We start from the raw sequence: 72,089 nt of genomic DNA, 5'->3' as shown, positions 1-72,089 counted from the left end.
AAGATGAAAGATTGTGATGAACCATTGCTTGAAGAAGGGCCAGAACCTGGTTCCCGTTGGGGCATGGTATTTGATGGAGGTGTTAATTCGTATGGTAATGGCATTGGGGCAGGGATTATTACTCCTCAAGGCACTCATTTTCCGTTTACAGCTAGATTAACCTTCAAATGTATAAACAATATGGCTGAGTATGAAGCTTGCATTATGGGGCTTGAAGAAGCCATTGATCTCATAATTAAATATTTTGACGTCTATGGAGATTCAACTTTGGTTGTGAATGAGATCAGAGGTGAATGGGAGATGAATCAACCCAGTTTAATACCATATAGAGATTATGCGAGGAGGATATCAACTTTCTTTAAAAAGGTTGAGTTCCACCATATTCCTCGAGATGAAAATTGGATGGCAGATGCTCTTGCAACATTGGCTTCCATGATCATGGTGAAATTTTGGAATGAAGTTCCCAATTTGACTGTGATGCGTCTTGATAGGCCAGCTCATATATTTCCTGTTGAAGAAATCAAGGATGATAAGCCATGGTATTATGATATCAAATGTTTCCTCCAAAGTTAGATTCACTCGTCTGGGGCATCTTTGAAAGATAAGAAGACTTTGAGAAGATTAGTTGGTAACTTTTACATGAATGGTGAAGTGCTTTACAATAGAAATTTCGATATGGTTTTACTCATAGACACAAAGAAATCCTATTGATGACTAAAGTCCATGAAGGTTCCTTTGGTACTCATTCCAATGGACATGCTATAGCAAAGAAGATGTTGAGACCAGGTTACTTTTGGATGATAATGGAATCTGATTGTTGCAAGTTTGTGAAGAAATGCCACAAGTGTCAAATATATGCAGATAAGATTCATGTTCCTCCGACACTGTTAAATGTCATTTCCTCTCCATGGCCTTTCTTCATGTGGGGAATTGATATGATTGGCGTGATTGAGCCCAAAGCTTCAAACGGACATCGTTTCATTTTGGTGGCCATTGATTACTTCACAAAGTGGTTTGAAGCGGCATCGTATGCAAATGTGACCAAGAAATTTATTGTAAGGTTTATCAAGAATCATATTATATATCGTTACGGTGTGCCAAGTAAGATCATTACTGATAATGGATCGAACTTGAACAATAATATGGTGGAATCCATTTGAAAAGACGTCAAGATTTCACATCATAATTCTTCTCCCTACAGACCCAAGATGAATGGGGTTGTTGAAGCTGCTAACAAGAACATTAAGAAGATTATTCATAAGATGGTTTTAACATACAAAGATTGGCATGAGATGCTCCCGTTTGCTTTGCATGGGTACCGTACAGCCGTCTGCACTTCAACAGGGGCAACCCCTTTCTCTCTTGTTTATGGCATGGAAGTTATGCTCCCCGTAGAGGTTGAGATCCCATCATTGTATGTTTTGATGGAAGCCAAGTTGAATGAAGATGAATGGTGTCAGACCAGATATGATTAGTTGAATTTAATTGAAGAGAAGAGATTGACAGCCATGTGTCATGGTCAGTTATATCAGTAGAGAATAAAGATAGCTTTTGATAAGAAGGTCAAGCCTCGTGTGTTCAGAGAAGGTGATCTCGTGCTCAAGAAGATTCTATCTTTCAAACCTAATGCTAGGGGAAAATGGACTCCTAATCATGAAGGCCCACATGTTGTTAAGAGAGCCTTTTCAGGCGGGGCTTTGATTCTTACAACTATGGATGGTGAAGAGTTCTTGTGTCCTGTGAATGCCGATGCAGTCAAGAAATACTTCTCCTAAAGAGAAAAGAACAGCTCGCTAAGTTGAAAACCCGAAAGGGTGGCTTAGGCAAAAATGAGCATCTCGGTGGACTGAAAACCGAAAAGGGCAATCCAGGAAAAAGTTAGAGACATAAAATAGAAAAAAATTATCCCGGTAGATTGAGTACCCCACCTTGGGGCAATCTAGGAAAAAATTAGGGATTATGGCAAGTAACTCCATCCGGATGGTCCTGATCTTTGAAGCAGTTTTGAGCAGTCATTTGGTTATGATTCATCATTCTCAACCGAAGACAAGCATAGTGGATTTTAAAGTTGGTATGGAGAGTAGTGGTCATTGTATTCAATGTAGCCATTTTCCATGTAAATTACCATTTTCAAACTTTGTAAAGATCCATGGAGTCCTGCCTTTTGCGGACTACCATTCTATTAAAAAAAGTTGAGCTTTTATCCAATTATTTCATATTCTCATTTGTTTCTGTTTTAAAATTGATATTATGATGATAATTTTGAAATAAATAAATCAATGAATAATCATTTTTCTTAAAATAATAAGGCATTTACTTTAAGAATAATCGATTACAAAGGAACGTCAACAACAATCTCAAGGATCGTAAGTATGGATGTGTGAAGCATTATGGTCTTCCCCGAGCATTTGTTTGGTGACTTTATACTCCCCAACAGTTCATCGTTCATCCCCAGCATGGTTGATGAGTTGCTCCCTAAGGAATTTATCATCCCTAGATCAGCTGATGACTTGTCCCCTTTACAATTCATCTTTCCCCAGCCGAGGCGTTCATGTTTTTGCAATCCCCAGTTGTGACTTGGTGAATGAACCCTGTATATTTTGGAACCTTTATTTGGTCTCCAGATCCCCCAACGCATTTATTTGTGTGTTGCATAGCCGTGACAGTTTCTCCCCTGCGCGAGTCTGCAGATCCGACTGATATTTTGGTGCTTTGGAATTGGTTTATTTCTCATCTCCAAGAAGAATCTGATGATTATTGAAAAAGTTTTTGTGGTCTTTGATTTGTCCTGGAAGATCATTGTATCCCTAGTGAAGCTCTGCAGATATGTATTTTTGATGGAATCCCCGGTAGAGCGTCTGGTTCTCCTCACTCAGAGTTTTATCTCTTGTTGTGACTTGAGACCCCAGCGGAATTCCATTTTCTAATAGAAGCTTTTTCCCCATCCCCATTAGTGCTTTGGTTCTTATAAATAATGATGGTGTCCCCTGCAAGGTTGTCTCCCATTTGATATGGTGTTGACTTAAAATTCCCCGCAACATTGACTTGTTGGGATCCTCAGCAGATCCCTTTTTATCCTCAGCATTTTGGGTTGGATGCATATTCTTCGTGCCCTTCCCTGGCTAGAGTTGAATTCATCTCACAATTAGGATTTTATATCCTTGATGATTTATTTTCATCCCTAGCAGGTTCTTCAGTTGGTGCATCCCTTCGTGTTAAGATTAGCCAAGCATATAGTTCTGATGATTCAAATCTTTGTTATTTGTATCCTTTGTACTCGTTTGTCAGCATAATCATATACATACTCATGCATATACATGCATAAAACCCATCATCAGATATTTCATTGTGCATTTTATCCATTGATCTTTTTTCTGATCTTCTGCTTTGGTGATATCATTTCCCCATGAAAATTTGGTGTGTCTGTCTTCCTTCAATTGTAGAGTGTCAGCCCCCTTAAGCAATTTTTTTTTATATTTTCTCCTTTCCCCACTGAGTTATTACGTCGTGGACGATTATTATTTTAGTTTCCTCTCTAGTTTATTATCTGGATGGAACCACTTCCCTTGAGTTATATCCTCATTGAGTTGAGTCTTGTTTGATTGTTACTTTCTAGTTCTTACCTAGATAAATATTTTGGTCCCCGGGAGTTTATTACCCAGTAACTGGTTGTATTCTTCTTGGTGTTAAGTACTTTACCTGTGTTAATTTACCCAGTAACCGGTAAAAGGTGATTTACTTCTTTGATTCTTTTTTCGATGGATTCGTTTTTTCATTTCCCCGACAGGTTTATCCTTGATATGTTCATCTTAACTGATGACAGATATTCTTCCTCTTTGGTATTCTACCCAGTAAAAAGGTAGTTGTAATTCCTACTCTCCCCAGAAGAGTTCGTCCTTGATATGTTCACTTTAATCAATGACGGATTGTCTCTTTCTTCGGTCTTCTACCCAGTAACCGGTAGTTGTAATTCCTATTTGTGGTCTTCTGCCCAGTAACTGGTAGATATAAATACTATTCTCCCCTCAGAGTTTATCCTCGATATGTTCACTTTAACTAGTGACATATTTTCTCTCTTTAGTCTTCTATCCCCCACGAATAGTTGTAAACCCTAGTTTTCTCTGCAATTTATCCTTGATATGTTCATCTTAACCGGTGAAGGATATTCTTCCCATTGAGTTTATCTTTGATATGTTCACTTTAACTAGTGACATATACTCTCTCTTTGGTCTTCTTTCCAGTAACAGATAGTTGTAAATACTATTTGATTTCTTTTCCCCAGTAGGTCATTCTTACCCAGTAACAGGTAACGAACATGCCTCACTTTTTCTCAGCGAGTCATTGTCGCATTACGCGAAAAACCGGCGGGAAAACGAAACAACAGAGCCGCCACCGTGCGTTATTTATCCCAAAGGAGGGAAAGGAAATGCTCGAAGTAAACCTGGAAAAGACATGGTCTCGCGACCAGAGAGAGATGGGATCGGGAGTCGGTTATGCGAAGGGAAGGTATTAGCACCCCTACGCATCCGTCGTACTCGACGGGATCCACGCTCAGAAAGAATAGAAGAAAGGTTGCTAAAAACTTCTCAAACACTGCACAAGGCTGGAAGGAAACACAGAAAGAACGGAAGAAGAGAACTCGGCAGGATATCGCATCCTGGGCCTACGTAGTCTGTCAGACACAGACATCAGAGTCGACGTAGTTCGGGGCAGAGGAAACGTGCTCGCTAGGATGTTGCATCCTATGCATACGTATCTTCTCTGACCGGAGAAGAATCAGAGCACTCGTAGCTCGGCTAACGCACGCCAAACAAGACCACACAGGAAACCGACTGCCAATCGCTGGACTTATGTCAGACTCCAAACCAACAAACACACACACAGGAAACCAACCGCCAATCGCTGGACTTATGTCAGACTCCAACAAGCAAACGAGACACAGGAAACCGACTGCCAATCGCTGGACTTACGTCAGACTCCAAACACACACAAAGGGGTTGCAAAAGAAAAAGGGCGCCCGGAGAGATCAGCTCATCTCCTGCCTACGTACCTCATCTGGTATGAGGATCAGGGCGACGTAATTCCCCTAAACAGGGAAAGAACTTCTAACCTAACCAGAGACAAGGGAGATAACAAGCTACTAGGGAGACTACGACTCGAGCCTAGAAGTTGTCATGCATACGATCCCTATGTTGAGGTCTCTATCCTAACTTGCACAGGAAGCAAGCTAACCTAAACAGCACAGTCAAACACATACAAGCACAATAAAGCAAGCACACACACTATATGCAAACAATTAGGCTCATACAAGGCTAGGCTGTAAAAACAAGCCAACTGGAATGGGGTGTTTTTAGCTCTTAACCCTAACATTGAGAGTTAGGGTGAAGCAGATGAACTGGGAAGTGAGGGCAAGACCTCACAGCTCTTATCCCTGGCCTGGGAGAGCTTGACTCAAATAGAAAGTGTGGGAGTTCAGAATGTAGGAACTCTTCTCCACATGACTGACACAACAAGATCTTGGGTTCTTATTCACAATGCATCAACACATGGTATGTGAGCAAAGTGAATGACACAACTGAATAGCAGGAGATGGATTACACATCTTTTTTATCTGCCAATTGCCTCTGAAGAGGTCTTTACCTGCTTGGCACAAAATTAAACAAACACAAGCATTGCCTCTTAAGGAGGGCTTCAGGCAGGTGCCTGCCCACATAACAGGACAGGTCTTCCAGACTACATGAAGATCAAGAGATTATACCTCAGTGGTATGCAAACCACAAGCTAGCAAAGCAAAGTTCAAATGAACTTAAAGCAACTTAAGTACCTGTGAAAACAACTAAACCAATCAGTTCAACTGTACAGACAAACAATCAATAGTTAATAGCACACAGACAAACAAATCCAATCAAGCAACAATGGTGCAAGGCATTAGGCAAGCACAAATGAATTGTCCTCAAAGCCTACAAAACACACAATGTTAGCAAATAACAACAAATGGCCTAGCTCAAATGAAGGAGCATCATCACTCATGGAGATGTATACTTGAACCTGAAATCACAACTCAAATGATAAGTCCAAACCACTAGGTCAAAGCCTAGGGTCAAAAGAGGATCAAAACAGAACCTCAAACTCAACACAAAGCATGTTCAAACACATATTAACATGTCTTAAAAAGTGCCACCTCAAAATCAATAAGCAAGTTCAAATGGTAGGCAAGAGAAGTTAATGACCAATTCAAGGCATCCAAATGATCAACATGAATGAAAATTCTCAATCAAAACAGAAATAGTTCAAATAATTCTGGAAAAATTCATGAGCAATCAAGACATCCACAACATCCATCACACAAAAAATCAGAAGCATTGGAGATCATTTGGCATGGCAATCACATTGTGCAAGTTAAACATCAAAAGGTGTGACACAAATTGTCACACCATATTAAAACAAGCATAAAACAGAATTGGAGCATGAGAAAAATGTCAAACCAAAACCAAAATGTCCATCAATGTGTCTAGAATTAGCATGCAAAATTTCAAGTTCATTGGATTATTTTTGAGCATTTTATGATGGAAAGAACAAGGCAATATCACACATGCATATGTATTCAATCATCCTAGAACAAAATATTTTTCCAACCAGGCACAACTTGCAAATTCATGCTCATAAAAAACTAGACATTCTAAGGAGCATTTTTCAATTTGTTGTGATTTTTCTAAGTTGATGAAAAATTTGAAATCAAAACATGAATAAGCATGGCAAAAGGAGGGAATATGTGAAAAAAAGATGAAGCATTGGAAAAGTTCACTCGGCCAGTATCGAACCTGGCACACATTTGAATTTGGCGCCCAACCAAAACGACAGCGTTTTGGCTTTAAACCCTAAGCCTGGAAAATCTCCAGAAATCGTAGCTAACTCATGAACATTTCGTAGCTAAACCGAAGCAAACTCGTGGCTAGTTCTGGAAAATGATGATCTTCATCTTCCTCATGAAGATGAAGATGAACTTCAAAGGCCAATTTCCAGAAAATCTAAAAAACGTCCAGAAATCAACAAAACTTATACCATTCGATTCCTTGTTCCATGTACATTCATGATCAAACCACAAATTATGCTAAAACATCAAAACAAGCTCGGATCAAAGAAAATAAGAAATGACATCCAAACTTCAAACACATGTATCTTCATGAATAATGCACCATTTCACTCAAATTTTATACCAGAATCATCACCAATCAAAGATCTACATGAATATCAGAATGAATTGGAAAATAAATGAGATCGAAAATCAACCTCTTGAAGAGCAGCAAGCTGGAATCGTGTGCTACAAGCTCAGCAATGCCTCAAATCTCTTCTACAATGCTTGTTGATGTGATTGATGATGAATTGGATGCTCCAGCATGCACGAATTTAGCTCAATTTGCAAACTCCATTGAACCTTCAAGCTTCGAGTATGGTCCAAACTGGCACGATTTCTTCCAATTCCACGTCCAATTTGCTTCAAGAACACTTCCTAATCATGAATCCATCAATAGAAATGGCTTTTGTGTGCAGAATTTGGAAAATATTTTGAGAGAAAAATTTGGTTGATTTTTGAATCTCGATCTGAAAACTGTGGTTAATGATGAAAGCAGTTGTGATTAACATTATATATCCCTTGCTAATGATGCTGAAATCATGTTTTAGCCAAATCCAAGTGAGATTAGCAAGTTATGAAGTGTATGCACCAATTGTGTTTTTCACCCCCATGCATGAGGTAGCCACGTGAACAGTGCTCAAATCTGATCCAAAACCACTTAAACAAGACCCATGCAAGTTTTGGAATTGATATTTTATGCATATGATCAACCAAATCGATTTTATGAAATTTCCTTCAAAAAACTTCATGAAGGAGCACATGATCATGCAAGTGAAATTCATGCCATGTAATGGATGTTTTGGAAACTACATGTTATGAGGAACAAAATGCAAAAAGAACCACCCAAATTGGAGCCTTGGTTCAAAAGTTATGCCCATTTGAATTTTTAAGCACCCTTTGCCATGATTGGATCATATCTCCTCAACCACACATCATAAATCCATGATCTTGGACTTTTTGGAAATGGGAGAGAAAGATCTTCAACTTTCATGTTGGACAAAATTTCATTTGAATCTTTATTGATGATGTAAAATTAAGTTGAAGTTGGTCCAAAACCTTTCCATTTTTGGAAATTTCAAATTATGGGTCACTTGCTATTTTGGGAAAGTCTTGACTTGACTTCAAATTCTTCAATGTGAGTGTTTGAAATGTCAAATGAGACTTGTTTGAACATGAATGAAGTATCTCTGATCACCTCTCACCTCCAAATCCACAGTTGACTTTGCAGTTGACTTTTATGGGCCTCAGATTACTTGCACATGCACTGATGAGTTCTGAGCCTTCAACACTTGGCCAAATTGCTTCAAAATGATCCTTGGGTAATGTAAGCTCATTGGAACCACCCTAGGGCTTTGATCTCATGGAACTTGCTCTTGTTGCCTTGCACAGTTGAATCTCCTGACCAGTCTTGACTGATGCAATGTAACATGCTATGCAATGCTAATGACCTAAAAGTGAAATGAATGTACAAATGGGACGTGCAAATTTAAGGTGCTACAGCTGCCCCTATTCAATCAATTGGGAACCCGAACGGATGAGAGCAACGGCTGTCAGACATTCAAGGTAAACAGGGATTGAATACCAAAGAACCGTAGAAATTTGCACTCTGCGGGAGATGATACAAAGAAAAGCGAGGCCATTTACCGATGGCGGCTGCGCCATAACTTCAGGAAAGCGAGGCCATTTACCGATGGCTAATTTACTGGAAACTTGATATTTACCGATATCAACGTCAGCGAGACCATTTACCGATGGCTGCTAGGAAACAACATCCGAAAGAAGCAGGACCATTTACCGATGGTGGCTTCAACTGGGAATTTGATATTTACCGATATCAACATCAGCAAGACCATGTACCGATGGCTGCTGGAACAGATGTCACAGAAAGCAAGGCCATTTACTGATGGCGGCTAAGCTGGGCATTCGATATTTACCGATATCGAAGCAAGACGAGGCCATTTACCGATGGCATCTCCAACTGGGGAGGAAAAAGATATTTGCAACTAGAACCAGACAAGACGTTTACCGACGACTCTACTGGGGATTTGATATATCAACGAAAAGATACAGGATCAGGCATTTACCGATGACTGGGATGAGACTCGACGTTTACCGACATCGAAAGATGATGCTTACCGACATCAACAAAACAAATGACATTTACCGATGACCGGGGTGAGACTCGACGTTTACCGACATCGAAAGATGATGTTTACCGGCATCAACAAGGGATGACCAGACATTTACCGATGACTGGGGTGAGACTCGATGTTTACCGACATCGAAAGATGATGTTTACTGGCATTAACAAAACAAATGACATTTACCGATGACCGGGGAAAGACTCGATGTTTACCGACACCGAAACAATGGTGTTTACCGACACCAAGAAAGAACCCACACGGGTGCTGACATGACTCTTACCGGTGTCACAAGGATGACATCTACATATGTCAAGGCAAGGCTAAACACTTGCTAGGGATCTCACTGGGGAGAATCAAGCTTTCCTTCCACGGGTGGGTGAGGAAATAAACCTCTCTGGGGAATTATCAATCCTGAATGCTGTCAGGAGCAACTGTAGCAAATGTGCCGTACAGATGTTGAACAATGATCCGCCTCTGCCAGGGATATGGTCTGATTAGGTTTAACACATGAATGCATATGTTTGAATTTTTCTATGGCGTAATGCTCCATATTGAATGGAAATGCTACGCGATTTGAGGATGCAATGATTACTACATGCAAGATGCAAAATGATGACAACTCCTGCTGGGGAGCAGACGGATTGCTCTGCTGAGCACACAAATCTGATTAGATTCTCCAACTCTGCAGGGAGAAGCACTGCCGGGGGCGCCTTGCTGATCTGATACTCTGGGGACGATAGAGAAACCAACTCAACTGGGGAGACTCTGTATGGGGAACCCACCAACCTCTCAACCGTGCTGGGGAATAACATCGCTGCTGGGGAAAAGATAAATCCCACCGGGGACAACTTTCACCGAATCCAATCCACTTGGGGACTCTGCTAGGGAAACCACCAATGCTCACCTCTGCTGAGGATAGCTGTCAATCCACAGGTAGGATAAACTCTACTAGGGATAATTCTCACCGAACCTGATCCACTTGGGGAACTCGCTGGGGAAAACCATCAACACAAACCTCTTCTGCGGAGATCTGCTAGGGGAAAACATTCACAACCATGATGGGGAAGGGCATTCACAACCCTGCTGAGGATTACAATACTTCATACCCGACTGCTGAGGAATAAACTACTCCTGACACCTCCGCTGGGGATACAACAACCTTCCGACTCGGTGGGGATTAATCTTCAGACTAGATGGGGATAGAATAGCCTTTGAGCTTGCTACCCAACTGCTGGGGAAGAATAGTTATAATAGCTTTCAGACTTGCTTGGGGAAACGACCACTTCCACGCCTACTGGGGAAACATCCTTAATCCTGCTGAGGAATCCCTGATCTTGACTATGCTGGGTAGACAAGTCCTGAACTTACTTCATCTGCTGGGGAAACATCCACTTCCACTCACACTACTGGACAGTACTGACAACATCCTGAACAAACCGTGGCTTATCCGCTTCAGCCAGGAACCAAAGATAACCTGCAACCAACAAGACGTACATGCCCCAGGGGATTGCATGGACAAGATACACTCAAGTGTACTCAACATTCAAAATGATTTTCAAATGTTTTATCTTTCTGCACGTTATTGTCTAGCCTTCATGTTTTTATATGCAATGTTTATCAAAAATTCGGACGTTTTTGCAAACAAAACAGTAAAAATAAAAACAAGAGAGCAATTTATCTGAATAACGACTTTTATTGATTGAAAATGGGCATGAAAAGGCGAATACATCAGGAAGCAATTCCTAGAAAGAGGTAATTGCGCACAAAAGGAAAAATCTATCCTAATGGCAATGTGAATACGGCATCCACTATTTCCCAATTCTGTTATGACTCACAGATCATCAATTTCTCCCCAAATTCCTTGCTTTTTGAGAAGAATGACTGGACCGATCACATCCTTCGAGATGGTAGACACTGAAGCGCGATGAAGTACAGATAACTCAGACTGTAATCTTCGCTTTAATCCCTCTTTTGGCTGGATCGCCCTTTCGGGTTTTCAATCCACCGGGATACCCATTTTTGCCTAAGCCGCCCTTGCGGGTTTTCGACTTACCGGGTGTACGATCTTTTCATTTTTTATCCCCAACTTTTGCCCGAACCTTCCCTTTTTTTTTTGGTTCGCCGGGATGCCCTTTTTTGCCTGGACTCTTTTATTCTTTTTGTCCAGCGGGTCAATTTATGCGAAGTATTTTTTGACTACATCTGAGTTAACAGGGGACGGAAAATCTTCACCATCCATAGTTGTAAGCATCAAGGCTCCACCAGAGAAAACCTTCTTAACAACATATGGACCTTCGTAATTAGGAGTCCATTTTCCCCTGTTATCTGTACCAGGAGGAAGGATCCTCTTCAAAACTAAATCACCAGTCTGATAGCTTCGAGGACGCACTTTCTGATCAAAGGCTCTCTTCATCCTTCTCTGATACAACTGCCCATGGCACACAGCCGCTAACCGCCTCTCTTCGATAAGGCTCAACTCATTAAACCTTGTTCGAATCCACTCAGCTTCGTCAAGCTTAACATCCAACAGGACTCTCAGAGAGGGAATCTCCACTTCAACAGGTAGGACTGCTTCCATACCATACACAAGGGAGTAAGGGGTTGCCCCGGTCGACGTACGCACTGAGGTACGATACCCATGCAAAGTGAAAGGCAGCATCTCATGCCAATCCTTGTACGTCACGACCATCTTCTGCACAATCTTCTTAACATTCTTGTTTGCCGCCTCTACAACACCATTCATCTTCGGTCTGTAAGGAGAAGAATTGTGATGTTCAATCTTGAAATCTCTGCAAAGCTCTTTCATCATCTTGTTATTGAGATTCGAACCATTATCAGTAATGATCCTCTCAGGAACCCCATAACGACAAATGATTTCCTTCTTGATGAACCGGGCAACCACTTGCTTGGTAACGTTAGCATAGGAAGCCGCTTCCACCCACTTGGTGAAGTAATCAATCGCAACCAGGATGAAGCGATGTCCATTAGAAGCAGTAGGCTCAATCTTCCCAATCATATCAATGCCCCACATCGCGAATGGCCAAGGCGAGTTCATGACATTCAGAGGGCTTGGTGGTACATGCACCTTATCAGCATAGATCTGACATTTATGGCACTTCCGAGCGTACTTGAAACAATCGGATTCCATAGTCATCCAATAATAACCGGCTCTCAACAATTTCTTGGACATTGCATGACCACCAGCATGGGTACCCAAAGATCCTTCATGCACTTCTTGCATCAACATGTCCGCTTCGTGTCTATCCACACATCTGAGCAGAACCATGTCAAAGTTCCTCTTGTACATCACATCATCCTGATTCAAATAAAAGCTTCCAGCTAGCCTTCCCAGGGTTTTCTTGTCATTCTTTGACGCTCCTTCAGGATACTCCTGACTCTTGAGGAAGTTCTTGATATCATAGTACCACGGCTTCTTATCAACAACAGACTCGGCTGCAAACACATACGCAGGCCTCTCGAGTCGATTCACCGCAACGTGTGGTACATGATTCCACCAATGAACTTTGATCATAGAAGACAAAGTAGCCAAGGCATCAGCCATCTGATTTTCATCTCGGGGTACATGATACAACTTCACCTTTTTGAAGAAAGTCAGGATCCTTCTGGTATAGTCTCGATAAGGAATCAAATGCGGCTGGTGAGTATTCAAATCTCCATTGACCTGGTTAATCACTAGAGCGGAATCTCCATAAATGTCCAGAGTTTTGATCCTTAGATCGATGGCTTCTTCTATCCCCATGATACAAGCCTCATACTCAGCTTCGTTGTTGGTTACATCAAAAGTCAGTCTGGCAGAAAAAGGTATATGTGCACCTTTAGGATTGATAAGCACTGCCCCAACACCGTTGCCATTCATATTCACAGCCCCATCAAACATCAGTGTCCACTTGTCATCAGGATCCGGTCCTTCCTCGACAAGAGGCTCTTCACAATCTTTCATCTTAAGATACATGATGTCTTCATCAGGGAATTCAAACATCATTGGCTGATAATCATCAATAGGTTACTCGGCAAGGTAGTCTGACAGAATACTACCTTTGATGGCCTTCTACGATGTGTACTGGATATCATACTCTGTCAAGATCATCTGCCAACGGGAAACACGTCCGGTGAGAGCCGGCTTCTCAAAGATGTACTTCACTAGATCCATCTTAGAAATCAATAAGGTAGTATGGTTCAACATATACTGTCTCAGTCGGCGAGCAGCCCAGGCCAAAGCACAACAAGTTTTCTCAAGCTGTGAATATTTGATTTCACAGTCGGTAAACTTTTTGCTAAGGTAGTATATGGCATGCTCTTTTCGACCAGACTCGTCATGCTGTCCCAATACACACCCCATCGAGTTCTCAGTCACTGACAGGTACATTATCAGAGGCCTCCCAGGAACTGGAGGGATAAGGATTGGAGGTTTCTGTAAATATTCTTTTATTTTATCAAAAGCTTTCTGACAGTCATCATTCCACCTGATTGCTTGATTCTTTCTTAGCAATTTGAATATCGGTTCACACGTGGCAGTTAGGTGAGATACAAACCGTGCAATGTAGTTCAATCTCCCTAAAAACCCACGAACCTGCTTCTCTGTTTTTGGTTCAGGCATCTCTCGTATAGCTTTGACTTTTGCTGGATCAACCTCAATCCCTTTCTCACTGACAATGAAACCCAACAGCTTCCCGGATCTCCCCCCAAACGTACACTTGTTTGGGTTCAGCCTCAGTTTGAATTTTCTCATCCTTTCAAACAACTGTTGCAGATTCACCAGGTGCTCCTCTTCTGTCTGCGACTTCGCAATCATGTCATCCACGTACACTTCAATCTCTTTGTGCATCATGTCATGAAAGAGAGTCGTCATAGCCCTCTGATAGGTAGCACCGGCATTCTTCAGCCCAAATGGCATCACTTTATAGCAGAACGTGCCCCACGGTATAATGAATGTCGTCTTTTCCATGTCCTCTGGCGCCATCTTGATCTGATTATAGCCAGAGAAACCATCCATGAAAGAGAAAACCGAGGATTGAGCAGTATTATCAACCAATACATCAATGTGAGGTAATGGGAAGTCATCTTTCGGACTTGCTCTGTTTAAATCCCGGTAATCGACACACATCCTGACTTTACCATCCTTCTTCGGCATGGGAACGATGTTGGCCACCCACGAGGGATAAGTAGTAACTGACAGAAAACCCGCATCCAACTGCTTCTGAACCTCTTCCTTGATCTTGACCGCCATATCAGGACTAGTTCTGCGAAGTTTCTGCTTGACTGAAGGACAATCTTCTCTGAGAGGTAGTCTATGTACCACAATATCCATATCCAGCCCAGGCATATCTTGATACGACCAGGCGAATATCTCCATATATTCTCTCAGCATTTCAATCAGCCTTCTCTTGACATCTTCCTTCAAAGCGGCCCCGATCCTGATCTCTCTTCTGGCGTCCTCAGTACCAAGATTAATAATCTCCAATTCCTCCTGATGAGGTTGGATGACCCTTTCCTCCTGCTTCAATAATCTGACCAGTTCTTTAGGGAGTTCACAATCTTCCTCACTCTCCTCTTCAGCTTGGTAGATGGGATTATCGAAATCATACTGAGCCATAACAGAACTGTTCATAGTGGGATCCGTAAGATCAATTCTGCATGTTTAATGCCTTATTTTAGAAAAAGAGTTCAAGAAAGTCACAAAAACAAAAAACATTGCCATTTTTATTGTTTTGAAAAGTGAAAAATAAAACAGAAAGACAGGGATCACAAAATTGTTTGCAAAACGTCCTTTATTAATGATATCATTGAAAAACATGATGAGGCCCTACAATGAACCACTACGCCTTGGGCAGGACGTAGGGTTTTGTGCAAAATGAAAAACAAAATAAAATTACTCTGTTTGAAGAGTAACTTGGACCACTTCTTCGGCTGTCCAATTGTTGATCGTCTCCCCTAGAGCGCACGGGCGAACCCAGTTGTCTAGATCACAATCACTGTTACAGTCTTCACTACCGGTTGCAAAGACGTCACCATGATTCATCAGCCCAGTGCTGGTGAAGGTACTCGGCCCTTTCTGCCCACCCTGCTCCGCCTGCAGAGGTAGATAACCAATACCGAATTTGTCTTCTTTGACGGGCAGGTCAACCGTCTTGCCCCGGCCTTCTGCATTGCCTGAGTTGACAACCTCCACAGCCTGCTTGTAGGATGAAATTGAGGCACCTGGCTTCTTATGCTCAGCAAAAGCCACTCTCTCAATAGCAACGGTCTCAAACGCCTGGCACAGAGTTTCATGGATCTCGCCATCCACCTCCACATACTTGAAAGAGGATAAATGACTCACCAGAATGTCCTCCTCGCCGCACACAGTGATAATCTGACCGTTCCAGACATACTTCAGCTTCTGATGGAGAGTTGACGAAACTGCCCCAGCCCCATGTATCCAGGGACGCCCCAATAAGCAACTATATGCTGGTTGGATATCCATCACATAGAAGACAATACCAAATACCTCCGGGCCAATCTTCATAGGCAACGTGACTTCACCAAAAACAGACCGTTTGGATCCGTCAAAAGCACGAACAATAAGATCACTCGGAGTGAGAACAACCCCTTCAACATCAATCTTACTCAAAGTCTTCTTGGGCAACACATTCAAAGACGAGCCAGTATCCACCAACACATGTGACAATACTGCGCCTTTGCACTCCATGGTGATATGCAGGGCTTTGTTATGGTTACGACCTTCCGGCGGCAGATCCAAATCTGTGAACCCCAAACCATGCCTCGTGCTCACATTGGCAATCACACCCTCCAACTGGTTGACAGAGATTTCCTGAGGCATGTAAGCCAGATTCAACATTTTCAGCAAGGCATTACAGTGTGCCTCAGAGCACAACAACAGGGACAGAATAGAGATTTTGGATGGAGTTTGATTCAGCTGATCTACAATCTTGTAGTCACTCTTCTTACTGATCTTCATAAACTCCTCCACCTCTTTCTCAAACGAACCCTCAGGCGCTTCCTTCTGAACAGGTTCTTCCTCAACCACAGCTTGTTTACCCTTTGCTTTGGCAAGAGCCTCAGCATTGTTGTCTCTCAACGGCTGCGGTGCGAACAGACGACCACTTCTGGTAAACCCTCCTGGTCCTCCTACATTGTCCACAACTGGACCAACAGTTGCAGGAGCTCTACTTGGTAAACCAATTGTCACGGGAGACTGATTCACTGGCCTGATCTGACTCTCTGCCCTCCTGTTGTTGCGGTAAGCATTATCATACTTCCACGACACGACCCTATTATTCTCAATGGGTCTTCTACCAGACACAACAACAGTAGTGGGAGCACTGACAGTTACCGGAGCAGAAATGGTAACAGGAGTACCAACATTCACTGGTGCATTGACAGTTCTCTGGCCACGTCCCTCTGACGGTTTGAAATAAATGGTAACAGTAGACACCATCCCACGTTCTTTCACGGCCCTAGCAAACTGTAACCAGCCCTCATCAATCAAACCCTGAATACCAGTCTTCAACTGCATACATCCATTCTCTGATTCTGCACAGTCTGAACAACCCTGATCACAGCCCGGGAATACTCCCCCATTCAGCAGACGCTCTTTCACAACCGGCAATGGTGTCTGAACCTCATTAACATCAACCACCAAGTCCACAGCTTCGTCACTTTCCATATTGTTCACCCTATGCGCACCATGCTGAGGCATAGGATTGTTCACAACATTAGGCACATGAGCAAAATTGATTGTCTTGGCGTCGATTAAGTCCTGGACCTTATGATAAAAAGCCCGACAATTCTCTATATGGTGCCCCGGTGCACCGGAGTGGAAGTCACAACGAACGTTGGCATCATACCCAGCAGGTATCTTCGTCAACGGAGCCATTGTACGCAGCTCAACAAACCCTAATCTGAGCAATTCAGGCAGCAACTCAGCATATGTCATAGGTAACGGGTCGAAACGGCGATCCGGCATCCTCTGTCTCGGCTGAAACGGACGTTGCTGTTGTTGTTGTTGTGGTGGTTGTTGAACTCTTTGTTGTTGCTGTTGTCGTGGCTGAGGTGCTGGGATGGTTACAGCAGCAACCTGACGATATTGCCCTCTGTTCACATTTCTTCTACTGTGCACGACATTAGTTTCACCCTCCCTCCTTCGGGGTGCCCCAGCAAATGGCTTCTTCGAAGATGAAGAACCGGCATCTTGAATCTTTCCCGCTTTAATGAGGCTTTCTGTCCTCTCCCCACAAATCACTACATCAGAGAAACTACCGAACGGGCAGCTTCCCATCCGGTCCATGAACACTCCTTGCAAAGTCCCAATAAACATATCAGTCAACTCCTTCTCCAGCATCGGAGGTTGCACCCTTGCAGCTAATTCACGCCATCTCTGGGCGTACTCTTTGAAACTCTCTCCAGATTTCTGACATAAGCTCTGTAACTGAGTCCGGCTTGGAGCCATGTCCATATTGTGCTTGTATTTCCTCAAGAAGGCTTCACCCAGATCTCTCCAACTTCGAATGGATTCTCTTTTCAACTCCATGTACCAATCCAAGGAAGCTCTAGACAAGCTATCCTGGAAGAAGTACATCCACATCTTCTCATCATCTGTGTAGGCAGAGATCTTTCTGAAATAGGCCTGCACATAGGTGCGAGGACAAGAAGTGCCATTATATTTATCAAAAGATGGCGCCTTGAACTTATAGGGAATCCTCAGTCCTTCCACCAAACCCATATTTGTAACATCAAACCCCAAAGAGTTCTGACACTCCATGGCTCTGATCTTCTCAGCTAGGGCATCAACCCTCCTATCCCTTTCGTCAGTTCTTCCCACAACTTCATCATCCTCACTGAGGAGGGTAAACATATCCTCCTGCCTATCAACCAACGGAGCAGGATTACGGACTGGAGCACGAGTCACTCTGGCATTAACTGTCTCTGGAGCAATAGGTTGACCGTTGATTCTGATTCCCCTCAATTCATCACCCACGGCATAGTTGTTGATGGGAACAGCAGAAGTAACGTTGTCATTGATTGGGCCTCCCTCTGGCAAAGCATGGTTGACCGGTGGAATTGCAGCTTCTTGTCTCTGGACTAGGGCTCGAAGTTCTTCTTGACCTTGCGCAACCCCTTGCATCATATGCATGAACTGGGCCATGTTAGCCCTCATCTCTGCTAACTCAGCTTGCAATTGATCCATATTCCTCTGTTGATTCAACCTCGTAGAGTAGCGGTGCGGACGTTGATCAGCAATCCTGCCTAAAACAGGAACCAGAGTGAGAAGTCTCGATCAAGAACACCTGTAATGCAAGAATGATATGTGTATGATGCTAATGATGCGTATGATGCACATGATATGTTCATTTCTCAGGCATTCAAGAGCCTAATTCATCTTTCAAGAAATGGCAACCTGCAACAATGAACAACACAGAAGCAGACTACACAGGATAATGAACAAAAGGTGAAACATCAACAATCTCATCTATAGATATGAGCAATAAAGGTCATACAACAATATTCAGACAAAAATCCAAATGATCAGAGTACAACAATGAATCCCATCCAACAAGCCTGGAGGTGATTCTCAACATAAACAACAGATACAAGCTAGGAAAGATGTCCTCCCGGAATGAGCGTCTTCAGATACTGGCACTGGTCTATCAACAGGTTGCATTCTGAACACTCAGGCAAAGGGGTGATCTTCTCCTTCAGTTGTCTTCTGAGCTCTACAACTTCTCCTCCAAGCTGGCTCTCTGATGCATGTCTCAAGTCTACCTCCTTCTTTAACTGGATGTCTTTGTCCCTAAGCTGCTTTTCCAGGTCTCTTATCTTCTTCTGATAATTGGCTTCCGCTCTTTGCAACCTTAGCCGCTCACGGTGTTCTCCATCCAACATTGCTTCTATCTCCTCATAAGACCTCTTCTTGCTTCTCAATCTGCTAGCATCTTCACCTTGCACTCCTTTGAGCTTGTGAGCCAAGTTTAACTTGTCAGCTTTGGCTTTGTAGAGCTCCATCTGGGTATCTTGTTCCTTCTCCTTCAACCGACGATTCTCCATCAAGGTTTGTTTGTAGTGCTCAGCAGGCACACTCTCAGCAAGGATCAAAGGCGGTTGCTCTTGCAATGACTCCATCCTATCATAGGGTAACAACAAAGTCTCAACTCTCTTCTTGACCCAATCAATGTAATCAGGCATAGCAATGGCAAACTTCTTCCCTAACACAGCTCCATCCTTGACACCAATAGTCTTCCAAGCTCTTCCTACTTGCTCCAATCTAGCCGGGTCACTCCGCTTCTCAAAATACACACTTTCAGCTATCTCAGCATCTAGTGGTCTTCCATTCATCACAAACCCCAACTGGCGAAGAGAAAGAATCGGGTTGTAATTGATGCAACCCTTAGTCCATACAAGTGGCACATTACGAAACTCTCCACAACTCATGATAACATTGCGCACATCCATCCGGTAAGATTGCCACCTGATGTCATAGGATGTAAGAGACATAATCCTCTGAGTCCACTTATGAGTGCTCTGAGTATCCACAAAAGGTCCACTGGTTGGCAGAAGAGACAAGAATCATCTGAGCAACAATGGGAGACAGCATCTGATAGCTCCACCCTTACCATGCCTGCTGTGAATAGCATAGTAAGTATCAGCTAACAAAGTAGGAACTGGGTTTCCTCCAAGGAAAATAGTGACGGCAGCAAGATCCACAAAATTAGGCATACTCGGGAACAACACCACTCCATAGATCATGACAGCCAACTGAGCATGAAAAGCTTCCCAATTTCCCTTCTTTACTTCTTCTTTAGCCATCCTCACTAAGAACTTCAAAGGCAAACCCACAACATCACCACTTGACTTCCAATTGTCACTCACTTCTTTGATACTCAAATAAAGAGCTCTGGCAACAACCCTGAAATCCACCTCCTTTGGAACATCCAAGAAAGGCACCTGGTATCTGATCGGGACATTCAACAGAATGGAATATTCCTCAAGAGTGGGCGCTAACTGATAATCCTGGAAAGTGAAACAACGGAGCTCGGGATCATAAAACTGTAGGAGAGTCTGCAACGGTACTGGATCAACCACCATCTTCAACAGTGTCAACAAATCCCCATACTGATCAACAAACACCTTCTGATTACCGCCGGTCACAAGATTGCTCAGCTCTATCAAAGATGTCAATGGCTCACGGTGAAAACTGTAGGTGCACGTCTTCCTCTTCAACTCTAGAACGGATGCCATCTCTCACAGTGAATAGACTCCCGAATGAACCTGAGAAATGATATGCATGAGGAGATTAGCTTTTTTTTCTTTTCTTTTCTTTTCTTTTTTCATTTCTTTTTTTTGAAAATAAATATGCTATGATGCAAATGATGCAAACACGACTGGTCGGCTGTGTGTTACGGAGCACAGGATCAAAGCTTCGGCTTGAATTCGGAACCACAAAGTCTGAGACCCAAAGTCATCTGAGACCCATATCTCTGAACCAAGTCACCAACAGGAGCCAAGAGTCACCAACAAGTCACCAACGGTACCTGTAATATGATCATTCCCTCCCCACTCACGGGTGTCATCTAGGCCAGGGTAAGGTTAAGAGAAACGCAGGATAAACAACCCTTTCATAGAATATCATCATGTACACACCCGATGTATGCACCGATAATACCCCATCAGGATCTGAACTGCTCGTGATACCATGTTCCGCTAAGTGGCGCAATACCACCCGCTTCCCAAGAATCACTTTATTCCTAGGTGTCCTAGAGTTCACTCATAGCCTGGGTATTGGGCCTTTTACCTCTTGTAACTCCCACCCCACAGAGAGACAAACACACAGCCAACACAGATGAAAATATGATGCGTGCAAACATAAATGCAAACATAAATGCAAACATAAACAAATAAATGCAATAAATGAAACAGTAAAAGCAACCAAACCCTACTCTACAGAGCGCTAGGAGTGACTCGCTTAGGGAAGATGGACCAGCAAGAGGTCAACTTCTTTTAGTCCCCAGCAGAGTCGCCAGCTGTCGCATTACGCGAAAAACCGGCGGGAAAACGAAACAACAGAGCCGCCACCGTGCGTTATTTATCCTAAAGGAGGGAAAGGAAATGCTCGAAGTAAACCTGGAAAAGACATGGTCTCGCGACCAGAGAGAGATGGGATCGGGAGTCGGTTATGCGAAGGGAAGGTATTAGCACCCCTACGCATCCGTCGTACTCGACGGGATCCACGCTCAGAAAGAATAGAAGAAAGGTTGCTAAAAACTTCTCAAACACTGCACAAGGCTGGAAGGAAACACAGAAAGAACAGAAGAAGAGAACTCGGCAGGATATCGCATCCTGGGCCTACGTAGTCTGTCAGACACAGACATCAGAGTCGACGTAGTTCGGGGCAGGGGAAACGTGCTCGCTAGGATGTTGCATCCTATGCATACGTATCTTCTCTGACCGGAGAAGAATCAGAGCACTCGTAGCTCGGCTAACGCACGCCAAACAAGACCACACAGGAAACCGACTGCCAATCGCTGGACTTATGTCAGACTCCAAACCAACAAACACACACACAGGAAACCAACCGCCAATCGCTGGACTTATGTCAGACTCCAACAAGCAAACGAGACACAGGAAACCGACTGCCAATCGCTGGACTTACGTCAGACTCCAAACACACACAAAGGGGTTGCAAAAGAAAAAGGGCGCCCGGAGAGATCAGCTCATCTCCTGCCTACGTACCTCATCTGGTATGAGGATCAGGGCGACGTAATTCCCCTAAACAGGGAAAGAACTTCTAACCTAACCAGAGACAAGGGAGATAACAAGCTACTAGGGAGACTACTACTCGAGCCTAGAAGTTGTCATGCATACGATCCCTATGTTGAGGTCTCTATCCTAACTTGCACAGGAAGCAAGCTAACCTAAACAGCACAGTCAAACACATACAAGCACAATAAAGCAAGCACACACACTATATGCAAACAATTAGGCTCATACAACGCTAGGCTGTAAAAACAAGCCAACTGGAATGAGGTGTTTTTAGCTCTTAACCCTAACATTGAGAGTTAGGGTGAAGCAGATGAACTGGGAAGTGAGGGCAAGACCTCACAGCTCTTATCCCTGGCCTGGGAGAGCTTGACTCAAATAGAAAGTGTGGGAGTTCAGAATGTAGGAACTCTTCTCCACATGACTGACACAACAAGATCTTGGGTTCTTATTCACAATGCATCAACACATGGTATGTGAGCAAAGTGAATGACACAACTGAATAGCAGGAGATGGATTACACATCTTTTTTATCTGCCAATTGCCTCTGAAGAGGTCTTTACCTGCTTGGCACAAAATTAAACAAACACAAGCATTGCCTCTTAAGGAGGGCTTCAGGCAGGTGCCTGCCCACATAACAGGACAGGTCTTCCAGACTACATGAAGATCAAGAGATTATACCTCAGTGGTATGCAAACCACAAGCTAGCAAAGCAAAGTTCAAATGAACTTAAAGCAACTTAAGTACCTGTGAAAACAACTAAACCAATCAGTTCAACTGTACAGACAAACAATCAATAGTTAATAGCACACAGACAGACAAATCCAATCAAGCAACAATGGTGCAAGGCATTAGGCAAGCACAAATGAATTGTCCTCAAAGCCTACAAAACACACAATGTTAGCAAATAACAACAAATGGCCTAGCTCAAATGAAGGAGCATCATCACTCATGGAGATGTATACTTGAACCTGAAATCACAACTCAAATGATAAGTCCAAACCACTAGGTCAAAGCCTAGGGTCAAAAGAGGATCAAAAAGTCAAAACAGAACCTCAAACTCAACACAAAGCATGTTCAAACACATATTAACATGTCTTAAAAAGTGCCACCTCAAAATCAATAAGCAAGTTCAAATGGTAGGCAAGAGAAGTTAATGACCAATTCAAGGCATCCAAATGATCAACATGAATGAAAATTCTCAATCAAAACAGAAATAGTTCAAATAATTCTGGAAAAATTCATGAGCAATCAAGACATCCACAACATCCATCACACAAAAAATCAGAAGCATTGGAGATCATTTGGCATGGCAATCACATTGTGCAAGTTAAACATCAAAAGGTGTGACACAAATTGTCACACCATATTAAAACAAGCATAAAACAGAATTGGAGCATGAGAAAAATGTCAAACCAAAACCAAAATGTCCATCAATGTGTCTAGAATTAGCATGAAAAATTTCAAGTTCATTGGATTATTTTTGAGCATTTTATGATGGAAAGAACAAGGCAATATCACACATGCATATGTATTCAATCATCCTAGAACAAAATAATTTTCCAGCCAGGCACAACTTACAAATTCATGCTCATAAAAAACTAGACATTCTAAGGAGCATTTTGCAAAAAATTGGGATCAAATTGATGCATTTTTCAATTTGTTGTGATTTTTCTAAGTTGATGAAAAATTTGAAATCAAAACATGAATAAGCATGGCAAAAGGAGGGAATATGTGAAAAAAAGATGAAGCATTGGAAAAGTTCACTCGGCCAGTATCGAACCTGGAACACATTTGAATTTGGTGCCCAACCAAAACGACAGCGTTTTGGCTTTAAACCCTAAGCCTGGAAAATCTCCAGAAATCGTAGCTAACTCATGAACATTTCGTAGCTTAACCGAAGCAAACTCGTGGCTAGTTCTGGAAAATGATGATCTTCATCTTCCTCATGAAGATGAAGATGAACTTCAAAGGCCAATTTCCAGAAAATCTAAAAAACGTCCAGAAATTAACAAAACTTATACCATTCGATTCCTTGTTCCATGTACATTCATGATCAAACCACAAATTATGCTAAAACATCAAAACAAGCTCGGATCAAAGAAAATAAGAAATGACATCCAAACTTCAAACACATGTATCTTCATGAATAATGCACCATTTCACTCAAATTTTATACCAGAATCATCACCAATCAAAGATCTACATGAATATCATAATGAATTGGAGAACAAATGAGATCGAAAATCAACCTCTTGAAGAGCAGCAAGCTGGAATCATGTCCTACAAGCTCAGCAATGCCTCAAATCTCTTCTACAATGCTTGTTTATGTGATTGATGATGAATTGGATGCTCCAGCATGCACGAATTTAGCTCAATTTGCAAACTCCATTGAACCTTCAAGCTTCGAGTATGGTCCAAACTGACACGATTTCTTCCAATTCCACGTCCAATTTGCTTCAAGAACACTTCCTAATCATGAATCCATCAATAGAAATGGCTTTTGTGTGAAGAATTTGGAAAATATTTTGAGAGAAAAATTTAGTTGATTTTTGAATCTAGATCTGAAAACTGTGGTTAATGATGAAAGCAGTTGTGATTAACATTATATATCCCTTGCTAATGATGCTGAAATCACGTTTTAGCCAAATCCAAGTGAGATTAGCAAGTTATGAAGTGTATGCACCAATTGTGTTTTTCACCCCCATGCATGAGGTAGCCACGTGAACAGTGCTCAAATCTGATCCAAAACCACTTAAACAAGGCCCATGCAAGTTTTGGAATTGATATTTTATGCATATGATCAACCAAATTGATTTTATGAAATTTCCTTCAAAAAACTTCATGAAGGAGCACATGATCATGCAAGTGAAATTCATGCCATGTAATGGATGTTTTGGAAACTACATGTTATGAGGAACAAAATGCAAAAAGAACCACCCAAATTGGAGCCTTGGTTCAAAAGTTATGGCCATTTGAATTTTTAAGCATCCTTTGCCATGATTGGATCATATCTCCTCAACCACACATTATAAATCCATGATCTTAGACGTTTTGGAAATGGGAGAGAAAGATCTTCAACTTTCATGTTGGATAAAATTTCATTTGAAGCTTTCTTGATGATGTAAAATTGAGTTGAAGTTGGTCCAAAACCTTTCCATTTTTGGAAATTTCAAATTATGGGTCACTTGCTATTTTGGGAAAGTCTTGACTTGACTTCAAATTCTTCAATGTGAGTGTTTGAAATGTCAAATGAGACTTGTTTGAACATGAATGAAGTATCTCTGATCACCTCCCACCTCCAAATCCACAGTTGACTTTGCAGTTGACTTTTATGGGCCTCAGATGACTTGCACATGCACTGATGAGTTCTGAGCCTTCAACACTTGGCCAAATTACTTCAAAATGATCCTTGGATAATGTAAGCTCATTGGAACCACCCTAGGGCTTTGATCTCATGGAACATGCTCTTGTTGCCTTGCACAATTGAGTCTCCTGACCAGTCTTGACTGATGCAATGTAACATGCTATGCAATGCTAATGACCTAAAAGTGAAATGAATGTACAAATGGGAGGTACAAATTTGAGGTGCTACAGTCATCCTTGATATGTTACCCTAACCGGTAACGGATGTCCCTCTGTCTGAGTGTATTATCTTCTTACCCAGTAATCTGTGGTAGATAATGTATCTCTTTTACTACTGAGTTAAAGTTTTTTCTTCCCCAGTTGAGTTTGGTTTCGTATTTCTTTGAGAAATCGAAACCCCTTTTGCGTTTGAGTATTTCATCTTTGTTCTGATTTTTGCATTTCCCCAGCGGGTGTTTCTTGCTATATTGGTATTATCCCGATACATGTAGATTTCCTTTTTCCCCAACCGAGTCTTTCCATTGATTTATTTTCATGGAAATCCCCTCATGTCTCTAGTAATGTTTAAGTCGTAGCCTGGCATGCGCATAGCTTTTATCCCTAGAGTCTCGGTATCCCTGGTGAGTTTTCCTTACGGAATGCATTAGGCTCCTTTGGACTTTCGGTCTCTCTTGGATTCTTTTCCTTTATGGCAACATATTCTCCACAAATATTATTTTCGCATACATATCATATGCATCATGAGGTCTCTTAGGGACCAAAATTTGTTTCTTGATGTTGTTATTTAAGTCCATTCTGCTGAGTTGATACGAAGATTTTAACCTTCACATCCTCATCTAGAATGTCCTTAAATAGGGGCAGCTGTAAGACCCCATTTTGACCCTAAGATCCCTCATGCTATCTCATCATTTGCATTGTCTTTCGGATCACACCTTGGTATCCTCCTTACCCCTCATTCATTGGGTTTTCATTGGGATAGATCACCAAGCACATTTGATTGTATCATACTTTATTTTCTTTTGTTTACTAACCAAAATACCAAAAATATGTCTATGTATGTCTTTGTTTCTTTTGTAGGTAGTGTGTGTTCCCACTTGTGCCTCACCAAGCTCATACCTAGGGGTTGAGACCCTAAATGCAAGAGATCTATCAAGGAAAGGTTCACAATGGTTCTAAGCAAAGTATATGGATCCCCATGCTCTTTAATTGTCATTTTGATCAAGAATTCACCAAGAGTTTGAAGCTTGTTTGCCTTGGAAGCCCTAATTCATCTAGGTATCTTGTGTGACTTCCTCAACAAGTTTCTTCATCATTTGGTCAAAGATATCAACGGATACTCAATTATACATCATCTTATGCATATATGATTCTCCATGATCCCCAAAGATCAAGAGAACTTCAAGTTTACAAGTTAGCTCAAAGAGGTTGACCAGAGAAAGTCAACTGGTCAAATCTAGGGTTCCCTAGACCCTATCTCCTACACTATTTATCATATGAAAATTATTCCAAGAGAAACCTTACTCTTTATGACATTCTAAACAACTTTCATGTTGGCATCAAGAGCTAATTTTTCTTGGAAAGTCATTTTTTATGGTGAAATATTATAGGTTATTTTGTTTATGCCCTAGTTAGGAGGTCAACTTCCAAAGACCATAGCTTGCTCAATTTTTATGATATGAAGGCCATAAAAGTTTCATGACCAATTTAAATATCTACTATCCAACCTTTATTCTTTGTTAAATGTCAAAATCTACTTGCAAGGGCATGTGCCAAGAGGAAACATTATAGGTCATTTTGGGCCATTACCATTGAACAAGCAATTTTCCTCAACTTCTAAAATCCATACCTCCCTCATTAAAAATCTAAATGATGTCAAATTTGTGACCAAATTGAAGAGGAATTAAATAGATATAACTTTGGTGAAGAAACCATTTTCATTTGAAGCTCATATAAAAAGTTATTCAAGGTGGAAGAAGTGGTTATTTGACTTTATACTTAGAAAAGTTTCAACCATGTTTGATTTCTCCAACTTCCACCTCAAAATTCACCATGATCCAAGTTCCAAATGAAAAAGTCTTCAACATCAAAGTTGTTCCCCTTGATGTCACCTTTCCAAAGCATCAAAGTTCACTTCATGGGTTCTTCTCATGGTTTGTTTTGGCAACATTTGAACTCAATTTCCATTTAGCTTTGCATGGCTCCATGTTATGACATAAGTAGAATTTATGCATGAATTGGAGTGGATTGCAATGATCATTTTGGGCCTAGCGCATGTCCATGCACCCATGCACTTGAATTTCTATTTTTGGCTTAAAATTAAAATGGTGTGAATATCACTTTCCATGGCCTATATAATGAACCCGTTGGCCTCAGATTGAAGGGGACACCTTGTCCAAGCCACCCAAGCAATCTCAGAACCTCATTCCATAGAATACCTTGAGGATTTCATTGAAATCGAGTTCTTAATTCAACTTCTATTTATGAACAAGAACTCCAAGGATTCATAGCCATTTTCATCTCAATCCACTACAAGCATGAGGAGGAAGAACCAAGTGGAATTGCATCAAGCTCAAGCCAAATCACTACAATCCAAAGGTGATTTTTCCAGATTCTCAAGTCTCTGATTCTCCCTCATTTCTCCATAATTATACTTGTTTATTAATTGTCTGAAGTCCTACCAATGTAGGCAACAAGACTGAGCTGCTTTGAGGTCAAATCGAAGCAACTCAGATCGTGTACCTCAAAATTCAATTCCTCGTATCTTTCAATATACTTGGAATTAGGAGAAATTGAGGCCAGATTTGAGCTTTTGATCTTTTTCTATTTAAATTAGTGTATGCATTTTTTATTTTGGTGAACTTTGGTGGTGGACCAGTCCGGTGAGGTCCATCGGAGCTAAGGCTCCGGTGATGTGTTGACATGCCTTCTGGCCATCTGATCATGTGGAATTGTTTTAATCTGAGCCTTTCCTTTTAATTACCAAGCATGTGACGCGTTGACTTAGGCTCACCATGAAACGCACACGCTTGGCCATTAGATTTGCCACCTCAATTAATGAGGAAGATCTGATGGCCCTTGTTTTTTCTATTTTCTTTTTAATTTATGATTTTACATTTAATCCTTTTATTTTGTTTAATTCATAGAAATTTCATGTTTTATCCAAAAATATGGGAATTTCACCAAAAATCTTTAAATATTTTCCTATTCCATATTTTGAATTAAAATCATTTTTTGGATTAATTTTGATATTTTTCATGAATTAAATGAATTTTACCTTGTTTTTAAATATTTTAAAATACTTCTGACTTTCCAAAAATCATGAAATTTTTTGTCTAAGGTCCTTTGACCTTGATTGACCTAGGATAAATCCCTTGGCCATTTATTTGGTGATTTGAAGAGATTTGAGGTTTTGTCCATTTTAAAATTATGTTGAGCCATTTATTTGATTCTTCATGGAATAATTGTTTGAAAATTATGTTGAGCCATTTATTTGGTCTTGTGATGTTTGAATTTCTAATTAGCCTTGATCATGGTTGATTTGACTTTAGTTTGACCAATACTATTGAATTTAGGGGATTGATGAAATGTACATTTCATCTCCCAAAATGAATGGATAGTATTGATCAGATGAAATTCCTCCTATGATCAATTTGGGTTTCTATTTCCCCTTACCTCTTTATCTTCATCCCTATTCTTCCCCAATCCATCATTGATCAATGAATTCTCTTCATGTCCAATGCTAGTTGATTCATCAATGACCTTGTGTCAGATGAATCAACATGAGCCTGACTGAGATAGGCCCCTCCCTTTTTTTAGTGTGTGGTATATTTTAGGAGTTTGGTTCTTTGTATCAAGTCTCTAACATGCATTAACACCTATATTTTTATTGCCCGACCTCAGATAGTTGTGACTTCTACATAAGTCCAATTATGATTGGTTAACATAGAGATAAACTTGATCAAAAAAGGCATAGCATTCTTGTAAGTGAGATTGTAAGTCTCCCATTCTTCATGGAATTATGTGAAAACTTGACCTTTTTTCCTTTCATGAGAGCTAGTGGCATACTTGTTGATTTATCCAAGTTTGATCCCTTCTCGTGGATGATGTCTTGGTCAAAGAATTCATACTTGTGAATGAATGGTTGAGTGTTCTCCAAAGAATGACTTAATTAATTAAAACTCTTCACTAACATTTGACCAATTCTTTATTAATGTTTCTTTACTTTCAAGTCATTTACTTAATGCACTTTAAATTTCAGTACCTTTATCATTCATCTTCCATTTATATTTCATGCAACTTGTTTATGTTTCAGTCTTTTTTCATTTTTGCTCACTTGAGCCATACCTTGTGATTATATATATTGTTTGCTTGTTTTGATTTTGTTTATGGTCTTAGGGCCTTAAAACACATAATAACAACAAAAACCTTAAAAAATATCTTGGTGGATTGTTGGACTTGATCTGAACTTTTGGACTTAGGATAAGCAACTTCCCTATGCTTTGAGGACATGGCCAATGCCACTATCTGAGACTGAGCTATATTTTAATGTGCCTTCCATCTTATGCAAGCCTTGAGTGACCCCGATTCATCAGTCACTTTAACTTTGTGCTTATTTGTTATACTATTATTATTATTGATTGTCTGATGATTGTTCTGAGTTGACCAAGCGATATTTTTCATGTGATACATTGGAAGACATTTAAGACTGCTAGCTATTGGATTGCTTGCTGGATATTCTAGCTACATTAATTTTATTCCTTGATCTTCACATGTTTTGCTTGGATATTGTTTATGTTTCATGCTTGCTAAAGTCCAAAGGAAAATGGGTTTCTATATGACATTCTTGTCTGTTGGATTGCATCCCATTGGTAAGATCTTCTCAACCCTTAACTTTTACTTTTTTCCTAGGATAGTCCCTTCATCATCCCACTTCTTAAATTTAGAAATCTCTCCCTCTTTTCAGAAACCTTCTTTGTTTGTGTTTTTCAACTTAGACATGTTTTAATGATTAGAAACTTTGGCCTTATGCCAATGAATTTTCAAACTTTTTCTTAATCAAACTTGTGAATGAATTTAACCATATTGACTTCAACTTCAAAAAGACAAAAATAACTAACAATATCATTCAAATATTTGTCCTTTTGTGCCTTTTCATGTTAAACTTTTGTTAAAATCAATTCACCAACTTCTTTGAAATTTTTACCATGAACTATGGGGTTTTGATCCCTCATTTTTATGTTGGTACGTAGGCATAAGATCGAAGGTCTTGTTAAAGACAAAAATATAATTAATGAATTCTTTTCTCATCTCCCCACTCTTTATTTTTATCAAACATCATTTTGACCAAATCACTTGCACACAAAAAAGGGCTCCCTAGGAGTACCTATGACACTGTGGGTGCTAACACCTTCTCTCTGTGTAACCAACCCCCTTACCTATAATCTTTGGCATTTTATTAGTTTTGATTTGAAAACTTCTTATTTTTGGGTTTTGTTCGTACTTTTTCCATTTTCCTTTGGAAACAATAAAAGCGCGGTAGCGAAGTTTTATTGACGTCAAGTTTGTCCATAGCTTGATGGTCATGAATTTACCGCTACACATATGTGAGAATCATTTAATTGTCTCCGGTGTACAAGTACTCTCTTTAGAAACACTTTCATTAAACCAAGTTATGAAAGTTTTTTTATGCTTTGTCAACAACCATTTTCATTCACTAGAGGGTGTTTTTCCTTTATAAGACTTTTGTGAGCGGTCAAGTAAGGTTGAACTTCAGCCAGGTTATTCAATATATACAAATATGCTTGAAGAACTACATCTCAGATAAAAGTTTTAACATTTAAACCTTGAGTACCTCTACCATCATATCTTCCCTCATGACGAGACTCATAAATTCCTAGAGTTAGCTTTTGACAAATACATTGTACAGAACTCAATAGCTTCTTTCTGATGTACCATTCAACGATAAAAGCTTCCGGACGATGATGATTCTTTGTATACCATTTTAAGATCTTCATGCAATTCTCTACGGGATGTGTCCACCATAAATAAACTGGACCACAAATTCTAATCTACCTTACTAGATGGACAACTAAGTGAACCATAATGTCAAAGAATGATGAAGGGAAAACATCTCTAATTGTCATAAGATAATTGCAGCCTCATGTTCCAACTCGTATGAATTTTTAGGATCAATGAATTTACTACATATAGCATTAAAGAATAAGCACAATCTGGTTATAGTTACCCTTACATTCCTTGTTAAAATGTCACGAATATCCACTGGTAGAAGTTGTTGCATCAAGACATGACAATCATAAGATTTTAAGCCAACTAATTTGTTATCATTATCTTACACAAGTTTCTTCATATTTGATGAGTACCCTTGGAGAACTTTGATATCCTGCAAACAATCATAAATACTTTATTTTCTTTTTTAGACAGAGTGTGACAAGCTGGGGGAAAATATGTTATATTTCCTATTTCTTTTGGGGTTAACTCTTGTCGTATACCCATCACCACCATATCTTCATGGGATTTCTTAGTATCTTTTGTCTCGTCTTTAATATTGAGAAGTGTTCCAATCAAACTATCACATACATTTTTCTCCACATGCATCGCATCAAGATAATGTCTTACATCAAGACTAGACGAATATGGAAGATCAAAGAACACCAACCTCTTTTTCTAACTATTTTTCTACATTGGCCCTTTTTGTTTACCTTTTAGTTTCTTTCTGAAGACAACCTTAATGTGTTATTGTCTTTTATAAAGGCCTTCCGTAATTTACGGTATGAATGATTAGGTCTTAAAAAATTTTGATGCCCAAGATAAACAATCTTTTTTCCATGTTGTAATTGATGGTGGCACATATAAAATTCACATATATAACACATTTTATGTCCTTTGACAATGTGCCCAGAAAAATTATAGTATGCAGGAAAGTCAATGACTATGCAAAACAACATGACACACAACTTAAAGTTATCACCTATATATGCATCATCAACATCAATGTCTTCCTCTCACAAAAGTCTTAAATATTCAATCAATGGAGTTAAATAAACATCTATGTCATTTCCTGATTGTTTTGGACCTGAAATCATCATTGATAACATCATATATTTGTGCTTCATACACAACCATGAAGATAGGTTATAAATTATGAGAAAAATAGGACATGATGTATGGTTAGTACTCAAATTACCAAAATGGTTCATTTCATCAGTGGGAAGTCCAAGCCTAAGGTTCCTCGGTTCTAGTGCAAAATCTAGAAACAAGGAATCAATTTTCATCCATTGCAATGAATCAACTGCATGACAAACTTTTGTATCACACACTCTTTCATCATCACGCCATCTAGTATTATTTACATCACTTACATTAGCAAAAAAATTCTTGAACCTTTGAATTACCAGTAGGTATCACATCGCCTTGGAAGGAACACCCTTTCTAATTACACTATCATCATCTTTAACACCATTGGCCTTCTTCTTGTAGCGTGACTTCCCATATCTCGGGAACTCCTTCAAGTTTTCATATTCTTTCCTATATAATATGCAATCATTATGATATGCATGCATTTTCACATAATCCAAACTCATTTGACACAATATCTTCTTGCCCTCATAACTACAATTCGACAACGTGATACCTTTTAGAAGCATTTCTTGCAATAATTCAAGCAACTCAATGAAACTTTTATCCGTCCACCCACCTCTTGCCTTAAGATTAAATAGTCTTAAAATAATTGACAATCTTGTAAAACTTTTGCATCCCTGATACAATAACTCTTCCATGTCTTTTTGAAAAGTATCTACCACATTATCATTCTTGAAAGCATATACCCCAATATCACGAATCATATCTTCTAGAGTATCATTCATAAATTCATCATCATCTTCAACTGTAGGTGACAAAGGTCTTCTTTTTGTCACTTCACCATGTCATACCCCTTTCGTGTAATTTTGAATAATTTATCACAATCTAAATGATTGAATATTTCATCCCTTGGATGTTTGTGCATATTTCAGCAAATTTTAGAAGGACAACAAAAAATCCCCTTCTCCTTAGGAAGGTTTTTCTCCGCAAAATCAAGAAATTGAATCACTTTGTTCTTATACTCTTTATTTAATCTATTGGCTTTCATCCAACTATAATCCATAATCACATACAGCTTTTGAAAATAAAATAAAATAGTACACAACCAATAATAACTACCGGAACAAAAAATAATACCATAACAACATTATAGTAAACAATATAAGTCTCAAAAACAATAATAACAACAACCACATATGACAACAACATCAACAACGGAACAACAACAACAACCACGACCTACGACTACAACATCAATGACAGAAACAAGAACAACAACAGTAATGGATAATTTATACATACCGGAAATGTGATGATAGACTCAACGGAGAAGAATTCGAGCTTACTTTCTCCTCGGAGAAGAAGGGTGGTGGTTCTGAGTATTGGGAAACTCCTTCATGAAGGAGAAGTGCGATCCAAAACTCAGCGGAAATTAAAATTTCTCCTTTAATGATCCTTACGAATGGGCATGATCAGTGATAGAGTCGTTACCTCTTGTGGCGATTGTAACCTTTGATGCAGATCTACGGAGCGATCACGAACGTTGAACGATGACAACGCCTCTACTCAGTCCACACAAACGGATTCCTTCAATCTCAGTGTTAGCTGCTATGAATGAAGGCTTTGAGTGAGTGAGAGAGAGAGAGATAAACGAAATTGCAACTGCACAATGCATCTACACATGGGTTTTATTTATAGAACCACTTGTGTGGGCTTCAAGCTAAAAAGCCCACTTAAGTGTATGTGGCCCATATCTTATAATATGTCAAATTCACTTAAGCGCGTGGTACCTTACCATATTCCGTATTCTACTTAAGTTCACCATACCTTACGATGTTCTACAATTCACTTAAGTGCACCGTACCTCACGGTGTTACTTAGTTACTCTATCTCTCATCAATTCGTCCTTTGTGTGTGACCCTGTAGGTTTTCGCGGCATTGGCAATTATATTGAATCACATATTTAACATAATAAACAGTGAGCGGTATCTGTAAGACCCCAATTTTGTCCCTAAGATCCCTCATGGCATCATATCATATCATATCATTGCCTCAAGGATCATTGTGCACCTTGCATCCTTCCCTGTGGGTGGGTCATCTTTTGAGAGTGGTTTTTGATCACCAAGCATGTTTGGCATTTGTATATCATTGCTTTTCATTTGTTTACTAATCAAAAGTACAAAAATATGTCATCTAACCTTGTTGCTTGCAGATGAAGCAACATTAGGTCAAACCAGTCAAAGGCATTCATTGAGTAATAGATGGTGGCCATTCTTGAGAATTTGGGCACCATGATCATTCACAAGAGCTCATATGAACCATGACATCATTTTGAATCAAGATCTCAAGGGGTAGAGGCTTGAATTTCATCTGAGCATAGCCAGGTCAACTGAAACCCTAAAAAAGGTCAACACAAGTCAACTGTGCATTCAATCATGGATTTGAAGGTGAGAGATGGTTAGAGAGGCCTCATTCATGTTCAAACAAGTCTCATTTAACATTTCAAACATCTACAATGAAGAATTTGAGGTCAGATGAAAAGTTTCCAAAAATAGAAAGTGACCTATAATTTGAACTTTCCAAAAATGGAAAGGTTTTCTCCTCAAGATTACATCATCAAGAAAGCTTCAAATGAAACTTTGTCCAACATGAAAGTTGTAGGTCTTGTTCTCCCCTTTCCAAAAAGTCCAAGAACATCAATTTCTCATTTGTGGTTGAAAAGATATGGATCAATCATGGCCAAGTGAATTTGAACTTCAAGCATGCATAACTTTTGAACCATAAGGCCAATTGAAGTGGTTCTTTTTGCAACATTCCTCTCTTGACATGAACTATCCAAAACATGCATCACATATCATGCATTTCCATCACAAAAATTTTGGCATTTTCATTTGAATTTTGGAGGGAAATTCCAAATTCAAAAATTAGGCATTGTTTTCATGTTCTAGCATTGGCCTTGGCTTCCTAACAACATTTGAAGTGGATTTAACTCAGATTCGAGCACTGTAGCATTGCATTACACATATAAGGGTGCTTTGGCCAATTTGCAAAAACACTTGAATTTCACTAATCCCTTGGCATTAGCTTAAACATGATTAACAAGCATCATTAGGAGAGCATATATAATCATAATCCTAACAGAATTCTGTAAGCACAATTCACAAATTCAGATCTACAAATTTTTCTCTCAAACTTCTCTCAAATTTTTCTCTCATTTTCTTCAAATCAAAGCACAAATTCTTGCTTAATTCTTCATCTAACATCATCACTGATCATCATTCAAGCAAGATCTACTTGAATTCGTGTCATTTCAAGCTGCTCCAAGCAAGGACATCAACAATGGTGGATTCTTCAAACTGTTGATTCGTGACCAATTGAGCATCAAGAACTCCTCCAATCCACTCCATAAGCTCGTAAGAGGAAGATCCAAGCACTACAAGGCCAGGAACACCTGGAATTGCAAACTGCTCTACAAGAGGTACATTAGTTGCTTAAGTTCACTTTGAACTTGCTTTTGCTTGGTTGCTTAACCACTTAGGTATAATTTCTCTTCTTCATGTAGTCTGGAAGACCTGGCCTGTTATGTGGCCAGGCACCTGTATGAAGTCCTCCTTAAGAGGCAATGCTTGTGATTGTTTACTCTTTGTGCCAAGCAGGAAAAGTCCTCTTATGAGGCAATTGGTAGATAAAAGAGATGTGTAGTCCATCTCCTACTATTCAGTGTGTCATCCCTTTGCTCACCTTACATGTTGATGCATTGTGGATACTAACCCAAGATCTATAGAGTCATTCACTTGTGGAGAGAGTTCCAACTTTTTGAACTCCCACATCTTCTATTATTCAATGCTCTCCCTGACCAGGGATAAGAGCTATGAGGCACACCCCTCGTCTCCATTTCATCTGCTTCACCTTAACTCTCAATGTTAAGGTTAAGAGCACAACATACCCCATTCCAGTTGACTTTAAAGTCTACCTTTGCTTGAGCCTAATTGCTTGTATATAGTGTGTGCTAACTGAATTGATTGTCTGCTTACTTGATTCATCTGTGCATATTTGCTTGAGTGTGCCTTAGTGCATTTATCATCATCATTTGTATGTCATTTCATAAGCTTTGCTTTATAGCATTTTCCATGGAGGAGGCAAGCATAAGTCCATTACTTGGCAGTTGTTCCAATGATATGGTGTGAGACTAGTGTAAGTCCATTGATTGGCATCTGGTATCATTTGTTTTGTTTTAGGAGATTGGTGTAAATCCATTGATTGGTATCCGGTATCCACCTTTGTTTGTGAGACTACTGTAAGTCCATTTATTGGCAAGTGTTTCCTATGACCATTGAGGAGTCAATTATAAGTCCAGTTATTGGCATTTGTTTCCTGTGATATGGTGGGAGATTGGTGTAAATCCATTGATTGGTATCCGGTATCCTTGTTTCTTTGCTTTGGAGATTGGAGTAAGTCCAGATAGATTGGCATCTGATATCCATGTTTTGTTTTGTTTTAGGAAATTGGTGTAAATCCATTGATTGGTATCCGGTATCCATGTCTGTTTGTGAGACTAGTGTAAGTCCATTGATTGGCATCTGGTATCATTGTTTTGTTTTTAGGAGATTGGTGTAAATCCATTGATTGGTATCCGGTATCCACCTTTGTTTGTGAGATTGGTATAAGTCCATTGATTGGCATCCGGTATCACCTTGCTTGTTCATTTGTTACTTGCATTTTTGCCTCATTCCAAAGGACACACTTGAATCATCTTCTATATGATTTCAAGAGGTGAACACCTAAGAAGTTTTACTTCCTCACCCTCCCACCTTTTGTTCCAAAACCCTTTTCACTTGTTGACTTTTAAAACTTTGAAATATTGTGCAAACATTGTCATCTCTTTTCAAATTAGAAACCTAGGCTTTAGGCCTTTGATTTTTCAAACTTCATTTCATAACACTTCTTTGAATTGAATTTTAATTATACTTTGACCATATTTTGTGAATACTCATAATCAATTAACATCACTCACTCAATTGTTTTGTGGCTTTGTCCATTCTCGATAAGTTTTCACACATTAGCCATAGGTTTGATTTATCCTAGTTGGTTGATGTTAATCTCTCCTTCTGTCCTTAGTGATTGAATTGTAAGACTTCCTTGGATAACGAAAGACCTTAGGGCTTTTGTTTAAAATAAACCCACTCATATTTTGGAAATCTTTTAGCCGAACTACGGCGTTTTGATCCTTACCTTCCATGGAAAGGTACGTAGGCAACGGGTTCATCCGTTCAAACACAAAAATAATAAAATTTGTATATTCTTTCTCTCATCCCTTCAATCCATGTTTGCACAATAAATATTTCATAAACAAATAACATTTCATACAACAAGTTGTGAAAAGGGCTCCCTAGGAGTACCTAGGACGTTTTGGGTGCCTAACACCTTCCCATTGCGTAATTAACCCCTTACCCAGATCTCTGATCTTTTCATTAGTTTTCTATGTGTAAAACTTCTTAGGCTTTTGTTCGCTTTTTAGCCATTCCTTTGGATAAATAAAAGTGCGGTGGCGACTCTATCTTTGTATGCTTTGCTTTTGATTTAATCAATAAATCACAAAGTGACGAATACACCGCTACAGAAAAGTGGCGACTCTGCTGGGGAACAAAAAATCCTTGGTGGTATTGCCTACTTTTCACCCTTGTTGTATGATATTTGTTTATCTGTTATATGACATATTTTTGTACAATTTGGGATAACTGTATTGATTGTAATGTTTGAATTGCTTGATATACAATTGCTGTTTGCTTGGTGATCTCTGTGAGATGAGTTCTGTACCCGAACTCGAGTGCACTCTAGGATAGGAGAATGGCATAGTCTTGTTGACTGGTGTGGAGTATTCCTTAGCCAGTTGACTTGCGAGCCCATTCACTTGGTGGAGGTCATGTTGGATTAATAATGTCACACAAGTTATTTGTGGTTAGGCATTATTCTTTCAATCATGTGCCTTAGAAGCCAAGGACCTTAGTTTACCAAGCCCATCTTGGCCTATTTTTAGGACGTAGTGCGGAGGTCGTTCAGATGTCAGATCTGATGCGATTGTTACGCGATACTACACTCATAAGAGTCTCTCTTGAGAATATTTTTGGAATACGAGTATTCGTTCCTCCAATAATATCCGAAAGATGGGACGATGACTATGGGAACCTCTGGTAGAACATGTTCGGCAGGTTTAAACCCTAGTACACTCCCTTTGGGTGGTTCTTAACCGAGACTCCATGCTCGTGACTCTCAACAAACCCGTGATTCATGGTTGAGTCTTTCAGACAACCTTAATATCAATGGAACTTGGGTGTTGATAAGGTGAAAATCTAAATCCACCAAAATGGATGATTGATATTAAGGATGATTGAGCTGGTTCATGTACCGTTAATATCAATGGAACTTGGGTGTTGATAAGGTAAAAACCATAATCCACCAAAATGGATGATTGATATTAGGGATACAATGAGCTTTCCCATGACCTTTGTTTGGTGTGCTTTGCTTGATCCTTGAGTGTGATTGTTGCATTCATGCATTCATGCATTCATCTGCATTCATGTCATCAGCAAAAAAGAAAAAAAATTCAAGGAACTTAAAGGGTTTATTTGCAAAATTTTTAGACATGGAAAGACCAAAAAGGCATACAAAGAAGTACAGCTTTAGACAGCCCGATGTGAAAGAGTTAAGGAATTTGACATCTTATGTATTAGATCCCTTGGGTTTCAAAGCTCGCTATGGGAAGCTTCTGCCTCTGTTGACTACTCAGGTTGATGAGGGTTTGATGAGTACTCTGGCTCAGTTTTATGATCCTCTGTATCATTGCTTCTCATTTCCGGACTTCCAGTTGTTGCCTACCTTGGAGGAGTATGCTTATCTTATTGGGATCCCGATTCTGGATCAAGTGTCGTTCAGTGGCTTAGAGAGTATTCCGACTTCTCGAGAGATTGCAAACTTGTTGCACATAGATGAATCTCTGATTAAAGCTAATATGACTGTCAAAGGTGGAATTCAGGGTCTTCCTTCCGAGTTCCTCATCGCTCAAGCTACCGTTTATGGGAAGGCCAGGAGTGAGGATGCCTTTGAGGCTTTATTTGTGCTGCTCATCTATGGTTTGGTATTGTTCCCCAACATCGACAAATTTGTGGATGTGAACGCTATTAGGATCTTCTCTGTTCTTAATCCCGTCCCGACTCTGTTGGGTGATGCCTATGTCTCTTTGCATCTGAGGAATGCGAAGGATGGAGGAGTTATTGTGTGCTGTTTGCCTCTGCTGTATAAGTGGTTTATTTCTCACTTGCCGCAGACGGTTGCCTTCAAGGAGAACAAGGGATGTCTACGGTGGTCTCAGAGACTTATGTCTCTCACTAATGATGATATCTCTTGGTATGATCGCGTGTATGATACGGTGCAGATTATTGATTATTGTGGTGAATTCCCTAATGTGCCTCTTCTTGGTACATGTGGTGGGATCAGCTACAGTCCTATTCTAGCACGTCGTCAGCTTGGGTTCCCCCTAAAGGATAAACCTCATAACATTCTGTTAGAAGGTGTGTTCTTTCAGGAGGGTAAAGATCCCCAAGGCCTGAAAGCCAGGTTTGTCCGCGCTTGGCGCAATATTCATAAGAAGGGTAGGAATGAGTTGGGTACGAAGAATTGCATTGCTTTGGAGCCATATACCTCTTGGGTCAGACAGAGAGCTGCTGTATACCTTATGCCTTATGATCATCCGAGACCTACACCTTTGGATGTGGCTGGGCTTTCAACCCTCCCTAACCAAGGCGTAGAGGAGTTGAGAGAAGAAGACCTTTCACGGGCTTGGATCCGTGAAAGAGAAGAGTTGCTTCAACAGCTGAAGGAGAAGGACGCTCTGATCGAGTTTCTCGAGCATCAGGTGATCGATGATCCGAATGATACTTGGACTTCTCTGCTTCCTCAGTCTTCCAAGTTTTGGAAGAGGAAGTATGATCGACTTGCAAAGGATAAAGCGGATATGGAAGCAGCCTATGAGAGAGAGATCAAGAAGCTTTGTGCATCTCGTCTTCCAGCATCCCGAGCATCTAGGGATCCATAGGATGTTTATTTTCCTTTTCCCTTGTAATAATCAAATGCTGTACTTCTTTGTTCAAAAATATATTTGATGAGATATTTTCCATATGCTATTAAATGCTTAAAAATTAAAATTTGCAAATAAATGCCCTAAAAGTTCCTTGAAATAAAACAAAGCATATGCACGAACATTGCATGCATCATTTTGCATAAGTAGGTGTCGTTCTTGGTCTTCTTGTCTGTGGTCTAACTCTATGCTCTTCATTTATTTTGAAGACAAGCTGACTCACTGGTACTATACCAGAGCCAATTCTGCAAGAGTAATGGATCAACTTGAACAAGAGAACAGAGAACTGAAAGAAGAGGTCGCCAGACTTGGCGCTTTGATGGAGCAACTCCTTGCTGCTCAGAACCAACCTTCTCAACCTCCTGCAACTCCTCCCCAGAGGACGGTTATATCTGAAGTCGTCGCTCCGACTGTGCCAGCTGCTAGTGCTCACTTTATGCCGAATGCCATGCCAGCCGGGTTTCCGTGGGGGATGCCTCCGGGTTTTATGCCAGATATTCCAGCACCAACTTTTACTTCCATGCCGGCATCTAGCCCGGTCCTTGCCGCTACTCCTCCTGTCGTGCATACCACTCCCAGGGTAGACGACACCATCTATCATTCTGAGCCGTCTGAGGGCCCAGATGTTAATGAGAAGATGGACGCGATGAATGATCAATTCCTTGAGCTGCGTAAGGAATTGAAGACCCTCCGAGGGAAAGATCTGTTTGGCAAGTCTGCTGCTGAACTCTGCCTTGTTCCCGGTGTTAAGATTCCAATCAAGTTCAAAGTGCCTGACTTTGAAAAATATAAAGGGAACACCTGCCCTCTCGCTCACTTGGTCATGTACGCCAGGAAAATGTCTACGCAAACTGATAATGATCAACTTCTGATTCATTACTTCCAGGATAGTTTGTCCGGTGCGGCTCTTCGCTGGTATATGAGCCTTGATAGTGCAAACATCCGATCCTTCAATGATCTTGGCGAAGCCTTCGTCAAGCAATATAAGTACAATGTCGATATGGCGCCTGACCGTGATCAACTCAGGGCCATGTCTCAGAAGGATAAGGAGACATTTAAGGAGTACGCCCAGAGGTGGCGAGAGCTGGCAGCTCAGATTACTCCTCCGCTGGAAGAGAAAGAAATGACTAAGATCTTTTTGAAGACTCTTAGCTCATTCTATTATGAGCGGATGGTTGCGAGTGCTCCCTCTGATTTCACCGAGATGGTGAACATGGGGATGCGTCTGGAGGAAGGAGTCCGTGAGGGACGTCTGTCGAAAGATGAGAGCTCTTCTAAACGGCATGGGGCATTTAAGAAGAAAAATGGGGAGGCACATGCTGTGCAGTCCCATGCTAAACCGAGAAGACCCTCTGTTCAGAGGAAGCCAGTACGTCGTACCAGCAATCAGCACCAGGTGGCTCATATAGCACCTGTTTTCAGAGATAATGCTCAGTATCAGCAGCCTAATCAGCATCAGCATCAGCAACAACCTCAGTATCAACAGCAACACCGTCCACAGCAACAGGCTTACCAGCCTCGTGGCAGTACTAGTAACCAAGCCAATCTGAACTATGATAGGAAGAAGATCATCTTTGATCCCATTCCTATGTCATACGCTGAATTGTATCCTTCCTTGTTGGAAAGGAAGCTGGTTACTCCCAGGGATCCTCCCGCTGTGCCTACGAACCCGCAATGGTGGTATAAGCCAGATCAACACTGTGTTTATCACTCCGGTGCTCCGGGTCATAATATTGAGAACTGCTTTCCATTGAAGACTAAGGTTCAAGACCTTATGCGGTGTGGTATTCTGAGCTTCGAGGACTCAGGCCCCAATGTTACAAAGAACCCATTGCCCGAGCATGGGAAATCAGTGAACATGGTCCAGGGGTGTCCTGGGAAATATAAAGTCAAATATGTGAGCCATATTCGACAGTCATTGGTCGAGTTGCATCGTTTGCTGTGTCAGTACAGCCATATGGAGCATGACCATGACAGATGCCGCATTTGTTCTGTTAACAGATTGGGTTGTCGCCAAGTGCAAAGAGAGCTTCAAGAGCTGTTAGATGAAGGTACTATAGAGATTCTTCAGAACCGTAATGTTGATGAAGATGAACCAGAAGTGAATGTTATTTCTCCTGTGTTCAAGCTCCCTGAGCCTGTTGTCATCCGTTATGATGGCAGCAAGCCGAAGGCCTCTCCTTCTCTGATAATCAAGCCTGCAGGCCCTGTGCCTTATTCTTCAAATAGAGCAATTCCCTTCAGATACAATCCCGTTGCTGTGGAAGATGGGAAGGAAGTGCCATTGCCTTCCACTTCTGTTACCAATATTGCTGACGTAAGTGGATTGACCCGGAGTGGTCGTGTGTTTTCTGCTCCTAAGCCTCAGGCTAGAGCTGTTGTTTCTGATTCTGCTGAGCGCCCGGTTGGGACCGCTGTGAATGTTCAGAACCCGGTACTTGCTGTTGCCAAACCGTCCTCTGTACAAAAGACTCCTGCTTCTTCTGTTGGCCCGAGCGGCGCTGTGAATGAAGAATGTGATGAGATGCTGAGGCTCATCAAAAAGAGTGAGTACAATGTTGTAGACCAGCTTCTACAAACGCCATCCAAAATCTCCGTTTTATCTTTGCTGCTGAATTCAGAACCTCATAGGGAGGCTCTGCAGAAAGTTTTGGATCTGGCTTATGTTGATCATGATGTCACTATAGAACAGTTTGACAGTATAGTTGCAAACATCACTGCTTGCAACACTTTGAGTTTCTGTGAAGCTGATCTCCCTGAGGAGGGAAGAGACCACAACATGGCTTTACATATCTCTATGAACTGCAAGACCGACGCCATGTCCAACGTGCTAGTTGACACTGGGTCATCTCTGAATGTATTGCCAAAGACCACACTCTCTAGATTGTCATATCAGGGGCCTCCTATGAGGCAGAGTGGTGTTGTTGTGAAGGCTTTTGATGGGTCGCGTAAGACTGTGATTGGGGAAGTTGATCTCCCAATCAAGATTGGACCAAGTGATTTCCAAGTTACCTTCCAGGTAATGGATATCCACCCATCTTATAGTTGTCTCCTTGGTAGACCATGGATTCACGAGGCTGGCGCCGTGACATCCACCCTACACCAAAAACTGAAATTCGTTAAGAATAAGAAACTGGTCGTGGTAGGGGGAGAAAGGGCTCTCCTGGTTAGCCACCTGTCTTCTTTCTCATATATTGATGCTGAGGATAAAGTTGGAACTCCTTTCCAAGCTTTATCTATTGCTGAGCCAATTGAGAAAAAGTCTCCTTCATTTGCTTCCTACCGTGATGCGAAACTGGCCATTGAATATGGTGCAGTTGCTGGTTTAGGGAAGATGATTGAGCTTGAAGATAATAAATCCCGGGCTGGCATTGGCTACTGTTCTGGGGCATTTAACGAGCTTGGGCTGTTCAAGAGTGGAGGATTCATCCATGCTGATCAACCTGAAGAAACTGCTGCTATCTTGGAAGAGGATGCAGAGGATTTGAGCAACTTCATCATACCCAGTGGTGTCTGCCATAATTGGGTCGCTGTAGATGTTCCTACAGTCATTCATAGATCAGAGTAATGGTTCACTTTGTTTAAAACCCTTCTCCCATGCCAAAAGGAGAAGTGATGACATTGTTGGCAGCATTTATACAATGATGTTTTCATTCAATTAATGCATCGTTAAACATCTGTTTTTCCATTTGTTTTCACTTTTTGCTTTTGCATGAAATCAGTGATCACAAAAAACCATAAAAACAAGAATAAAAGCAATCTTTTCATCTGCATAATGATTTGCTTGTTTAAGTTCTAAAGTTTTTCATTAACCAAAATCATTATGTAGGTTGATTCTAAAACCCATTGAACATAATGATCCAACGCCATCTCCCAATTTTGAATTCCCTGTATTCGAGGCAGAGGAAGATGATGTTGAAGGGATTCCTGATGAGATTACCCGTCTTTTTGAGCACAAAGGAAGCTCATTCAGCTGTATCTTGAGAATCAGCAAAACAGTCAAACTGGGGCATTGCAAATGCAATCAAAAAGAAAAAAAAAGAGGGTGAAAAACAAAATGAAAAAAAATCACAAAATTTTTTTTTTAGAAAAAAAATATATACCCTCAAATCCCTAGTTGACTGATGCTGAATGGATTCAGAGTCGTTACGACCAACTGAATTTGATTAAAGAGAAGCGATTGACTGCCATGTGCCATGGTCAGTTATATCAGCAGAGAATGAAGAGAGCATTCGATAAGAAGGTCAAGCCTCGCGTGTTCCGAGAAGGTGACCTCGTGCTCAAGAAAGTCTTGTCTTTCGCGCCCGATTCCAGGGGCAAGTGGACTCCAAACTATGAGGGTCCATATGTTGTTAAAAGAGCCTTTTCAGGCGGTGCACTGATGCTTACAACAATGGATGGGGAGGATTTCACTCGTCCTGTGAATTCAGATGCAGTCAAGAAATACTTTGCCTAAAGAAAAAGTATATGCAAATGAAAAACAGAATAGCTCGCTAAGTTGAAAACCCGAAAGGGCGGCTTAGGCAAAAATGAGCGTCTCGGTGGAGAACCCGAAAGGGCGATCCAGGCAAAAGTTAGAGACATAAAAAAAAAGAATATTTGCATCCCGCTAGATTGAGTACCTCACCCTGGGGCAATCTAGGCAAAAATTAGGGATTTGGCAAGTAACTGCATCCTGACAAGACTTTCTGTTCCGCAGCTGTCTTTTCGTCAGAGGTTCTCGATTCGTCGTCAACTGAAGCTTCGAATACCTCGAGATTCAAATTGGTAGAGAAAGGATCATTATGTTCAATGTAGCCCTCTTCCAATATATATCACTGATTTCAAATTTGTACAGATCTATGGAGTCTTGCCATTTTCAGGCTACCATTCCATCAAATCAATTTGAGCTTTTTATCCAATTATTTGCACTCTTATTTGTTTCAATTCAACAAATGTTTTGCATGTTTTAATTGATAAAATGTCATTGTTTAAACAAATAAATTTTTTCAAAATTGTTGTTTTAAACAAAGTGAACATTCACAATGATGAAAGGATACTTAAGAATTTCTCAGTGCTCTCCCAAGGGTGGCATGATTCCCAACAGGTAAGATATTTGTTCATATTCCTGGCATGGTTGTATCCTCTTTATCCTGCTTTGTTGTTGGGGTTGTTCCCCAAGCAAAGTTGTTGTTGTGGGTTGTTCCCCAAGCAGAGTGCTTGTTGAAGACTTCGTTTTCTTCTCCAGCAGTAGTCTCTCCCCAGTGCAGTCGCTAGCAGAGTTGTTGTTTCTCTCCTCAGCATGGTTGTTTTCTTTTTGAAGATTCAGTGGTTGGTGGATTGATATCCCGGTACTTTACCACTTTCCTCAGCGCAGTCGCCTGCAGAGTTGTTGTTATCTCCCCATCAGAGCGTTTAGCCTTCAGCAGGCATTCAGTGGTTGATTCCCCAGCTCTCCTCCATATCCCCAGTGGGTCCCTCAGTGGATTCCCTAGCCGTCATTAGATTTGCGGTTTGGTGGATTGTATTTATGTGAAATCCCCAAAAGAGTCGGTATCCCCGACAGAGCCAGGATTGCGTTTGTGATAATTCCCTCAGGGTCTCCGCCAGAGCTGGTATCCTCGACAGAGTTGCTTTTGTGGCAGTTTCTGCTTGTTAAAACTCTGTTTCCCCAGTAGGGTTGGTTGGTGGCCTATCATCCAGAGATTGGGTTGATTTCGTGATTGCTTTTGATCCTCAGTAGAGTGGCTTGTTGCAGAATCTACTTGTGTGATCTGTCTTTCCTTCAGTGGGTGTATTCCCGATGGAGTGGCTACTTGTGTTCTCCCCAGGTAGGGTTGCTTGTGCAGTAGATTCTACATGGATGATCTGTTCTCCCTTTGTGGGTTGTTCCCCAGCGGAGTTGTGTGGAGTTGCTTTCATAGCAGTCCTCGCTTGTGCAATGAACTTTTGTTTCTCAGTTGATACTGAAGATCCCCTTGTAGATACCTCAGGACTTCTCCTGTTTCCCCAACAGATTTGTCTTTGTGGCTGGTTATGCCTGTTGTGACTTTCTGTACTCCAGTTGGGTTGTTTGTTGATCCGTTACTCAGAGATTTTTGTGATTTCTTTGATATTTCTGATCTTTTGCCTTCCCGCAGATCTTAGCTTTTCAGCATGTGGATCTCCGGCAGATTGGCTTTCCGGTTGGTTCTTGATTTATTTTCCTCTGGAAGTATAGTACCGGGCGTTTGATTCCTGGGCCTGTTTGTGTTAGATATGTCTGTTTTGTCAGCATTCATCAAACATAAATTACGCATATTCTTGCATAATCATAAAAAACATTCAGATATTCATGTTGCATTTTTTGCCATATATCTTTTGTTTGTTTGTCTCTTGCTATGGGTGATATAGATCTCTCCAATAGATCTCCCCCAAGCAAATGTCGGGTTTTTAATCTCTCCATATAGAGTCAGCCCATAAGCAGAAAGCGTCTGTCTTTCCTTCTGCAGTTCCCCACCGAGATATATCCTCGTGGATGACAGTTTCTTCCGTTTCCTCCCAACACATATATTGGGATGGATTTTCCTATTGAGTTATATCCTCATAGGATGAGTCTTGACTCAGTCTGTCTTTTCGGTTTGGCCCCGAATTGGCATTTGTCAACTGTTTCTCGTGCTTCCCTGTGGAATAAATGAATGAATTGCCCAGTAACCGGCATTAATTCTTTTATCCCCAGCGGAATCTGTTTGGGCCTCTACCCTTATACCGGTAGTTGTAAGTCCTATTTTTCTTGCCTCCTTGGCGGAATTTGTGGTTATATACCTTTTATTCCTCGGCAAGAGTCGATTTGGTTTTCTACCCAATATTCGGTAGTTGTAAATCCTAGTTTTCCTGCTCTCCAGCAGTTTGTGGTTTGTTATAAACCCTATTTTGGTTTCCCGTGCGGAATTGTGATTCCTTCATCCCCACGCAGAGTGTTGGTTTTCTACCCAGTATTCGGTGGATGTAAACCCTAATTCTTTTTATCCTCATCGGAGTTATTGGCTACTACCCAGTATTCGGTAGTTGTAAGTCCTATCTCTTTTCCCCTAGCAGAGGTAACCTTGATGGTTCGTTCTGGTTGATGGTGGATTTTGTGCTGTTGTGGTTTTATTCCCAACGGAGTCTGTGCTTTCTTGTGGATAATTGCCGGTTGCTAGCAATTTTATCCCCAGCTAGAGTTTTGGTTTTCTACCCCGTATTCGATAGTTGTAAACCCTAATTTCTCCCCTTTGCAGAGTTAACCTTGTTGTTCATCCTAACCGATGGTGGTTACTCTTTGTGGTTATCTTCATTCAATATTCGATGTTGATATTCCTCCCTTGCTTCTGGATAGTTGCCTTTTGCTGGCAATTGTATCCCCAGCAGTCTTCTGGATCATTGCCGTATGCTTGCAATGTTATCCCCTTTGAAGTCGCCAGCAAGTCCTTGCGGATAATTGTTGTTTATGCAATTCATCCCCGGATCATTGATTTTGTATCAATGTATCCCCAGTGAGTCTTCTTTCATTTACCCGTTTGCTTGGTAATGTCGTTGCTCCCTTTGATTGGTCATCATTATATACCTAGTTTTGGTATCCCGATGCCTTTCTTTTCGGTCGATTTATCCTTTGTTAACCCAGTAACCGGTTGTGGATAATCTTCCATGCGAGTATGTTATCCATGTTCTGACGGTAATGGATAATATACCTCATGCACTCTTCAGTCGAAGCCGGTTGTGTTTCTCTGGTCGAGTAAGATTCGTTATTCCTTTGTGGAATCGAATATTTGTTGTTTCTTGGATAATTGTCGGATGCTTGCAATTTATCCCCTGTGAGTTGTCTTTCGTTTACCTTGTTATTGTGGTAACGATTGTCTCTCTTTTTGGTTGACCACCTATTATATACCCAGTAGCCGGTATCTCTGGTGTCTCTTCCTTTTCGAGTGTATTATTCACGTTCTGACGGTAATGAATAATATATCTCTTTCGCTCTTTGGTTGGAGTCCTTTGTTGATCTTCCCCCAGTTGAGTAAGATTCGTATTCTTTGTAGAATCGAATATCCATCCTTTAACAAGTTTGTGTTTTGGATGATGAGTGTCTTGGCATACATACCAATTCACGTTTTCGGTAGGCCACCTATTATATACTCCGGTATCCCTGGTGATTCCTTCCATGCGAGTATATTGTCTACGTTCTGACGGTAATAGATAATATATCTCATGCGAATATTCTATCCATGTTCTGACGGTAATGGATATTATATCTCATGCACTCTTTGGGTTTGTATCCCAATTTGAGTAAGATTCGTTTTCCTGTTGTGGATTCGAATGTCCATCCTGTAAGTCGATTTGCTTTTTCAAGCCCTTCTTTCGGATGATGAGTGTTTTGGCATATATACCAATTCACGTTTTGGTCGGTCACCTATTATATACCCAGTAACCGGTATCCCTGGTGTTCTTTCTTTTCTGCTCCCTATTATGACCTTGGTCCCCTGTGGAGTCAGATTTTTTCTGAGTTGATGTACCTTTTTCAGGTCTTTCTCAGATGTTGGTTGATTGATATCTCTCACCCTTATACCGGTCTTAGATATTCATTCTTCCTGAGTTCGTTACCCTTATACTGGTAACACCTCATCTTGTTGCTGTTCCCCAGGAGAGTCTTTTTGCTAGACCTTTCCCGGTGGAGTTCTTGTTGTGATTTTACCCTTTGCTGTATTGGCGTTTTCCCCAATATATGCAATTTTCCCCAGCAGGGAGGTTCTGTGTGAATCTTTTCCTTGGTCCGAGTCCGGATTTTTCATCCGAAGTATCCTTTATGGATAGTTTGAGTCAGCTTGTGTCTTTCCAATGGATGTGTCTTCCTTTGGAATTCTTTTTCTTTCCCCAGTGTGAGTCCTTCACTCCCCAGTGAGGTCTCTAGTCCAGTCGTGTCTCATTCACGCAGTGTCAGTTTGTCCCCTAATTCAGAGTCGTGTCCTGCTCACGCACCTTCTTTTTCTTTCTATCCCCAATAAGAGTCCCCGTGAGAGTCTTGTTAAAATCTCCGTTCCTAGTGGGTGTATTACTCCGATGGATTGTCTTTTCTTCTGTGTGAACCATATCCCCACAGAGTTTGTGTCTTTTACATGCATACATTTGCATCATGTGGTCTCTTAGGGACCAAAATTTGTCTCATTACTGTGATATAAGCCCATTCTACCGCGTCGAGATGAAGATTTCTAAACTTCACTTCTCCGGCTAGAATGACCTTAAGTAGGGGCATCTGTAAGACCCCAATTTTGTCCCTAAGATCCCTCATGGCATCATATCATATCATATCATTGCCTCAAGGATCATTGTGCACCTTGCATCCTTCCCTGTGGGTGGGTCATCTTTTGAGAGTGGTTTTTGATCACCAAGCATGTTTGGCATTTGTAGATCATTGCTTTTCATTTGTTTACTAATCAAAAGTACAAAAATATGTCATCTAACCTTGTTGCTTGCAGATGAAGCAACATTAGGTCAAACCAGTCAAAGGCATTCATTGAGTAATAGATGGTGGCCATTCTTGAGAATTTGGGCACCATGATCATTCACAAGAGCTCATATGAACCATGACATCATTTTGAATCAAGATCTCAAGGGGTAGAGGCTTGAATTTCATCTGAGCATAGCCAAGTCAACTGAAACCCTAAAAAAGGTCAACACAAGTCAACTGTGCATTCAATCATGGATTTGAAGGTGGGAGATGGTTAGAGAGGCCTCATTCATGTTCAAATAAGTCTCATTTAACATTTCAAACATCTACAATGAAGAATTTGAGGTCAGATGAAAAGTTTCCAAAAATAGAAAGTGACCTATAATTTGAACTTTCCAAAAATGGAAAGGTTTTCTCCTCAAGATTACATCATCAAGAAAGCTTCAAATGAAATTTTGTCCAACATGAAAGTTGTAGATCTTGTTCTCCCCTTTCCAAAAAGTCCAAGAACATCAATTTCTCATTTGTGGTTGAAAAGATATGGATCAATCATGGCCAAGTGAATTTGAACTTCAAGCATGCATAACTTTTGAACCATAAGGCCAATTGAAGTGGTTCTTTTTGCAACATTCCTCTCTTGACATGAACTATCCAAAACATGCATCACATATCATGCATTTCCATCATAAAATTTTTGGCATTTTCATTTGAATTTTGGAGGGAAATTCCAAATTCAAAAATTAGGCATTGTTTTCATGTTCTAGCATTGGCCTTGGCTTCCTAACAACATTTGAAGTGGATTTAACTCAGAATTCGAGCACTGTAGCATTGCATTACACATATAAGGGTGCTTTGGCCAATTTGCAAAAACACTTGAATTTCACTAATCCCTTGGCATTAGCTTAAACATGATTAACAAGCATCATTAGGAGAGCATATATAATCATAATCCTAACAGAATTCTGTAAGCACAATTCACAAATTCAGATCTACAAATTTTTCTCTCAAACTTCTCTCAAATTTTTCTCTCATTTTCTTCAAATCAAAGCACAAATTCTTGCTTAATTCTTCATCTAACATCATCACTGATCATCATTCAAGCAAGATCTACTTGAATTCGTGTCATTTCAAGCTGCTCCAAGCAAGGACATCAACAATGGTGGATTCTTCAAACTGTTGATTCGTGACCAATTGAGCATCAAGAACTCCTCCAATCCACTCCATAAGCTCGTAAGAGGAAGATCCAAGCACTACAAGGCCAGGAACACCTGGAATTGCAAACTGCTCTACAAGAGGTACATTAGTTGCTTAAGTTCACTTTGAACTTGCTTTTGCTTGGTTGCTTAACCACTTAGGTATAATTTCTCTTCTTCATGTAGTCTGGAAGACCTGGCCTGTTATGTGGCCAGGCACCTGTATGAAGTCCTCCTTAAGAGGCAATGCTTGTGATTGTTTACTCTTTGTGCCAAGCAGGAAAAGTCCTCTTATGAGGCAATTGGTAGATAAAAGAGATGTGTAGTCCATCTCCTACTATTCAGTGTGTCATCCCTTTGCTCACCTTACAGGTTGATGCATTGTGGATACTAACCCAAGATCTATAGAGTCATTCACTTGTGGAGAGAGTTCCAACTTTTTGAACTCCCACATCTTCTATTATTCAATGCTCTCCCTGACCAGGGATAAGAGCTATGAGGCACACCCCTCGTCTCCATTTCATCTGCTTCACCTTAACTCTCAATGTTAAGGTTAAGAGCACAACATACCCCATTCCAGTTGACTTTAAAGTCTACCTTTGCTTGAGCCTAATTGCTTGTATATAGTGTGTGCTAACTGAATTGATTGTCTGCTTACTTGATTCATCTGTGCATATTTGCTTGAGTGTGCCTTAGTGCATTTATCATCATCATTTGTATGTCATTTCATAAGCTTTGCTTTATAGCATTTTCCATGGAGGAGGCAAGCATAAGTCCATTACTTGGCAGTTGTTCCAATGATATGGTGTGAGACTAGTGTAAGTCCATTGATTGGCATCTGGTATCATTTGTTTTGTTTTAGGAGATTGGTGTAAATCCATTGATTGGTATCCGGTATCCACCTTTGTTTGTGAGACTACTGTAAGTCCATTTATTGGCAAGTGTTTCCTATGACCATTGAGGAGTCAATTATAAGTCCAGTTATTGGCATTTGTTTCCTGTGATATGGTGGGAGATTGGTGTAAATCCATTGATTGGTATCCGGTATCCTTGTTTCTTTGCTTTGGAGATTGGAGTAAGTCCAGATAGATTGGCATCTGATATCCATGTTTTGTTTTGTTTTAGGAAATTGGTGTAAATCCATTGATTGGTATCCGGTATCCATGTCTGTTTGTGAGACTAGTGTAAGTCCATTGATTGGCATCTGGTATCATTGTTTTGTTTTTAGGAGATTGGTGTAAATCCATTGATTGGTATCCGGTATCCACCTTTGTTTGTGAGATTGGTATAAGTCCATTGATTGGCATCCGGTATCACCTTGCTTGTTCATTTGTTACTTGCATTTTTGCCTCATTCCAAAGGACACACTTGAATCATCTTCTATATGATTTCAAGAGGTGAACACCTAAGAAGTTTTACTTCCTCACCCTCCCACCTTTTGTTCGAAAACCCTTTTCACTTGTTGACTTTTAAAACTTTGAAATATTGTGCAAACATTGTCATCTCTTTTCAAATTAGAAACCTAGGCTTTAGGCCTTTGATTTTTCAAACTTCATTTCATAACACTTCTTTGAATTGAATTTTAATCATACTTTGACCATATTTTGTGAATACTCATAATCAATTAACATCACTCACTCAATTGTTTTGTGGCTTTGTCCATTCTCGATAAGTTTTCACACATTAGCCATAGGTTTGATTTATCCTAGTTGGTTGATGTTAATCTCTCCTTCTGTCCTTAGTGATTGAATTGTAAGACTTCCTTGCTTATTATAGGGTTAACCCCTCACTAGCAAGTTGAAGCTTTTCTCGCGTGGTGGACTCGTTGTTTGTATAAGGTTGAGTTTTCTCCCGTGGATAACGAAATACCTTAGGGCTTTTGTTTAAAATAAACCCACTCATATTTTGGAAATCTTTTAGCCGAACTACGGCGTTTTGATCCTTACCTTCCATGGAAAGGTACGTAGGCAACGGGTTCATCCGTTCAAACACAAAAATAATAAAATTTGTATATTCTTTCTCTCATCCCTTTAATCCATGTTTGCACAATAAATATTTCATAAACAAATAACATTTCATACAACAAGTTGTGAAAAGGGCTCCCTAGGAGTACCTAGGACGTTTTGGGTGCCTAACACCTTCCCATTGCGTAATTAACCCCTTACCCAGATCTCTGATCTTTTCATTAGTTTTCTATGTGTAAAACTTCTTAGGCTTTTGTTCGCTTTTTAGCCATTCCTTTGGATAAATAAAAGTGCGGTGGCGACTCTATCTTTGTATGCTTTGCTTTTGATTTAATCAATAAATCACAAAGTGACGAATACACCGCTACAGTATCTAGCAATACATCACTGCTACCTAAGACACGAAAATGTCATGTGATCTGACAAATCCTTCTGTGATAATACTAATATGCACAATATCCCTTTTGCCCTTATGTCTATATTGAACACAAGGCATAGACCGTGTCATCCTTGTCCAGTTCAATATTGGGCCCATAGACATTTATCCTGTTACGCAGGATGGGAAAATTCCACCTAGGTCACTCATGTCCCTTAGCATGCTTCGTGGAGTACCCATCAACTGTCTTTATGGTCATCCAATTACGAACAACGTTTGATCAGCAATAAGGCACTCGACTCTACATCTAGGGTCCATAGTGGTTTCAGGTCGAAGGGTGGTATACACCATTATCACCATGAGAATAACATATGACACTTTGCATAACATTCTATATAGTATTCTCATAGCGGGTTAATCTAGTATAAATATTACTCTTAATATTCATACCTATGTTTAAGACTTGATAACTCCTTATCCATGATCCATGAGATGTGATCATCAGTCTATAAACATAATAGTCTTCATGCTTTAATGTTATCCCACTTCACAATAAAGCTCAACTACAGATACTTTAAGAATAGTGTCCTTATGTTTAATGTGATCTCATGATTAAGTCATACTTGATACATTAAACGGACTAGTTATTCTAGGGACTTTATTAAACAAATATAATAAAGAAAAAGTCTTTTATTATTAATAAATAATTCAATACAAGTACCAAAAGTATTGGCCTCTAGGGCTTACACCAATAATCTCCCACTAGCACTAGATCCAATCAGGCATTCCTCTAATGCCCATAGATCTAGTATGGCCATCATGCTTCTGTTGCGCAAGAGGCTTTGTCAGTGGGTCAGCAATATGGTCAAGTGTAGGTACTCTGCATATTTTCACATCTCCTCTATCTATTATCTCTCGAATGAGGTGATAACGCCTAAGTATGTGTTTGGATCGTTGGTGAGATCTAGGCTCCTTAGCTTGTGCGATAGCACCATTGTTATCACAATAGAGACTAATGGGATCCACAATGCTAGGAACTATGCCAAGTTCACTAATGAACTTTTTGATCCAAACAACTTCCTTTGCTGCACTTGAGGCAGCAATATACTCGGCCTCAATTGTAGAATCAGCAATTGTATCTTGCTTTGAACTTTTCCAGCTCAAAGCGCCACCGTTTAAGCAAAACACATAACCAGATTGTGATCTAAAGTCATCCTTATCTGTCTGAAAGCTAGCATCGGTGTATCCAATTACAGCCAACTCTTCCTGACCTCCATATATCAAGAATGAGTCCTTAGTCCTTCTCAAATACTTAAGGATATTCTTGACAGCTACCCAATGAGCATCACTAGGATCAGATTGGTACCTACTCGTTGCACTTAAAGCATACGAGACATCTGGTCAAGTACATAACATGGCATACATGATAGATCCTATTGCAGATGCATATGGAATCTTATTCATGCGATCCATTTTTTTCTTAGTTGAAGGGTATTGTATTTTTGATAGACACAGGCCATGTTGCATAGGTATGAATCCTTTCTTGGAATCATGCATATTAAAGCGTCTCAGCACTTTGTCTATGTACGTACTCTGACTTAGGCCAAGCAGTTTTTGTGATCTATCTCTATAGATTCTGATTCCTAATATATAGACTGCTTCGCCTAGGTCCTTCATAGAAAAGCATTTCCCCAACCAAGACTTTACTTGTTGCATAGTAGGGACATCGTTTCCAATGAGTAATATGTCATCTACATATAATACCAGGAAAACGATCATGCTCCCACTAACCTTCTTGTAGACACAAGGCTCATCTTCGTTCTTGATGAATCCATATTGTTTTACCGTTTCATCAAAATGAAGATTCTAGCTTCTAGAAGCTTGCTTCAATACATAGATTGATCTTTGTAACTTACATATCTTTTGGGCTTCTTCTGGTATGTCAAATCCTTCAGGTTGTGTCATGTACACATCCTCAAGAAGATTCCCATTAAGGAAAGCAGTTTTAACATCCATCTGCCATATTTCATAATCATGATATGCAGCGATAGCAAGTAAAATCCGAACAGATTTAAGCATTGCAACTGGTGAAAAGGTTTCATCATAGTTAACCCCATGAATTTGTTTATATCCTTTTGCAACCAATCTTGCCTTATAGGTATGTACCTTACCATCCATGTTAGTCTTCTTTTTGAAGACCCACTTGCATCCTATAGGGTTAACTCCTACAGGAGGCTCTACTAAGATCCAAACTTGGTTTGTGTACATGGAATCCATTTCAGATTTCATGGCTTCTAGCCACTTCTCAGACTCGGGACTAGTTATGGTCTCTTGGTAGGTCACAGGCTCATCTTGATCCATGAGTAATACATCACCTTGATCAGTTATGAGATATCCATATCTCTCATGTTGGTTACGTATCCTGCTTGACCTACGCTGGTCTTGTTCTACTTGAGCCGGTTGCTCTTCCACAACTACTTGTGTTTCCTGATCTAATTCCTCCATAGGTGTATCGATGCTTTGTAATTCTTGAATTTCTTCAAGCTCTACTTTCCTCCCACTGATTCCTTTGGAAATAAAATCCTTTTCTAGGAAAGCTCCAGTTTGAGCGACAAACACTTTGCCCTCAGAAGGATTGTAGAAATAATACCCTCTTGTTTCTTTAGGATATCCCACAAATAAGCATTTGTCAGATTTGGGCTCAAGCTTAGTTGAAATTTGTCGTTTCACATAAACTTTGCATCCCCAAATCTTCATGCAAGTCATATGTGGTTTCTTACCACTCCATATCTCATATGGTGTCTTCTCAACCTTTTTGGATGGAACACAGTTAAGTGTGTAAGCTGCTGTCAATAGTGCATGTCCCCAAAAGGAGTTTAGAAGATCGGCGTGACTCATCATGGATCGGACCATGTCTAACAAGGTTCGATTTCTTCTCTCAGATACACCATTTCATTGGGGTGTTCCAGGAGGAGTAAGTTGGGATAAGATCCCACACTCTTTTAGATGGTCATCAAACTCTAGGCTTAAATACTCACCACCTCGATCTGATTGAAGAGTTTTAATATTCTTACCTAGTTGGTTTTGTACTTCATTCTTGAATTCCTTGAACTTTTCAAAGGACTCTGATTTGTGTTTCATTAAATACACATAACCATATCTACTGAAATTATCAGTAAATGTGATGAAGTACTGAAAACCTCCTCTGGCTGGTATGTTCAGTGGTCCACATACATCAATATGTATGAGGGCCAAAAGATCATTAGCTCTTTCACCTTTTCCTGTGAATGGAGACTTTTTCATTTTTCCAATTAAACAAGATCTGCATGTCTCATATGATTCATAATCAAAAGAGTCCAACAGTCCATCTTTATGGAGTTTGGAAATGTGTTTCTCATTTATGTGGCCTAATCGACAATGCCAAAGGTAAGTTGGATTTAACTCATTAGGTTTCATCCTTTTAGTATTAATGTTATAAATAGGCATTTCAAGATCAAGGACATATAGTCCATTGTTCATTTGTGCAGTAGCATAGAATATATCATTCAAATAAATTGAGCAACAATTGTTCTTTATTATAAATGAAAAATCAAACTTGTCTAAACAAGAAACGGAAATAATATTCCTGCTAATTGCAGGTACATAATAACAGTTCTCTAACTGAATTATTAAACCACTAGGTAAAGTCAATACATAAGTTCCTACGGCTAAAGCAACAACCTTTGCTCCATTGCCAACTCGTAGGTCGACTTCACCTTTTGCCAAATCTCTACTCCTTTTTAGTCCCTGCACATTGGTACAAATGTGAGAACCGCATCCAGTATCTAATACCCATGATGCAGAAGTAGATAAATTAATTTCAATAACAAAAATACATGAAGTTAAAGTCTCTACTCCATTCTTCTTATCTTCCAGGTACTTTGGACAGTTTCTCTTCCAGTGTTCGGTATTACCGCAATGGAAGCAGGTGCCTTGTTTTGCTATGCCTCCACTAGGCTTCAAAACAGCAACAGTGGGTTTGGGTTTGGCAACTTCCTTGTCTTTCCCTTTATCACCCTGCTTGGTGGGCCTTTTGTTCTGTCTCTTTCCATTTCTGATCATCAGAATGGACTTCCCTTTTGACTTCAGATTCTGCTCAGCAGTTCTTAACATGGCTAGCAGTTCAGGAAGAGATTTGTCCATATCATTCATATTGAAATTTAGGACAAATTGACTGAATCTATCTAGCAACGATTGCAAGATCAAATCAGTCGCAAGTTCCTTTCCGAGGGGAAAACCCAACCTCTCAAGGTTTTCCACATACCCAATCATCTTGAGCACATTGGTACCTACAGGGGCTCCCTCAGCTAACTTGCCTTGAAAAGGGGCTTTTGAAACTTTAAACCTTTCATGCCTTGCTTGCTCTTGATAGAGCATCTTCAGGTGTTCGATCATATCGAACGCTGCCATGTTCTCATGTTGCTTTTGCAACTCTGAGTTCATGGTAGCTAGCATGAGACAAGCAGTTTCATTGGCATCATCGACATGCTTCTTATAAGCATCTCTTTCTGCCTTAGGTGCAGAACTAGGAGGTTTCTCTTCAGGAACAGGTTTCTCCAAGACGCACAACTTTCTATCATGTTTGTGGACAATCCTCATATTTCGATGCCAATCCAGAAAATTTGTCCCAGACAATTTTTCCTTGTCAAGGATTGATCGTAAAATATTGTTAGAGGTGTTTGTTGTCATGGTAATCTACATGAAAATAATGAAAATATATGTATCAATAACATATTTAATTAGGCCTTTAATTAAAAATGCTCTCACTATTTTACTCAAAACAAATGACCCTCACCATTTGATTCGGAAAATTCCGTTGGAAGATTTTCTAGTGGGTCGAGATCCATATTTCACTTTGTTTTAAGTCCGCGTAAGCGGATTACACAAAACTAGGTTATTTAGGTAGGAACTCCTTCCAATTGTATCTAATACAACTCTCGAATATTTTAGTTGGGTGAATAACTCCTTATTCCAATCCATCACATGGATCATTTCCAACTCTTGCTTCTAAACATATATAATCTTATTATAATTTGTTTAGTTAAGTTTGACCCATTGTTTTAACAATTGGATATTACAATTATCCCATCGCACCTTACTAATATAGAACATACACCTCGCGTAGGCGAAACCTACATTATCCGATACTAGTCTTGGTAAGTGCTAAAACTTGGAAAGCATAAAATTAATATTTAATTTGAGGGAATTTGCAATTATTCTGATCTCACCGGCTTATTTATCATATAAATCGTCTCTCACATGCATCAACATACATTCACATGCATCAACATACATACATAATGAAACAGTTATGGCCCCTAGCGCAATTGTTCTCCCAAGCCAATGAAAGAACCTAAGTTAACCTAATAACGATCTAAGCTTCTCCAAGCAAGATCTTCAAGGTTGTCCTCCTTTGATATTGAATTCTTCTCGTTCTTCATAACATTACATTACATAAAAGAAATTCGTTTTACATACGAGGGAGTGAGATGAGAAAAGAAGTTACATTAAGAGATTAAAAGAGAGGCACGACACGCAGGTCGTATTTTAAAACCTAAAACAAAATAAAGGAAAACTAAGGCCATAACCGATCACCACAAGACAATAATAATAAACACATTATTATTATTAATTTTAATGCTTTTAATTAATTAAAACCAAATTAAATTTCGGCGACTGATCACACTATGCAGAGTTAGCCGGGGGTCCGTTGCCCGGTCAACGGACGGGGGTCAAGGGGGCAGCGCCCCTTGCGGGGTTGTAGGGGCAGCGCCCCTGGCCGAAAATTTTAATGAATAATTCATTTGAAATCGACGTCTTTTTTCACATCAACACTTGATACTTTAAAGCACAACTCTTGCGCAGTCACAACCCTAATCGCATAACTCTTTGACAACACAACCTTTGTGTCGTCATTAACCCTAATGCATAACTCTTTGACAACACAACCCTTGTGTCGTCATTAACCCTAATGCATAACTCTTTGACAACACAACCCTTGTGCCGTCATTAACCCTAATGCACCAATTTCAGACCGTCAAACACATCTCGATTGTTGATTCAGTATGATTGATCAATACGTCATTACTTCACCATACTAATGTCGGATCAAGAAGCAAACGACCATTGATCGCTCAAAGGAAAACAACCATTAAGTGTTTGAATAAACGAAATAGAAATAGTATATCGTATATACCATATTTTGCATCAGGATTACTTATATCATATATATAACTTGATCGATCTCAATTTAATTACTCGTTTATTCTTTGATTCATTCTGTCTTTTAATCGTACTAATACAGAAAATACAAAAAATAAACAGCTATCAGATGCATGGTTTCGTAAGTGGCTCTGATACCACTGAAGGAGAAGTGCGATCCAAAATGCAGCGGAAATTAAAATTTCTCCTTTAATGATCCTTACGAATGGGCATGATCAGTGATAGAATCGTTACATCTTGTGGCGATTGTAACCTTTGATGCAGATCTACGAAGCGATCACGAACGTTAAACGATGACAACGCCTCTACTCAGTCCACACAAACGGATTCCTTCAATCTCAGTGTTAGCTTCTACGAATGAAGGCTTTGAGTGAGAGAGAGAGAGAGAGAAATGAAATTGCAACTGCACAATGCTTCTACACAGGGGTTCTATTTATAGAACCACTTGTGTGGGCTTCAAGCTAAAAAGCTCACTTAAGTGTATGTGGCCCATATCTTATAATATGCCAAATTCACTTAAGCACGTGGTACCTTACCATATTTCGTATTCTACTTAAGTACATCGTACCTTACGGTGTTCTATAATTCACTTAAGTGCACCGTACCATACGGTGTTACTTAGTTACTCTATCTCTCATCAATCCGTCCTTTGTGTGTGACCCTGTAGGTTTTTGCGGCATTGGCAATTATATTAAATCATCTATTTAACATAATAAACAGTAAGCGGTATCTAGCAATACATCACTGCTACCCAAGACACGAAAATGTCATGTGATCTGACAAGTCCTTTTGTGATAATACTAATGTGCACAATTACCCTTTTGCCCTTATGTCTATATTGAACAAAGGCATAGACCGTGTCATCTTTGTCCAGTTCAATATTGGGCCCATAGACATTTATCCTATTACGCAGGATGGACAAATTCCATCTAGGTCACTCATGTCCCTTAGCATGCTTCGTGGAGTACCCATCAACTGTCTTTATGGTCATCCAATTACGGACAACGTTTGATCAGCAATAAGGCACTCGACTCTACATCTAGGTTCCATAGTGGTTTCAGGTCGAAGGGTAGTATACACCATTATCACCATGAGAATAACTTATGACACTTTGCATAACATTCTATATAGTATTCTTATAGCGGGTCAATCCAGTATAAATAATACTCTTAATATTCATACCTATGTTTAAGACTTGATAACTCCTTATCCATGATCCATGAGATGTGATCATCAGTCTATAAACATAATAGTATCCTTGATCCATGAGATGTGATCATCAGACTTGATAACTCCTTATCCATGAGATGTGAACACCAACCTCTTTTTCTAACTATTTTTCTACGTTGGCCCTTTTTGTTTACCTTTTAGTTTCTTTCTGAAGACAACCTTAATGTGTTATTGTCTTTTATAAAAGCCTTCCGCAATTTACGGCATGAATGATTAGGTCTTAAAAAATTTTGATGCCCAAGATACAAAATCTTTTTTCCATGTTGTAATTGATGGTGGCACATATAAAATTCACATATATAACACATTTTATGTCCTTTGACAATGTGCCCAGAAAAATTATAGTATGTAGGAAAGTCAATGACTGTGCAAAACAACATGACACGCAACTTAAAGTTATCACCTATATACGCATCATCAACATCAATGTCTTCCTCCCATAAAAGTCTTAAATCTTCAATCAATGGAGTTAAATAAACATCTATGTCATTTCCTGATTGTTTTGGACCTGAAATCATCATTGATAACATCATATATTTGTGCTTCATACACAACCATGAAGATAGGTTATAAATTATGAGAAAAATAGGACATGATGTATGGTTAGTACTCAAATGACCAAAAGGGTTCATTTCATCAGTGGGAAGTCCAAGCCTAAGGTGCCTCGGTTCTAGTGCAAAATCTAGAGACAAGGAATCAATTTTCGTCCATTATAATGAATCAACTGCATGACAAACTTTTGCATCACACACTCTTTCATCATTACGCCATCTAGTATTATTTACATCACTTACATTAGCAAAATATTTCTTGAACCTTTCATTTACCAGTAGGTACCACATCACCTTGGAAGGAACACCCTTTCTAATTACACTATCATCATCTTTAACACCATTGGCCTTCTTCTTTTAGCGTGACTTCCCATATCTCGGGAACTCCTTCAAGTTTTCATATTCTTTCCTATATAATATGCAATCATTATGATATGCATACATTTTGACATAATCCAAACTCATTTGACACAATATCTTCTTGCCCTCATAACTACAATTCGACAACGTGATACCTTTTAGAAGCATTTCTTGCAATAATTCAAGCAACTAAGTGAAACTTTTATCCGTCCACCCACCTCTTTCCTTAAGATTAAATAGTCTTAACATAATTGACAATCTTGTAAAACTTTTGCATCCCTGATACAATAACTCTTCCATGTCTTTTTGAAAAGTATCTACCACATTATCATTCTTGAAAGCATAAACCCCAATATCACGAATCATATCTTCTAGAGTATCATTCATAAATTCATCATCATCTTCAATTGTAGGTGACAAAGGTCTTCTTTTTGTCACTTCACCATGTCATACCCCTTTCGTGTAATTTTGAATCATTTCATCACAATCTAAATGATTGAATATTTTATCCCTTGGATGTTTGTGCATATTTCAGCAAATTTTACAAGGACAACAAAAAATTCCCTTCTCCTTAGGAAGGTTTTTCTCCGCAAAATCAAGAAATTGAATCACTCTGTTCTTATACTCTTTACTTAATCTATTGGCTTTCATCCAACTATAATCCATAATCACATACAGCTTTTGAAAATAAAATAAAATAGTACACAACCAATAATAACTACCGGAACAAAAAATAATACCATAACAACATTATAGTAAACAATATAAGTCTCAAAAACAATAATAACAACAACCACATATGACAACAACATCAACAACAGAACAACAACAACAACGACCTACGACAACAACATCAATGACAGAAACAAGAACAACAACAGTAATGGATAATTTATACATACCGGAAATGTGATGATAGACTCAACGGAGAAGAATTCGAGCTTACTTTCTCCTCGGAGAAGAAGGGTGGTGGTTCTGAGTATTGGGAAACTCCTTCATGAAGGAGAAGTGCGATCCAAAATGCAGCGGAAATTAAAATTTCTCCTTTAATGAACCTTACGAATGGGCATGATCAGTGATAGAATCGTTACCTCTTGTGGAGATTGTAACCTTTGATGCAGATCTACGGAGCGATCACGAACGTTGAACGATGACAACGCCTCTACTCAGTCCACACGAACGGATTCCTTCAATCTCAGTGCTAGCTGCTACGAATGAAGGCTTTGAGTGAGAGAGAGAGAAACGAAATTTCAACTTCACAATGCTTCTACACAGGGGTTCTATTTATAGAACCACTTGTGTGGGCTTCAAGCTAAAAAGCCCACTTAAGTGCATGTGGCCCATATCTTATAATATGCCAAATTCACTTAAGTGCGTGGTACCTTACCATATTTCGTATTCTACTTAAGTACACCGTACCTTACGGTGCTCTACAATTCACTTAAGTGCACAGTACCTTACGATGTTACTTAGTTACTCTATCTCTCATCAATCCGTCCTTTGTGTGTGACCCTGTAGGTTTTCGCGGCATTGACAATTATATTAAATCACGTATTTAACATAATAAACAGTGAGCGGTATCTAGCAATACATCACTTCTACCCAAGACACGAAAATGTCATGTGATCTGACAAATCCTTCTGTGATAATACTAATGTGCACAATTACCCTTTTGCCCTTATATCTATATTGAACACAAGGCATAAACCGTGTCATCCTTGTCCAGTTCAATATTGGGCCCATAGACATTTATCCTGTTATGCAGGATGGGCAAATTCCATCTAGGTCACTCATGTCCCTTAGCATGCTTCGTGGAGTACCCATCAACTGTCTTTATGGTCATCCAATTACGGACAACATTTGATCAGCAATAAGGCACTCGACTCTACATCTAGGGTACATAGTGGTTTCAGGTCGAAGGGTGGTATACACCATTATCACCATGAGAATAACTTATGACACTTTTCATAACATTCTATATAGTATTCTCATAGCGGGTCAATCCAGTATAAATATTACTCTTAATATTCATACCTATGTTTAAGACTTGATAACTCATTATCCATGATCCATGAGATGTGATCATCAGTCTATAAACATAATAGTTTTCATGCTTTAATGTTATCCCACTTCACAATAAAGCTCGACTACGGATACTTTAAGAATAGTGTCCTTATGTTTAATGTGATCTCATGATTAAGTCATACTTGATACATTAAATGGACTAGCTATTCTAGGGACTTTATTAAACAAACATAATAAAGAAAAAGCCTTTTATTATTAATAAATAATTCGATACAAGTATCAAAAGTATTGGCCTCTAGGGCTTACACCAACACTTCATTCGTTGGAGAAGAATGGGTTCCTTTTGTTCATTAGAGCGTAAAAAGTGAATGAGATAAAGCATTATAATTCTGAAGGAATAAAAATTGTTTTAGAGTTTTTATCTCGGTTTTATTCAACAACGGAGGGATAATATCCAACGTAAAATGTATAAAAAATAAAGGCGCATTTTTAGTTATAAATAAAACATAAAATAGCAGGAGCTGAGAATCGAAGCTCAAACACTAAATAACAATTTACGTCGATTTTCCTAGAAAATCGAGGTGAAAGATAAAGTTTCTTAAAAAAAAATATATTTAGCGTGTTCTAGGTCATTAGACCTTGATTTTTCAATAACTGAGGTGAAAGCTTCATCATGAAATGTAGTATTTGTAGTAGTGATTTGATTATTTTTTGTACATAGAATTGTGTTTTGTTGAATTTCAAATTGAATGTATTGAAGAATTATCATATTTTTGATGGGTTGATTCATTCTCTTAAGTCCAATGAGAGGTCTCTGCCAGACAGTTTTGGCATGTGGTAAAAAGGATAATAGAAATTAGGGTAGTTTACCTCTCATATCATGCTCTCTGCTCATGTGCTCATGGAACCTAAAGGTACATAACAAATTCATTATGTAATAACTCATATTCCCTTAAATGTTCAATTGGTTGTCAGTTAAGACCAACTGAGTTCCTATGTGTCGCATCACGCGAAAAACCAGCGGGAAAAGAAGAACAACAGAGCCGCCACCGTGCGTTATTTATCCCAAAAGAGGGAAAGGAAACGCTCAGAGTAAACCTGGAAAGAACATGGTCTCGCGACCAAAGAGGATGGGTTCGGGAGTCGGTTATGCGAAGGGAAGGTATTAGCACCCCTACGCATCCGTAGTACTCTACGGGATCCACGCACAAAAGGAAGGAAAATGGTTGCTAAAACGCTGCTCACACACACACACAACTGGCTGAAAGAGACACAAGAAAACAGACTGAAACTGACTCGGCAGGACATCGTATCCTGGGCCTACTTAGTCTATCAGGCATAGACATCAGAGTCGAAGTAGTTCGGACTGGGGAAACGACACATGCTCGCTAGGATATCGCATCCTATGCATACGTATCTCCTTTGGACGAAGGAGAATCAGAGCATTCGTAGCTCGGCTGACACACACACAAACAAACACAGGCAAAGGCAAACGTGGAGCCTGAATGCCAATCACTGGACTTACATCAGCATCCGAACCAAACACACGCACACTGGAACCTAACTGCCACTCGATGGACTTACATCAGCTTCCAAGCACACAACAAGACAAAACAAAGACACAGGCGCCCGGAGAGATCAGCTCATCTCCTGCCTACGTACCTCATCTGGTATGAGGATCAGGGCGACGTAGTTCCCCTACGGAGGGATAAAGGACTAGCCTAACCAGATAACAGAGGGAGACACAACTAGGGAGACTACGACTCGAGCCTAGATGTTATCATGCAAAATCAACCCTAAGTTAAGGTTTCTAGCTAACTGGCACAGGGAGCCAGCCTATCCTAACCATGACTTTCACAGGAAGCAAGCCACACACACACTTAACTTGCACAGGAAGCAAGCCAAGCAAAACCTAACTTGCATAGGAAGCAAGTCTAAACTAACCCTAACTTGCACAGGAAGCAAGTCAAACAAACATACAAGCACAGATAGCACACACTATACACAAGCAAGTGGCTCAAACAAGGGTTAGGTTTTAGTCGAGGGGTCATATCAACCTCAACAAACAAACCTCTGGAACTGGGTGAATGTTGCTCTTAACCTTGCCATTGAGGGGCTAAGGTGAAGCAGATGAAAGGTGAGTGAAGATAAGACTTCACAGCTCTTATCCCTGGCCTGGGAGAGCTTAAGACAAGAATGTGTGGGTTCAGAAAGTGGGAACCCTTCTACACATTTGAAACTGACTCAACTGTGCAATTGCACAAGATCTTGGGTTTTTATCTGTAATGCATCAACACAATGGTGTGAGCAAAACAGAAGACACACTGAATAGCAGGGGATAGGTTGCTTACCCCTTGGTTCTGCCAATTGCCTCTTCACTTAGGAGGTCTTTGACTCTATGCAAGGACAAAAGTAAACATCCACAAACATTGCCTCTTAAGGAGGACTTCAGACAGCTGCCTGGCCAAGTAACAGACCAGGTCTTCCAGACTACATGAAGATTAGAAAGGTATACCTCAATGCAAATTGCTTATCAAGCAAAGCAAAGCAAAGTTCACAAGGAACTAAAAGCAACTAAAGTACCTGAAACAGTCAAACTAATCAGTACACAGTTCACAAGTCAAAGCAAAAGGAATTGGGAAACAACAGTCAAAACAGATAATCAACTGTGCCAAGCACAAGACTCAAATCATATGAGTCAAGCCACCTACAAAACAAACAAGTTAGACAATGATATTCAAGCAAGCTCAATCAAAAGAAATTGATCTCATTGGTCATTTGGTGTTCAACCTGAAAAACATAAGCTCAAAAGTGAGTACCAGGACCACTAGGGCAAGCCTAGGGTCAAAAAGGAATGAGAAAGTCAAAACAGCAAAGGGCAAGCATCCAAAATCATGTTCAAACAATTAAGAAACACAACCAATTGGGTTCACATTCATATCAATCATCATCATCATTTCATGAGCAAATTAGGTCAAAACATGGCATTTAGAAGCTCATAGAAGTCAACAGCAAGACTTAACTCAAAATCAATCTCAAACATTTCCAAAAATCACCAAATAAATCATGGTCAATCACAACCCACAGCATGGTAAGCATGTCAAATTTCATCTCATTTGGACAAGTGGAAGGCAGACAATGAAAATCAGAAATTCAAAGCAATTTTGAACATGCTCAAAGAAGTCAACCAATCATGCATCAACTTGAAAAATTCATAAATCAGAGATGGTGTATGATAAATGAATGGGACTAAAACCATGGCAAAGATGAGGATGTCTAGTTATCTCATGTAAAATTTCATGTCCATCTAATAAAGTATGAGAATTTCACAAATGAAATGGCAACATGCATCACAATAAGTCCACATTTTGGTCAAACAGGGGAGAAAATCTCAAACAATTAGGAAATGGCATAATTAATTCCAAGAAAAATCACAAGTGAACTAGACATATAAGAGTAGGTTCATGCAAAAAATCAGCTCACTTGGAGGTCAATAAGCATGGATACAAAAATCAGCAAATTGCACATCTATGGTGTGACACAAGTTGTCACATCCTACTTCAAAAATTCATAACTCATAATCCAGATAAGATAAATTCACAAACTCTACACCAAAATCACCATGAATGTGTCTAGTTTAAGCACAAAAAATTTGGGAGCCATTGGATAAAGTATCACCATTTCACAAATGTTTTGGCAAAGTGTACAAAATATGCATACATGTCACAAACCCTTATACCAATTAAAAACCATCCATGCAAAAATTCTGGAAAAAATATCATAAAAAACTAGAGATTGTGATGAACATGATGCAAAAAATCCCATGAAATTTGGAATTAAAATGAACAAGTTATGATTTTTCAAAGTTTGATGATTAAAATGAAATTAAAACAAAAAAACAATGTCATTTAATGGGTCATGTGCCACGCTGATGGCAAACTTGTAATTACCCTTGCCACTTAATCAAACGGCCGCGTTTTGGCCAGGGAAAGGAAATATTGTGATTGGCTCATGAGGGCTGGAACAGTAAAGCCATGCGCGTGAAACCCTAACCCAGAATCCGTAGGAAAAAGCGCAGATAGGCTATGAAGGTTGCGGATAAATCCGCAGGTAATGTGCAGCAAGCAAAACGCGATTCTGGCAATGGCTTCCTAGGGTTTCGCTGTACCATAAAAATTTCCAGATTTCCAGTAAGAAAAAGTTGTAACTAAAATCAATAATCCACATACCACCGTGTTCATCTCTTAATGCTCGTCAATAATCCAAGATCAATTTACCCTAATACGAACTAACAAGGATGAACCAAGCCAAAACAAGTTCACACATCGAACTTCAATCCAACATAACTTTCAGTAAACTTAATCATTTTTAAAACCAAAACCATCAATGAACTCAGCATCAAGAGACCTATCTAAAACATGTATCTATTTCAAGAAACAAAGAGGTCGAGATTTTACAAAAGTTAATGGACAGTTGTGATTCTGATGTTGTTTGGTCTTTAATGCTTGAAACAGTTGCTCCTTAAGGTCCCAAATGATGAATGATGAAGAAGGTTAGCTCGAGAGTGCTTGAAAGAACCCCAAATCAACTCTGCCATTGATGAATGCTTCATGTAGCAGCATGCTTTTGCTTGGTTACAGCTGAGGAATAGTAGTTGGAACAGGTTCACAAGGCTGTTTAGATGTTGTTTTAGGCAAGGCAAGGTCAAACTCTTTGAGTTTCTTGACAGATTTTTGGAAAAAATGCCAAAATGAAGTTTGAGAGAATGAGTGATTTTCTGTGTTGGTTTGCAGCTGCTAGGGGTTTGTAACATGACAGAAAAATGATGAAAAAATCTGCTATGTTGTGGTACAAAATCAAGTTCATGGATATGTGGGATAGGGTTGTTGGAAATTGTACTTTTGTCCAAATTTCAAGCAACTTAGGAATGGCAACATGTACTGCACAAAAAGGACTTGGTAACATGACCAAAACATGATTTCTGAACTATTTCAAATGGCCAAATGGTTTAAAAATGATTATTTTGAAAAGTCAAAATTTCACTCACTTGAAATTAATTAAGGCAAGTCCAAAAATGCCATTTTGATTGGTGAGGTTTTGGCACATGAAAGTTACATTTTTGGAAAGAGGGGATCAAATGTGACTTGTAGGAAAAAACCCCACCCAAATTGGCCAAATGGTTTGAGAGATATGGCCTTTTGAAGTTCAAGAATTTCTGAAAACGATTCGATCATAACTTGCCAACCATACATGGGAATTGAGTGTTCTTGGACTTTTTGGAAATGGGAGAACAAGATCTTCAACTTTCATGTTGGGCAAAAATTCATTTGAAGCTTGTATCATGATGTAAGTTTGAGGATCAAGACTTTCCATTTTGGTAAGTTTCAGTTATAGGTCCAGTTTCCATTTTTGGAAATTTCTGATCTGGCTTCAAATTCTTCCATGATGGTGTTTGACATGATATATGAGGTCTATTTGGACATGAATGAGACCTCTCAAACCAAATCCCATCATCAAACCACTGATTAAATGGACAGTTGACCAACAGTTGACTTTTAGGGTTTCTGACTGACTGTGCATTGAATGATGACTTCTGAACATCCAATCCTTGACCAAAACACTTCAAATGGATCCCCAAGTCATGTGAACATGTTGGACCAACCCTAAGGCCTTGGCTCAATGGAAATTGTGCTTGCTTGCTTGGTTGACTGATCTCCTGATCAGTTTGACCTAATTTCTTGATTGGCTTGCACTTGAGGCAAATGGGACAACGCAATGCTATGCAGTGGACCATGATATGCTATGACCTAATATGAGAATGTATGTACAATGATAGGTGCAAATTTGAGGTGCTACAGCTGCCCCTATTCAATCAGCTGGGAACCCGAATGGATGAGAGCAACGGCTGTCAGACTTTCAGGGTAAACAGAGATTGAATACCAAGAACCGTAGAATTTGCACAATACCGGGATCCACCAATGGAAACGTCCACTGGGATTTGATATTTATTACTGGGTATATATTTTTTTTGGTTTTGTTTTCAAAGGGTACAACCACATCCAGACATCGCAACGACGATGAATGGGAAAAGAAATCACAACTAGATGCCAACGGACAACTAGGAAAAACTCAACGTTTACCAAGACCAACGGAGAGGTAACCAGACATTAATGAATGACTGGAAGGGATACAACCATCCGTCAACGGACGAAATGGGAAAAACTCAACGTTTACCAAGACCAACGGAGAGGTAAACAACTGAGGATGACCAGGAAAAATTCGACGTTTACAGACATCGAAAGATGATGTTTACAGACACCAAAAAGATCGACCAGACATTTACAGATGAATGGGAATACTCGACGTTTACAGACATCGAAAGATGATGTTTACAGACACCAAAAAGATCGACCAGACATTTACTGATGAATGGGAAAACTCGACGTTTACAGACATCGAAAGATGATGTTTACAGACACCAAAAAGATCGACCAGACATTTACAGATGAATGGGAACAAGGGAAATACAACCAGACGTCAACGGACGAATGGGAAAAACTCAACGTTTATCGAAACCAACGGAGAGGTAAGTCCACATGGGGAGGGTACAACTAGACGTCATAGGACGAATAGGAAAAACTCGACGTTTATCGACACCAACGGAGAGGAGTACTGGAGATAATGAACACAACCAAATCATCAACGGATGATCGGGAAAAACTCAACGTTTATCGGCACCAACGGAGAGGAGTAAACTCTTCTGGGAGGGACGACGTTACGAACATCGAAAGATGATGTTTACAGACATCAAAGAAGACCAGACACTTACGCACGACTGGGAATCACAGAAAGATGGTGTTACCGACACCAAAGAAACAACACACACGGGTGCTGACAGGGTATACTGACATTCTCAAGATGACAGGGCTAGGCTGAACACTTGCAGGGGGTCTCACTGGGGAGAAACAAACTTTCTGTCACCAACAGGTGAGGAAATAAACCTCTGTGGGGATTATAAACACCAAATGTTGACTGGAGCAACTGTAGCCAATGCGTTGTACAGGTTGAACAAAAATCCGTCTCTGCAGGGAATACGGTCTAATGGGGTTTCGAACACATGAATGCATATGTTTGAATTTTTCTATGGCGTAATGCTCCATTTAGGAATGGAAATGCTACGCGATTTTTTTGAAGATGCAATGACCACTACATGCAAAATGCGAATGAACCCTGGCTAGGGAGCCAAAAAGATCAGATACTCTGACTCTGTGGGGAGACTCATCTTGGGGAAATACTCTGCGGGGAACTCTGCTTGAGGAATGGCGAAGCGACTTCGCTGGGAGGAAGACTCAACCAATCTTCAGATAGGGTAAACCCTGCTTTGGAGAATGTTTGTTACTCCGCTGGGGATAACCCACGCGATCCATAGGTGGAATCAACTCAGCTGGGGATGCAGATATCAGTCTACTACAGAAACTCGTCCAATCCACTGGTAGGATGAACCCTGCTGGAGAAATAAATGCTACTCCATTAGGGACGACCCAACCAACCCATATGTAGGAGAATCACTGCTGGAGATGTATTTCATGAGACCCGCTCCACTCGGGGAGGAAATCGGCAAATACAGGCCTGCTGGGGATAGGCAATCCTTAGATCTGTTGGGGAATAGAAGGCACTATCCACAGACGTCTCCGCAGGGGAACATAGCTCTGATAGCTTCCAAACTGGCTTGGGCTGGGGAGACGTCCTCCACCCTGAGAAACATTCTGCCCCTGCCCCTGCTGGGGACGTGATAATCTTCAGGCTCGCTGAGGAGACAACGATCTCGAATCTGCCAGGGAGATCACACTCTTAATCCTCTGGGGAGATACAGCTTGTTTGACAGGGGTGTCGGTCGACTCGTCGAACACTGGTATCCATCATCCACCCATAGTGTTGACTTTCCACTTTTAAGAACTCCCAAACTCTTCTGGACTTTTCTGCTCCATCACCTTGTATTCCTAACTCGTCCGTACTTCACGGAGGTTGAACTCTTGGGATTC

This window comes from Lathyrus oleraceus, chromosome 3 (genome assembly GCF_024323335.1).
Source record: "Lathyrus oleraceus cultivar Zhongwan6 chromosome 3, CAAS_Psat_ZW6_1.0, whole genome shotgun sequence".
NCBI lineage: Eukaryota > Viridiplantae > Streptophyta > Magnoliopsida > Fabales > Fabaceae > Lathyrus > Lathyrus oleraceus.
This window is presented reverse-complemented; position numbering follows the sequence as displayed.